We start from the raw sequence: 72089 nt of genomic DNA, 5'->3' as shown, positions 1-72089 counted from the left end.
CTTTGCTTGTTTGGTTGTTTTTCAGGAGTTATTAACAACTTTATTGAAGTACAGTTGATATATGCAAAACCCCTACACACGTTGAATGTAAGCAATTTATGAGTGAGGACATATGCTTACCTTTATAATGCTTTTCCACAATCAGGGTAATAAACACATTTATCAACTCCAAAAGTTTCTTTGTGTTCTTTCATGTGCATGGATGGTAAGAAGACTTAAACATGAGAGTTATCTTTTTTTTTTTTTTTTTTTGAGATGGAGTCTCGCTCTGTCGCCCAGGCTAGAGTGCAGTGGCGCGATCTCGGCTCACTGCAAACTCCGGGTTCACGCCATTCTCCTGCCTCAGCCTCCCGAGTAGCTGGGACTACAGGCGCCCGCCATCGTGCCCGGCTAATTTTTTAAAATATTTTTAGTAGAGACGGGGTTTCACCATGTTAGCCAGGCTGGTCTCGATTTCCTGACCTCGTGATCCGCCCGCCTCGGCCTCCCAAAGTGCTGGGATTACAGGCGTGAGCCACCGCGCCCGGTCGAGAGTTATCTTTTTAACAAATTTTTCAGTGTACATTATAGTATTGTTAACTGAAGGCACTATGTCGTGCAACAGATCTCTAGAACTTATTCATGTTTCATAACTAAAATTTTAACTCACGGAGCAACAGCTCCTCTGCCTCTGGTCCCTGACAATCACCATTCTGTTCTCTGCATTTGTGAGTTTGACTATTTTAGATACCTCGTATAAGTGGAATCATGAAATATTTGTCCTTCTGTGACTGGCTTATTTCACTTAGCATAATGTCCTCCAGGTTAATCATTCATGCTGGTGCAAATGGCAGAATTTCTTTTTTATAAAAGGCTGAATAATATTCCATTGTATGTATATACCACATTTTCTTTGTCCACTCATCTGTCAATGGACATTTGGATTGTTGCCTTCTCTTGGTTATTGTGAATAATGCTGCAGTGAACATGGGGGTGCATATGTTTCTTTGAGATTCTAATTTCGATTTTTGGGGGACTTATACCCAGAAGTGGGATTGCTGGATCATATGGTAGTTCTGTTTTTTTTTGTTTGTTTTTTGTTTTTTTTTGAGACGAGGTCTCGCCCTTTCGCCTAGCCCGGAGTGCAGTGGCGCAATCTTGGCTCACTGCAAGCTCCGCCTCCCGGGTTCACGCCATTCTCCTGCCTCAGCCTCTCCGAGTAGCTAGGACTACAGGCGCCCGCCACCGCGCCCGGCTAATTTTTTGTATTTTTAGTAGAGACGGGGTTTCATCGTGGTCTCGATCTCCTGACCTCGTGATCCGCCCGCCTCGGCCTCCCAAAGTGCTGGGATTACAAGCGTGAGCCACAGCGCCCGGCCAGTACTGTTTTTATCTTTTGAGGAAACTCCATACTATTTTCCATAGTGGTGGCACCGTTTTACATACCAACAGTGTAGAAGGGTTCCAATTTCTCCACATCTTTGCTAACACTTATCTTTTGAGTTTTTTCTTTTTAATAAGAGACATCCTGATAGGTGTGAGGTGGTATCTATTGTGATTTTGATTTGCATTTCCTTGATGATCAGCGATGTTAAGAGCACCTCTTCACATACCTAGTGGCTATTTGTATGTCTTCTTTGGAGACATGTCTATTCAAGTCCTATGCTCATTTTAAAAATCAGGTTATTTGGGATTTTAAGTTGTGTGTGTGTGTGTGTGTGTGTGTGTGTGTTTGGCTATTGACTTGTAGCAGTTTAAAAAATTTATTTTGTATATTAACCCCTTATCAGACAAATGATTTGCAAATATTTTCTCCCATTCCATATCTTGCCTTTTTCCTCTGTTGATTGTTTTCTTTGCTGTGAGGAAGCTTTTTAGTTTGCTATAGTCTCACTTATCCATTTGTGCTATTGTTGCCTGTGCTTTTGGTGTCGTACTCAAGAAATCATTGCCTAGACCAATGTCAAGAAGATTTCCCCCTGTTTTCTTCAAGGAATTTTACAGTTTAGGGACTTAAGTTTAAGTTTTAAATTCGTTTTTAGTCGACTTTTGTGCATTAACGTCTTATCTCCTCACCTGGATCTACGTTTCCTCTGCAGCACTCACAGAACTAGTCTTTATATTCTCTGGCACTACCGTGTGTGTGTGTGTGTGTGTGTGTGTGTGTTTGTGTGTTGGCAGCTTCTTAGGCAGAGAAGGTTTTTTTAAAAAGGAGAGAATCTGAAGACATACCAGGAGATTCAATCTTGGGACTTCGCTCCAGGTGGACGGAAGCTGACAAAAAAAGTTGGCTAAAAGCAGTCCTTGAAATAGATGACGGCTGTGGGAGGATCCAAGAGTCTTTTGGTCCAGAATGCCTTTCTCCTCTTGACATAGCGTCAAGACAAGATTCCATTCAGAAGTTTCAGAAACTGGAGTTAAACATAGCGGACTTTAACCTATCATGCCTTAAGCCCTCACCTTTAGATAACAGTATATAATAAATCAGTAAGAAAAGGCTACTGGAAGTAAAAAAGGGCTACCCTAAATGGGGGTGTAGCTCAGTGGTAGAGCGCATGCTTAGCATGCATGAGGCCCTGGGTTCGATCCCCAGCACCTCCACGACTGCATTTCCTTATGTTTGAACATTTCGTTTCGTTCTTTGAATACTTCTTCCCAGTCTTTTCTTTTTTCTTTGCGCATACCCTAGCTTGTGTTTTTCCTACTCACAGCAAAGGTAAGCCATTTGGTACTCATTCATTTGTACTACGGGTCCTAACACTCCTTCAGCCTCCCAATCTGACTTTGTACTATGAGTCCTAACACTCCTTCAGCCTCCCAATCTGACTGCTTCAGCACAGCTTTATAGTCATTTACTGAAATAGAGAAGCTGCTTTTTCAAGATCCCCTGATGGTGAAGCAACAGGCATGCCGGCCATAAAAGGCTCGTTCTCCTAGACCATCCTGGCTAACATGGTGAAACCCTAACTGTACTAAAAATACAAAAAAAAAAAAAAATTATCCTGGCTTGGTGGCGGGCACCTGTAGTCCCAGCTCCTCGGGAGGCTGAGGCAGGAGAATTGCATGAACCCGGGAGGCTGAGCTTGCAGTGAGCCGAGATCGCTCCACTGCACTCCAGCCTGGGCGACTGAGCAAGACTCCGTCTCAAAAAAAAAAAAAAAAAAGACTCGTTCTCCTTTGCTGCCGTTTCTCATTACCATTAAGAAATCAGGGGGAACAAAGAAAGAGAAGAAAAAAAAAATCGCTCTTGGAAAACATCCATTAGATTTCTGTCCTCCCTCCCACCCCTACTCCACCCATATCTGATAGACTACAGAACTTTCTTCATTCTCCCCTACATTTCCACCACTGACAGAATCTTGGTTGGGCGGCAAAAGGTGGGTTCAATCACTAGTCATGGGAGCGCTGTGATCCCAGCTTTCTCTAAAGAAGGAATGCTCAGAATTTTTTCCGAACGAAAGACACTTCTGGCGAAACTCCGAGGCTTTCAAAACCCACAGTTGAGAATATTATTTTCAGAGATGGAAAAAGCTGCTGGTCGCTCTCAAAGCGGTGTCAGTCTTGGACAAAAAGGGTTATGTTTTCCTGTGGAAGAGAAGCTTGTAGTTCACTTCCCTTGGGAGGGAAAGACCTGGTTTCCTACAGCCAAAGAGGAGCTGAGGGGCCGGGCTCGGTGGCTCACGCCAGTAATCCCAGCACATTGGGAGGCCGAGGTGGGCGGATCACCTGAGTTCAGGAGCTCGAGACCGTGGCGGAAACCCTGTCTCTACTACAAATAGGAAAATTAGCTGGGCGCAGTGGCGCTTGCCTGTAATCCCAGCTACTTGGGAGGCTGAGGCAGGAGAATCGCTTGAACCCGGGAAGCAGAGGTTGCAATGAGCCAAGATTGCGCCACTGCACTGCAGCCTGGGCGACAGAGCGAGACTCCCTCTCAAAACAAAACATTATAGAGGAGCCTAGGAGACATTGGCAATGCGGGCACTTTCAGGGCCATCCAAATCTTAGGCCTCCGTAAAGATCTGGCTTCAAGCTGTCTCCTTCGTCCCTTCTTCTTCTGCAACCACCTGCCTCCACCTATCTTCCCACTCGTTTTCTTCACCACCTCTTGTCGCCTTAACCTCCACTTTCTCCCATTCCCGTTGATTCGGTTCCACAGCTTCCTCCTACCTAAACGTCCTCCAGCAGCTCAGCTCACTACAGTTCCTGCAGCTCCACTTTCTAGGTTGGCGTTCTCAAACCTGAATGATAATCATCTGAGGGAGACCTTTCAATTGTAAAGATTCCCATCTTTCCCCCTATCCGGTGATTATCGGTCCACTATGGAGCTGCAAGTTACAAACACGTATACCAGTGAAGTTCTCAGGGCAGTTCCTCAGGCTCAGGAAACACTGCTTTCCAGTTCAAAACCTTTTGACTCTTTATTGGAGGTTGTTTCTGGTTGGCTATGTTATAAATGTCGCCTTGCCTCTAAAGGCCCATCTCAGTGACTTTCCAGCCACAACTGAGCCTCACTCCGTCAATTCTAGCGGGGATAGGGACAGGAGACAAAAGTTGGGAAGGAACCAAGAAGTTGATACATAATTTATTCACATATTCAGGAAGATACAGATTTTGCACAAATAAGAAAAATATTAGAGAGAAAGGTAAAAGTAAAAGAGAAGACACAATGGTTTACGATTACCTCCTAAAATTTATGTGGACATATTTGGACACCTCAAAATTTAACAACAGGAGGAAAGTGTCTATTATTTGTGCCATTGTGATGGTTGAGGTTTCACAATCTCTCCAGGAGCACGGGGTAAGAGTAAGGAGGTTGTAACAGAAGTTTAAGTCCCTTAAACTTAAATGCCTCCTATGTGTTTCTTTGTAGGTCTCAGGAACGGAACTGCAGCATCCCTGAGACAAAGCCACTGCTGAGTTTCCTGATCATGATGATCCACTGAAGAGTTTGCTAGAGCAGTAACTGTGACAGCATACACTTAAGTTTTTCTTTTTTCTTTCTTTTTCTTTCTTTCTTTCTTTCTTTCTTTCTTTCTTTCTTTCTTTCTTTCTTTCTTTCTTTCTTTCTTTCTTTCTTTCTTTCTTTCTTTCTTTCCTTTCTTTCTTTTTTTTGAAACTGATGTTTATTTCCCGTCAGTGTTATTTCCATGTTGTCTAAGAGCCTGTGCAAGAATAGCTTAAGACCATTCAGTGATTGCTTCTACCCATTCAGTGGCCTGAGCAGTTTGAGCTGCAGATCAGTCTTCTGTGTCAGGCTGAGCTCTCCAGTCTTCAGTAGGTAACTGCTGGATAGGCACAGAGGGCACCTGCAGGCCTTCAGACCTGTCTGCAACCTCAGGCTGAGTAGCAGTGAACTGAGGAGCTGGAGCAGTCCATTCACCCTGAAATTCCTCCTTGGTCACAGCTTTTTCAGCAGCAGCCTGCTTTTCTTTCTCAATCTCTTTGGGATCTCTGTAGAAGCAGGGATCAGGTATGACCTCCCACAGGTGTTCACGGGAAATGGTGCCATGTATTCGCCTAACTTCCGGGGCCAGCATCAACCACATCAAACCCACTGATTGAGCTCCTTTGTTGTTGCATGGAATGGCAATTTCCACATAGCACAGAGGAGAATCTATGTTACACAGAGCAATGGTAGGTAGGTTAACATAAGATGCCTCCACTAAAGGCTGGTGGTCAACCCTGGGGTCAGTAACCACAGGAAGCCCTGGCTCCCGGAAGGCTGCTTGGATCTGGTTAGTGAAGGTTCCAGGAGTGAAGCAGCCAGCAGTTGGAGTGGCTCCAGTGGGAGCAGCAAACTTCAGCACGGCCCTCTGGCCAATATTCCTGGGGGATATAACACTGACATCAGCAGGGTTTTCAATGGCAGCAATGGCAGGAGCTGCCAGCAGAAGCTTCTCTTAGGTCCTTTTCAGATTTATGATGTAGATGCCATCGCTTTTCCTTTTATAGATGTACTGTTCCATTTGGAAGTAAAGATTGGTGCCACCTAAGTGGGTTCTTGCTGCAAGGAACTTAAGGACATCCTCCTCCTTCATTTGCAGGACATCAAGGGCTCCGAACATTGTGAAAGTTTCCCTTCAAGTTACAGCGGGAATCCAGAACAACGCCCTATGGACCCCTCTGTGGGTAGCGCGGAAAAGCACACATGGGTTTTCATTTGGAACTTGTTTTCTTCTTCCATCTGGATCTAGATTTCCCCAGACAACCTTCTGAGTTCTGCTCTTTTGTACCCTCCTCCTAGTATTTCTAACTGGGTAGACGGCCAGAAGCAGTGAAAATTCAGGGGCTCTTGTGCAATGGTGTGGGAAATCTGTGACAGGGTGGAGACTACCTGGAGAAAGAGAAACACACTGGAGCTCCAACCTGAAGCCAAGTGAGTTAACGTTGGCCAGGCTTGTTTGTGTGTGAAGCTTTGAGGTAGTGGGTCTTAGCTATTCCGTTTTCCTGGAAAGGGGCCTCCAAAATATGGATTCCCTCATGGACTACAATGGCCAGAGTTCTACTGCTTCATGGAGATGTTTTGTCTTTCATCGTTCTTGATAGCTGCCCGAGAGATATGTTGAGGGCTCCACACCAAATACTGTAGGGTTATAAATAGCAAGAGGTAAAAGATGCCCTGAGAATCCATGCTTGACAAAATGGAAGGTGGTCCAAGCTGTTTTTCACTGATTTGGCAACTCTGTGGGCCAGTCAGGAGTCAAGGAAATGAGGGTCAAAGAGAAAGAAGGTCTATCATTTTGTCTTTGCCCAGAAATAATTCAGACAGCAGCATGACCATAACATACCTGATGGGGATAGCCCTGCCAGGGGACTCTGTGACTTAGCTGGTTAAAACCTCTGTCCTGGGTTTGGATCTCAGAGAAAACTGAGCCAGTGATTCATCCTTGCTCCCTCTCCTGCTCCTTAAGGAACTAGGAGGAGCACGCTCTTAGTTTCTTCAAACAAAGAAAATTTGACGTTATATTTGGAATTTCAACTTCACATTTAAAACATCCTTTTCTAATACAAAAGGTAGCATGCAAAGGCTTTGACAAAGAAAACTGGTATCTGTTTTGATACATTCACCAACACACGATTTGTATGGAAAAGAAAGTGCAGAACAATGATATACCATAGTTTTTACTTACTCTTTAACAAGTGTTTCTTTCTAGAAATTCAAGCAACTTTATCTAGTCCTATTCCTCATCCACACACCTTTGGCCACACCTGCCTTTGGAGCCTTTGGTACAGTGATATATGAAGTATTATTAATTCATTTAAAGATTCAAGAACAAAAAGCCCTGAAATTCATCGAGGAAATGTAGAAGGCAAATAATTTAAATACGCTATTTGGCAATGCTTCTGAGATTTTTACTTCAGCTAGATGCTTTGGTTTGAGGAATGGGGGGAGTTATTTGGTGACTTCTATTACATATTTTATGTACATTTCCTGTGAAAGTCGATTTAATATGCAATAAAAATAACTGCTGCCAAAATCCAAGACCTAACTCCTTCTCCTTCTCCTTCTCCTTCTCCTTCTCCTTCTTCTTCTTCTTCTTCTTTTTGAGACAGAGTCTCTCTCTGTCGCCCAGGCTGGAGGGGTGCGATCTCGGCTCACCGCAACCTCCGCCTCGCGGGTTCAAGCGATTCTCCCGCCTCAGCCTCCCGAGTAGCTGGGATTACAGGCACCGGCCACCACGCCTGGCTAATAGTAGAGAAAAGGTTTACACCATGTTGGCCAGGCTGGTCTCGAACTCCTGACCTGAGGTGATCCACCCACCTGGGCCTCCCAAAGTGCTGGGATTACAGGCGTGAGCCACCGCACCCAACCAAGACCTAACTTTTAAAACCTGTTGGTAGATCGCTTGCTGTAGGCTGTAAGCTATTGCAGCGAACGAGAGCTGGCTGTTTTCAGTCATCCAAATTATGTTTTAAGCGTTCGCGAGGCAAAGCGCTGAGTGCCACCTTACATTTAGACAACCTTTACCTACTAACTCACCCAGAAAAACTTGGGACCTAATGCCCAGCCCCTCTGTTGCTCACAATTCAATTCTCAGCGGCAGAGGAGGCTGTTGGAGGAGCCCCGAGGAGAGAGGCGTAAGGCAACCAGTGGGAAGATTTCCTGCTCCTCATTCTTGGACTACCTAATGCCCATAAAGCAGAGATGCAAGGAAAATTTTCTCTGAGCTGCCTATTTTTTCTTATTTCCATCCTTTTTCAGTCTCGCTCTTTAGCGATACAGCCAAACGGAACTCAAAGTGCATGGGTCTGTAATGTGACTGCAGGGTTCGTGCTTCCTGCCAAGGAGATCTTGATGGAAAATTTATCTATTTATGACTTTTTTTTTACGCTGGGCTACAAGTCGATATCTACATACAGTTAGAAATGATACCATGACCCACACACAGCTTTGATGTAAGCCTAGAAAATCTTAACATTAATCAACATAACTTAAAAGGTATTTGCGTCTGGAAAAAACATAAAGAACTCCTTGTGGAGTAGTTTGTGTCCCCGTTTCAATGTCTGCTTGTTTCACTCACGTTAGCAAGATATTCTTCTCAAGCTAAGTTTTATAAAAAGCCACAGATGACTGCCCGAATAAATAGCATAGTATTAAAAGCAACACATTTAACACTCTCCTCTTTTTATAGGCGTAGGGGAAACGTGACAAACACATGCAAAGAATGAGAAAGGAGAATGAAGAAAATGGACAACTGGAGGAGCCGGGGGTCGAACCCGGGGCCTCGTACATGCGAAGCACGCGCTCTACCACTGAGCTACACCCCCTGGCCGCAAAATGTTCTGTTGGCTTTTATATAAAATATCACTTTGTTTTCAGTTTGTTGGTTTCATTTTCTGTTGGTTGGAGAAAGATCGCTGGATTAAATTCCACTACTTTCGTGAAATCACTGAACTCGATACTGTTTGGCAGCTAACGGTATCCTAATGTACTTATAACAGTGTACTAAAACACTAAGATTATAGTCCAAATGATGCAGTTTCTTATCCTCGGACTTTCCAGTTCCTCTTAGCCTGCTCCAAGCTCCATTCACAAGCAAACTGCATGAAAGCTACATTCCTCCACCAGCAAACAGCACAAACTTCCAACATTGAGGACTGTTCAGTCATGGAGAAGGATCCCTGATTTTAGTCTAGACCTTTAGTCCAGAGCTCTTCCAATTGAGCTATGTTTGTCACACTTCTACTTTCTCCCGCAATACTGACTCAAATGAAGTGCTCCTCCGTCCAGAGGCAGCCGTCGGCGAGTTGAATTCACACTGTATTTGTCGGACACTGTGACAACATCCATTTTCCAGCTGACTCTCAATCCCCGTTAATGCATCCTAATTAATAGCTGTAGTCCCAGCTGCTCGGGAGGCTGAGGCAGGAGAATGGCATGAACCCAGGAGGCGGAGCTTGCAGTGAACCGAGATCAAACCGCTGCACTCCAGCCTGGGGGCGACAGAGCGAGACCCCGCATCAAAAAAAAAAAAAAAAAAAAAAAAAAAAAAAAGAACCTAATAAATTTTTTCCCTTCTCACCATTCCTATTCAACTAATAATTTTTACAGGAAAAAAAAATTTTTTTACATTACACATCTAGTATCCTGATGTAATACAATTGCATTTTGGCAGTTCTTTTTGATATTATCTTTCCTAAATTTAAGTCCTACATTTTGAATAATAAAAAATTTATGATGGTTCTTACATTAAAACTAGCTCCAAATTTCCCAATCAGCTTCTGATCCACAATAAAGACGTGTTCTAGCTCTTAATAAAAAGAGGAATACTGAAAATAATTAGCAGTAATATGCTCCACACTTTAATTAGGTCAAAACAATTGTGACAATGGTCTGTGACAAATCCCACAATGTGAAAAACAAAAGAAAACAAAGCTCTATCAGTTCAAAAGAAAGAAACTTATTCACCCTAGGTTAATCATGTACAAGTAAAACAATATTCATATAAACATGTTTCAGCAATTGTCTACCCTTTCCAGGTTGGACTGGGAATGTCCTAGAAGCAGATGCATTGTCATTTAGTCTGCAATTCAGTAACCTTTCTCGTGGTATAGCGATTAAACGAGATCCAGTTTAGTGATTTCAGAAATAGTGGGATTTATCTCAGTGGATTTTCTCCCGCCAACCATTATGTTTTGAAAATTAGAAATACTGACATTGATATATCAAGATATATCTCCAAGAGAGCTTGGCTATCACCAGAATGTTGCTCGGTGGTAGAATGCATACTTAAAACGTGTGCTGTCTTGGTTTCATTTCCTGAAACTGTTGCTGTTCTTTAGCTACTCACCAACAGCCACCCCTTCTTTTCTCATACACTTTACTCTCATACATGATCCAAAGTACTCCCTTTAGTGCTACTCCATTTGTACGCCATAAACTTCTGCACAGCCCAGGGCAAAAGACTATGACAAAGACTAGATGGAAGAGGATAAAACAAAGGATTAATAGCTCATTCAAAATCATCGCTAGGAGACAGAAACCTGACCCCATATTAACAGAAATTAACCTTGGGTTCCAATTGTCCGCATCTTTAAAGATTATCAAAGACAAAAAGAAAAGAAAAACAAAGAACGCCACCACATTTTATTTTTTATTTTTATTTTTAAATTTTCTTTGCTGTGTCTGTCTCAATTAACAGGACGTGGAAGAGCAGAAAGTTTTTTGTTTGTTTGGTTTTTAATTCCCGTTACTTATCTTCTGTCTCCCTCCTCCACCTATCCATTCCACACTGCCAGGGAATTGGATTCAGCCATCATATGTAGGAGTCAATAAGTTCCAAGTCTTTCTTAGTGGGTAAATACATTGTATAATAAAAGCACTTAAGAAACCTGAAAGCTAAAAAGTTGGAAACAATCGAAGTATTCAAAGAGAAATTGAATACAATTTTCAGTCTACTGTAAGCTGAGATAGCTCCGTTGGGAGGGCATCAGCCTGAAGATCTAAAGGAGACTGGTTCAATTCTGGGTTTTGGCAACTTTTCCTTTTCAGAGACTCTACCAGCGATCTACCTTTGCAGTCTTAAAATTTCATATGAACTGCATCTCTTAATTTATATAGTAATTGATATTCGGGGGAGCAAAAGAGGATGGCACATAAGCAAAGGAATTTCGTGTTTGACTTCCTTTGCTTCTCCGTATATAATAAAGCAATCACGATGCCTCATGAATTTTGATGTGTGAAATAAAGAAGGACTGTAAAATTCATTTTGATGAATTTACAATTTTATTTTATTTTTTTTATTTTTTATTTTTTATTTTTTATTTTTTTTTTTGAGACAGAGTCTCGCTCTGTTGCCCAGGCTGGAGTGCAGTGGCGCAATCTCGGCTCACTGCAAGCTCCGCCTCCCAGGTTCATGCCATTCTCCTGCCTCAGCCTCTCCGAGTAGCTGGGACTACAGGCGCCCGCCACCACGCCCGGCTAATTTTTTGTATTTTTTAGTAGAGACGGGGTTTCACCGTGGTCTCGATCTCTTGACCTCGTGATCCGCCCGCCTCGGCCTCCCAAAGTGCTGGGATTACAAGCGTGAGCCACCGCGCCCGGCTTTATTTTATTTTTTCTTAAGTAGAGTGACATTAGACAGAAAATGAAAAATACCATGACAGGCCGAAAAAAGAGCGACTGAAAGGGAAAAGCTTTGTATTTTAGCACTTTTGATGGCAGTTGACCCTGCTGTTTGAATACAGGACCCTGTATTTTCATTTTACACTGGGCCTGTAAATTATGTAGCTGGCTTTCATCAATATTAAATCGACATTCATAGTACATATAATTGTAGTATCTATAATCGGCATTCATAATTACAGATTATTAATTCATAGTTGACATTTTACAAATTTGGAGAATTGAAGACATTCTAACTCTTCACACGCCTATAGTTGAATTATAATCCCAAGAGCGCTGGCCAGTACTGTATTAAAATCCACGCCTACAGTATACGTTTCCTCTCTAAACTTCAATTCGTTGTTCTTAACTCTATATAAAATTGGAATACTTGAAACGACATTGCACAGAAAATCCCAATGGAAGATATGGCTTGTATTTTTTTAAAGCAAACAAAAATTGGGCAGTATATTATAATTATTGTCCTGCTCTTTGCTATTTTCATGTAGTCTCAGGTTGGGAGGATGTACAGTTTCAGTTCTTTTCCAAAGCCTTTGGATGTCACCTGTTATGTCCAAAATCAGGGGCAGAGGATCTCCGAAGGTAGGCAGGAACGACAGAAAAACCTCAAGTTTTAAGAGAGTTGGCAGGAAGACACACTCATTTTGCCAACAAAGGCCCCGCTGGGAGTCGAACCCAGGATCTCCTGTTTACTAGACAGGCGCTTTAACCAACTAAGCCACAGAGCCCACAGAAGCTACTTTTGGTTTCCTCCTATCAGAGTATACCTTGGTATCTGTGGTAGAATTTAGATTTTCCTTTTAATTAAAAAAAAGTTGTTCAGTTCTTGGATTTTTATTTGGCCTTTGATTCCACTCACAGCCACTCAAGACAGTGAATAACAGCTTTGATGGAAGCACTGATTTGCCAGTCTTTTTCTCTTGCTCTTCATAACCTCACTGTAGTTGGCTTGGAGCCTTGTTGCCTCATGGGAACTCAAGCCGAGGGAAAAATTCAAGCAAGATCAAAGGAGAAGGGACTATGAGTAAATATTTTTATTTCAGGCTCATTTTAGGCTTTCTAAGGCATTTGACTTAATGTTTAGATTGTGCATCTGTGACAGAAGGGAAATGCCACAAGTTCTTTCACTTTAAAAGTCAACCCCTGGAAATGAGCTCAAGTAGTTCCTATGATTTACCAATCAAATTTTCCCTTTTTCTAGGGAACATTACAGCTCTTGATCTACACTCATAAAGAGATGGAAGACAAGGAAGACAGGAGGGAGGAAAACAGAGCCTTCTGGAGCTTTAGCGACTATATAAGGACAATTGTCCTATATTAGGACAACAGCTACCAAATGAGTTAGTGGAATATATGTGTGTGTCCCAGCTAGACTGATAGATTCATGCAGCTCAGTTGATAAGCATTCAAACTATTAACGTAAGGAATGAAGACTCGAGTCTCTGTCACCAGTATTTTTTTTTTTTTTTTTGAGACGGAGTCTCACTCTATTGCCCAGGCTGGAGAACAGTTGCACAATCCTGGTTCATTGCAACCTCCGCCTCCCGGGTTCAAGAAATTCTCCTGCCTCAGCCTACCGAGTAGCTGGGATTACAGGCATGCACCATGACACCCGGCTAATTTTCGTGTTTTCGGTAGAGACGAGGGATTCACTATGTTGGCCAGGCTGGTCTCAAACTCCTGACTCAGGTGATCCACCTGCTTCGGCCTCCCAAAGTACTGGGATTACAGGCATGAGCCACTGTGCACGGCCTAGAGTACAGTATTTTCTAAGAGGTTGAAAAACAATAATTCATTGCAACCTGAAGCTAAATCTGCTAAGATATGTTACAGCTAGTGATGGCAAAATTATGAGAAGGAAAGAAAGAGGTTTAGCTGAACAAGTTTAAAAAACTTGTGAAAAATGTAAGCCTATTGTTATTTATTATATTATTCATTAAGAGATAATTTGTGGAAAATATTTGATGGTATCAGGTGTTACTGAGCAGTGGACTTAATTTGCTCTGGTGGACAGCCATCATCACTTTCACAAATTTTTGACGGAAATTAGAAGCTGAAGGTCCTGACAAGATGGATCACACAGCAGTTTAATAACTTAACGCTGACAAGTTGTGTGTGTGTGTGTGTGTGTGTGTGTGTGTGTGTGTGTTTAACTCAGGGCTGAGATGGAAATTTTTTTTGAAGGGGAAGAACTGCCCTCAATTACTATGATCAAACACTGACTGGCTTTGGAAGTTAGCTTTTGTTTCAGATTGGATAATGCTTTTTAATAAATTCAGCCCCAAATTACAAGGCAAAACAATGTTTATGTATAAAACCTGTACTGCAGTAAAGTCATTTTGATTACAGCTAACACTGCTAGAATCATAGTAATATCAAGCTGCCCTGTGCACTGCTTGTGCTGTCAAAAGTTAAAAGAAGCAATTCTCCAATCCCACAGAAATTTTCAGTGGATATATTCTCCTAACTCGAACTACAGTACCAACAGTGTGTTAAAAACTTAATGCAAGTACAAAAGCAATTTTCATATTTCAAAATCTACTTAATTATGCAATTAAGGAGCTTCACACTAAGCCTCACTTTAAGTGACTAATTTGCAATGTAATGACATGCTAAAAGCAAACATAAAGAGATGAACCTACTAGAATCCATAAATGTCTTCCATGCAATGAATATGCCCCAAATCATATACTCACAGATTAATATTAGCCATTTGGCATCTCCTATCTTTTTGAAAAGATATTTTCAAAGATGAAATAAATAAAATTGCACTACAGGTCATTAACAGATGAGCATTAGCAAATGACTTTGATAATAGGAAATGCTTACTTTGAGCCCCCATCTGTAATAATAATAATAATAATTATTATTATTATTTAATTTTTCTCATAATAATTATACTCAATTAGTATTGTGTTTTGAATTTCATCAATAAGTATGAGTGGACTTTTTTTCTCCCTTGTTATATAAGTACCTACATAATATGCTTGATTTGGCCATTTGACTTGTAAATCCTAAAATATTTACTACTTGGCCATTTACAGAAAAAGGTCTCTCTCAGGCATATTTTATAAGAGCACTAATCCCATTCATGAAGATTCCACCTTTATCACCTAATCACCTTCCAAAGGCCCTAAAGCCTAACCTAATAATATTGGTGATTAGGTTTCAATATATGAATTTTCAGTGATAGGGTCAGTCACAAACATTCAGATTACAGTAGGAGTATATTTAAAAGCCTGGAAAACACAATTAATTTTGCACAAGCTTACTTTGACAAACATTCCCTAGGTTGATCTCCAATAATTTCTATCTCCTAGTATTCAAGTATTTGCGTAATACTCTTCCCTTGAGTGTGAATGGGACTTGTGACTTACTTCTAACCAATAGAATATGGCAAAGGTAAAGGGATACCACTTCCATAATTACATAAATATGTATATAAAACATACAATATATTGTTTATATTATTTATATACATACATTATTATAATCTATAATAATAGGTGTATATAAGCCATTTTATATATAGATATGTAAGCAATTTTAAATATATGTACACACACAAATATATATTCAAAATAGAGCACAAAAACCCTGCCTAAGTCATTGACGATAAGGACAGCACTTGGGGTGGAGAAGATTCAGAGATTGAATCTGCAGTGAAAAAGAAGAAAATGACAACGGGAGATGATAGGAACAGAAGAGAGAGAGTCTGGTTTATCTGACAGGCTTGAGTCTCAGGGGAATGACAACAGCATTCACTCCAAAAGGACCTGTAAGCAGCAACTGACGTCTCTATCAGAGAGGGGAGAAGTCTTTAATACAATTCATTTATACTGCAGATTTCAGGAACATGCTCCTATAATATGTGCTTGGCTGAATTACCAGACATTAGGGTGGATGGTCTTTCTGGAAAAGTGGAGGGAGTGTTTCCTGTGGACAATGTAACTTTGATGCTACATAAAGCTGGTGGCATGGAATGGCTTGGTGTGGCACTTTTTGCATGGAAAAGACAATTCCCACTTACTTTGGATGGAGCATGTGTTCTAGAGCTCGTGTAATTTAGTTCACAGAACAACTGGTGATTTTTTTGTGACTCAAAGTTGTCCAAATTTGTGGGATAGGAGAGATGCAGATTTCTTTCCTTTTTTTAGACGGAGTTTCACTCTTGTTGCCCAGGCTGGAGTACAATGGAACGATCTCAGCTCACCGCAACCTCCGCCTCCCAGGCAATTCTTCAGCCTCAGCCTCCCGAGTAGCTAGGATTACAGGCATGCACTACCACACCTGGGTATTTTTAGTAGAGACGGGGTTTCTCCATGTTGGTCAGGCTGGTCTCAAACTCCCGACCTCAGGTGATCTGCCTGTTTCAGCCTCCCAAAGTGCTGGGATTACAGGCGGGAGCCACCGCGCCTGACCTGAGATGCAGGTTTCCTAAACTCCTTTATTGAAACATTACAGTGGCCTCTGACTTTATGTGACCACTTGGCTTCTTCTAAAAACTGGCGAATTATTTGCAACAAGCACTAAATTAACACAAACCAGACTAGTCATCTTTTCTGTGACCAATGTCCTTTTCTCATGTTTCATGGAAATATCCTTAGACAAGTTTAAATTTTAACTGGGCTTATTTGAGCAAAGAACAACAAAATGAAACATAGCAAAACAAAACAAAAACGATTGAAGAATCGGGCAACCCTACAAACCAGAGCAGGTTCAGAGAATGCCAACCAATAACATGGCCTAACAGCATTTACGGGAAACAGAAGTACAGTGGAGACAACCTCATTGGTTACAGCTTACTTTGTTAACTGGTTACAGAGCCTCCAGCAGGTAATTAAAGCTCAGCTACTGTATTTCAACTCCATATTAGTTTGATCTGTGAGGCTTAGTGGAGGAGCCCAGTCCAAATCAATGGCCTCCTAGACATTTTATTCAACAGATACAATAGCCTTTATCTTTCCTTCAAACCTCTTGCCTTATGCACTCAGGTCTCCCTCTATAATATTTTCTCCTGGTTTAAGTGAAACACAAAAACTATTTTCTGTCATAAACTGGATTGTGTGATCAAATTTATGTTGATTGATCAAAGTTATTATTAGGACTGCAAATTTAGACTACTGGGAGGGAAAACGTAGAAATATCCCACAAACATAAGGCGATTGTCCTAACTCAGTGCAGAGGGTGTGTCTGTGCCCCCTGTTCATGTGATGGTGTGTCTGTGCCACCTGTTCATGTGGTGATGTGTCTGTGCCCTCCTCTGTTGTCTCCATAAATGCTTAGGACTTCCACTCCATTTCTTTTTTTGCAGCCTTTTCAAAAGGTGGTGCTCTCTCAACAATACCCAGAGTCTGACCTCAGCACAGGTAGAAGACAAAGGAGTTTTTCTGCACTCTCGCTTCTTTCACTTCAGGATTCAAACCGGGCAGGACAGGGTAGCAAGTCTTTGCGGTGAATAAGCATCTCCTGCCTCCTCAGTTCAAAACTGGCATTGTTGAACACCTACTTTCCTATCTCTTAGGACAGGGTAAAGAAACAAGAAAACGGCTTGTTTCTTTGTTGGGATGATCTCTTCTATACTTGTCATCAGGGCCAGCTTCACGGGTCTGTGACCAGTGCGGTTCACAGGATTTTGGGCTCCACATATTGTGTAACAAAGTCTTGCTTTTCATTACTGGGTTCTTCATCCCACAGGATGCTGCTTTTTCCAAAGTACTCGAGCAGGCTGACTTTTTAAAAATGCTCCAGCCTTGCCGGGCGGGGCGGCTCACGCCTGTAATCCCAGCACTTTGGGAGGCCGAGGTGGGCCGACCACGAGGTCAGGAGATCGAGACCACCCTGGCTAACACAGTGAAACCCTGTCTCTACTAAAAATACAAAAATTTGGCGGGGTGTGGTGGCACGCGCCTGTGGTCCCAGCTACTCGGGAGGCTGAGGCAGGAGAATCGCTTGAACCCGGGAGGCGGAGGTTCCCGGGAGGCGGAGGTTGCCGGGAGCCGAGATCGCGCCATTGCACTCCAGCCTGGGTAACAAGAGCGAAACTCCGTAAAAAAACAAAAAAAAAACAAAAACAAAACAAAACAAAACAAAAAAAACTGCAGCATCCTAATATTAATATTAAACTTTCCGCCAAATCCAAGAACGAACCCTGTTGAACTAATTCCTGATGCTAGTCTGAGGTGCACGAAAGATGAGGTGGAAGTGTGGTTAAGTGTCTAAGGAGATCCTTTTCAAGTTAAGGTGATTTTCCTGCCCTCAGAACTTTTAATTTTTCCCACTACATTTTTATGAAGTATAAGACTGTAGCCAACATAGCAGTGATTGCTCAGAGTGGGTAGAGAGAGTATGTGATTAACAAAAATGTCAACAAGTAACTTTGGTAGGGTCAGGGAAGCATTGGGAAGATGTTGGTAAAAGAATACAAAATTACACTTAGAAGAAGTTCAAGAAATCTATTGTACAACATGATGACTATAGGTAAAAACAATACAATGTATTGAAACATGATGAGATTTTAAAGAGTTGTCGCTACAAAAATGATAACTATGTGAAGTAATGCATATGGTAATTAGCTCGATTTAGCTACTCCACAATGCATGCGTGTGTGTGTGTGTGTGTGTGTGTGTGTGTGTGTGTGTAACATTTTATTTTTTATTTGTATTTTAAATTGACAAGTAAAATTACGTTTTTATCATTTGAGATATGTATCTCAAAATAGTATGTTGTACATAATAAAAACGCAATTTTACTTGTCAATTTAAAATTTAAAATACAAATAGAATATGCTATATAGCACTTTTTTTAGGACAGGATATTAGCATAGATTATCTTCTTATAAATCAAGATGGTTTTGAAAACCTAAACTCATGGCGAGGAAACCCGCCATCTTCATTGGTGGTGGTGCACAACGTAGTATCAACTAGCTGGAGATACCGGGGATTGAACCTGGGGCCTCGGGCATGCTAAGCACGTGCTCTATCACTGAGCTACACCCCCATTGCAGTGACTTTTTTTTGTTCTAAACATTGTAATTTAATCTTTCTCGTTGCTTGTGAGTTTTGAGATCTGAGTGGCTTTCCTTCTGTTTTCTTTGAAGCCACCAATATCAGTGGCTACTTTGTCAAAAACAAAAATTAAACTGTATGCATGCTTTCCAATGTGCAGTTTGTCTATCTCATTTATTGATCTAAAAGAAGTTTTAGCAACTTAATCCTCGACCAAAAAATTAACTGAATTACTAAAGAGGTGAGTGAGTGAAGAGGTGGCCAAGGTGAGAGTATCCCTAACTTTTTCTCTGAGGGTGGAAAGAATGTTGTGGTATCTGTTGTGGAACTTGGGGCTTCCAAACTTAAGTTTAAACTGAGAGCCTAGTGGCCAAAACAGGTCAATCAGACACTTGGATTAAATATCTAAAACTCCATGTATTTTGGCTAGAGTGGGACCCCAATAAGTTTATCGTGAGTTCATTTACACAAGTCTAGGGCCATTTTGTGTGACTTTCAATGTTGCCTAAAAGATTGGTGGGCAATAAGATGTAAGAAACCAGCTGGGCACAGTGGCTCACGCTTGTAATCCCAGCACTTTGGGAGGCAGAGGCGAGCAGATCACCTGAGGTTGGGAGTTCAAGACCAGCCTGACCAACATGGGGAAACCCCATCTCTACTAAAAACACAAAATTAGCCGGGGTGGTGGCACATGCCTGTAATCCCAGCTACTTGGGAGGCTGAGGCAGGAGAATCACTTGAACCCCAGGAGACGGAGGTTGCGGTGAGTGAAGGTCATGCCATTGCACTCCAGCCTGGGCAACAAAAGCGAAACTCCATCTCAAAAAAAAAAAAAGATGTAAGAAACCACAAACTCTTGAAATAGGGCAAATGTAGTATGCTCTCTCTCTCTCTTCCCTTTCTTTCTTGCTTTCTTCTCTGGCTTCGTTATTTGAATTAGCAGGGAGACTTGGGGACAGCTCCTTCTTCTGTAGCATACATCAAGCACTGATCATCCACTTCTAAGGCTTCCAGAGTATGGCAGACAAAAGCTGAGGAAACAAAAATGCGTCTCATGTTTTTAGCATAGATGAGCTTTCATTTAATTGACATTACCTGAACATCTTGTTTTCTTCATTATAGGGGCTATATATTGCTTTCCTCCCTAAACTAGAGAAATTGGAAATCGGCATTTCCATTTTTTTGTTTTGTTTTGTTTTATAGGCTTTTATTGGTTTTAAAGTTTTTCACAAATCCAAGATTTAGTGCTCTTAAACTGAATCATAATGTGTTTTCCAGGTGAGTGATAGTTGAGGTACATTTACTACCAGGTGTAGGGAAGTTTGAGTTTTGAAGGCACTGAAATTAACTAGGCTTCTCAAGGGCAAGTTGGAATCCTACTTATAGAATCCAAGGTCGAGTTCTGACTGTGGTCAATATGACCCTGAATGCTTGAGGTAGCTGGAGATAACATGTGGATAATGTAATAACAACGGGTTGCATTAAATGAGCACATCACTCCTTTGATAAACCAGCTTTTTCAGAGGTGAAATAATTGGCCACATAGCTCACAGCCATCATGTAGCAGGACGAGTTTCAAAGCCAGACAGATTTCCTCCAAAGCACTTGCTCCAGATATTTTCTTTAGAGACAAAAATCCTGAATTCAAAAGACAGTTTGAATTCATTTTCAGTCCAGAAACTATCTCTTCATGTTATTTATTGTTAAACACACTGTTTCTGGCTAATTCTATGTTTCCTACCATGAGTAAAAGGTAGCAACATGGTTATTACTCACAATACCACGGCTCTTTGGAACTCCTTTGTGTTGAAACAATATGGATCTTCCTGCCTCTACAGTTTCCAAATGCCTTTTGTTGGATGCTGACTGCATCCTTATTCATGAAGCTGCATCAGCTTTCTTTCCACCTGTAAATGCTGGCTTCCAACTTCTCTTCAGAAGGTTATTACTATGACTGTGTTAATAATAACCACAAATGTAAGTCATATCCAGAGTATGTAGGAAAATGTGTACAGGTTAACTTTTTTTTTTTTTCTTTTTTGGAGAGAGTCTCTGTCACCCAGGCTGGAGTGCAGTGGTGTAGTCTCAGTTCACTGCAGCCTCTGCCTCCCGGGTTCACGTGATTCTCCTGACTCAGCCTCTCGAGTAGCTGGGACTACAGGTGTGCACCCCATGCCTGCCTAATTTTTTTGTATTTTTAGTAGAGACAGGGTTTCTCCATGTTGGCCAGGCTGGTCTTGAACTCCTGACCTCAGGTGATCCACCTGCCTTGGCCTCCCAAAGTGCAAGGATTACAGGCATGAGTCACCGCGCCTGGCCAGGTTAACTTTTTCAGTCAAGTTAAATTTACAATTTGGAATTTAATAGCATAAATGTAGAATAACACATTTAGCAATATGTTCTTCTGAACTCTTTAGAGTGTAATCATTGGATTCGTAAAATGTGATTTCTTCATTGGCAGATGTAGCCTCTCCAATAATTTTTATATTTTTCATTCCAAACCTGTTCCTGAATCTGTGTAACCATCCCCTACTTGCAATATATGGGTTGGTGTCAATCATTTCAGAGGATCCCTTGATGAAGTCTTCATATGGGCTCAGTGTTTTCTGGTATAACGTGTTGCCATCAAGTAGATTAAGTGTTCTGTTTACGTGTTTCACCCGCACATTTACTGTCTTTTTAATGTTAACTATGCACTTATCACACACTGTAGCAGTAACTTCTGCAAAACTAGCACAAATTTCTTTTCTCTTCTTTACAATTTCATGGATAGAAGATTTATTCTTACCATAGCTCTTAGCAACCTGTGATATGAATTTGTTTCTGTTTCCTTATTAAATAGAGAACTTTCTCTTTTTCACTTAGAGGTAGCACTTTAGGGCTTCTCTTTGGCATACCGAAACTGCCAGCATCACTACTCTTGCACTTTGGGGCCTTTATTGAGTAAAATAAAGGTTATTTGAACACAAGCAATGTGAGGACAGTAGCTCAGATAACTCAGATGGCTACTGACTGACTAACCAGTGGGTGGCTTACTACACAGCGTGGATATGCTGGACAAATAGAGGATTTACTTCCCAGGCGGGATGAAGCAGATGAGGCGAGATTTCATCACGCTGCTCACAACAGGGAAATTGAAAACTTATGAATGGCTTATTTCTGGAATTTTTCATGTAATAATCTCAGATCGTAGTTGACTGTGGGCAAGAAACAAAGGATGAAAAGGGATTACTGCTATTCATTTTACTTCCAAGGGCCTTGGTTCTTCCTAATCCCACGCTTCAATGCAGCATTATTTAGACATACCACCCAAAACGTGGACCTTAGGCTACTTTTGAGTTGGTTGCCACTTACAAAGCAAGCTACTTTTGAGTTGGTTGCCACTTACAAAGCAAATCGTGCTGTCTTATGCCCAAGGGCCCCTGCTCTGGGCGGCTAGGCAAATGAGCATAATACATGGAGGTGCCGGGGATTGAACCCAGGGCCTCGTGCATGCTAAGCACGCGCTCTACCACTGAGCTACACCCCCTGAAAGCTGTTTCTTCCACTATATTTTATAACTGGCTGTCACTATTATCTGCTAGAGTTCTACGATTTAAACCGAGGACAAAGTCTACTCTATTCAACTCTACTGTTTCTGAAACCCTCAAGTTCCATTCTGGACGGAAAGATCCCTTTAGTGCTACTAGGGTCTTTCATAATGGCGGACCCTCCAAGGACTGTTCCTAGGGAACTTCCCAAATGGCAGCTTTTGCCCACCACCAAGGAGAATCCCAGGTAGAAATATTATCTTAAACAATCAACTTCCTACTTTTCTGTCTACAGTGCTCCCAGAAAAGCATAAACGGTGCTGCCAGGGAATACTAAGAACAGTAATAGGAGAGCTACTCAGGGAACGTAGGTCCAAGAGAGGAGATAAGACTGGAGGGGAATTAATTCACAGTATCAGCGTGAAATGAAGAGCAAAGCATGTGTCAGTCACAACTCTCCCAAGCCGCTGTGCCCAGCGTCTACGGAAGCGTGGAAGCGGCATTCTGTCCAAGACGCTGCTCACTGGCTGAGATCCCTAGAGAGCGAAGACCAGAAAGAAAACAGCTCCAGGCGACTTTCACCTCTTTCAGGCAAAATCCTTTCACAGCGAGGCGAACACAAAGAAAGCAAGAGGAACGAATTTGCTCTTTTTAAGACCTCCCTGAGCCTGGACAGGTCCTCAGACCCTGTGTTCCTGGAGCACAAAAGGTAAGGGTTTCCTGCCTTTATTCAACATGCGTGCCACAGTCAACCCAGACAAGTGTTTTGGAGACAATGGGGGTTGGGGGCAAGAATGTACGTAATTTAAGAATTCCCCCAGGTGACTGAAAATCAGCACGGTTCAGTTACAAGTGGAATGTCTGAGAACGGAAGAGAACTGAAGAGGAGGACGAGAAGAAGGAAGGAGATAGAGAGTGGAGGGTATTATGGGCGAGAGTGGGGAAAGGGGAAGAGATGAAGCAGCGAAAGACGAAGAAGAACAAGAGGACGAGAAGACAAGAAGCGGGTTCAGGCAGGGGACTTGAAACACTATCAGCATTTAAATAGGGAGGGAGACTGGACGTATCCAAGTTCCCCTATCTGCCGCGTTTTCACCAGGCCCACGGCAAGACAGAAGGTTCCACTCTTCTAAACAAAGTAGGCTGAAAACGTAGGTCCTGCACGAAGATTTGGTTTGGTTTGTTCTAGATTGTCGAGGGTTGAGAGCAATTCGTTGCTCTTTTCCTCTCTGGATAAACAGGTTGAGAGCTTCACAGGCGTTCGTGTGGCTGAATTTTTGTGCAATAGGTAATGGGAATGGCAGTTTTTTAATTTTTTTTATTTTGAGACGGAGTCTCGCTCTATCGCCCAGGCTGGAGTGCAGTGGCGCGATCTCAGCTCACTGTAAGCTCCGCCTCCGGTGTTCACGCCATTCTCCTGCCTCAGCCTCCCGAGTAGCTGGGATTACAGGCCCGACTAATTTTTCTTTTTCTTTTTCTTTTTTTTTTTTTTTCAGTAGAGACGGGTTTCGCTATGTTGGTCAGGCTGGTCTCGAACTCCTGACCTCGTGATCCGCCCGCCTCGGCCTCCCAACATGCTGGGATTATAGGCTTGGGGAATGGCAGTTTTATAAAGAACATCTTGAAAGCCACGCCCGGACTGTTTTGGTGTTCTTTACTTGCATCCTGCACTTGTCTTAGCTGGAGTCAGAAGAGAAACAATTTCAACAGAGAAAATATGTTTGCCATAGCGTTGTAGAACCACACTATTGTCTGCCTCATCTCATAGGGATTAATTAATGGGCTGAAGATGAGGGACCATTCTGACAGGTGTGTAATGACATCTCATTATGGTTTTATTTTGCATTTTCCTAATAGTTAATGATGCTGAACATCTTTCCATGTGCTTCTTTGCTATCTGTATATTTTCTTTGGTAAAATATTTCTTTATATCATGTTCTAATTAATTTTTTTGTTTTTTACTGTTGAGATCAGAAGTTATATTCTAGTTCTTTATATATTGATACTAGGCCCTTATCAAATGTGTGGATTTATGTTTGCCACTTTCTTATTTGATTTCCATTTGTTCTCTCTGGTGTTTTTGTTGTAGCATTAGTTGTTCCATTATCCTTTTCCTACCTTTTTTTGGATGTCTTTGATGATTTTTGTATTCCATTTTAACTTAATCATTGGCTTTTTCTCTAAGTCTTGTTACTTTGGTGATTGCTCTGTGATTTAGTGATTACAATATGCACATTATCCACTTAGACTTCATAAAAGTCCAGCACCAATATAGGATCTTCACCCCTTCACCAACTTTGTTATAGTTGTCAAATGTATTACACCGACACATGGACAATTCCACTAGATAACACCCATATATATTTAAAATAACCTAGGAGAAAAAAATTATTTTATATTATCACAGATATTTATCATTTCAGTGGCTCTTCCTTCACTCCTGAAGATCCAAGTTTCCCTATGGTATCATTTTCTTTTAGCCCGAAGAATTTTCTCAATATTTCTTGCACAGAAGATTTTACGGTAATGCATACTTGTAGCTTCCCTTCTTTGAGAATACCTTTATTTTCTCCTCATTTCTGGATTGTCTCCCTAGATACTGAATTCTGGATTAATATTTCCTTTATCATTTTAAAGATGTTGTTCCACTGTCTTTTGACTATCATAGTTCCTGAAAGAAAAATCCATATATTTGGATCGTGGTCTCCATTTTAAAATTGTGTTATTTTCTGTAGTTGTTTCCAAGATTATTTTTTGTTTGTTTTTAAGATAGGGTCTCACTTTGTCACTCAGGCTGGAGTGCAATGGTGCGGTCACAGCTCGTTCCAGCCTCGATCTTCTGGGCTCAAATTATCCTCCCATCTCAGCATGCCTCTCTGCCTTCTGTGGCTGGGACTACAGACATGCACTACCGTGCCTGGCTAAGATAGCTTCCTTCCTTCCTTCCTTCCTTCCTTCCTTCCTTCCTTCCTTCCTTCCTTCCTTCTTTCCTTCCTTTCCCTTCCTTCCTTCCTCTTTTTTTTTGAGATGGAGTTTCACTATGTTGCCCAGGCAGGTCTCAATCTCCTGAGTACATTGATCCTCTTGCCTCAGCCTCCCAAAGTGCTGGGATTACAGGCATGAGCCACCATGCCCAGCTCCAAGATTTTTAAAAAAGCTTTTATTTTCAGCAGCTGGATGATAATGTGTCTAATTCGTTTTTTAAATTTTGATTGGAAGTTTCTTGAATCTGTAAATTTACATCTTATTGTTGTCATTATTTATGTAAATATTTCTCTACACCAATCTTTTTTCTCCTGAGACTCCAATGACATCTATTTTAGACTATTTGATATTATTCTACAGGACCTTGAATTCATTGTTTTCAGTCTTTTTTTTTCTATCTCTTCCCATTAAATTGAATGGTTTCTATTGATCTATCTTTAAGTTAACTGATTTTTTTCTCTACATCTCCACTGAGTCTATCCATTGAACTTTTAATTTCAGATATTATATTTCAGGTCTAGAATTTCCAGTTGGTTTCTTTTTCAATACTTTCTATTTCTTTTTGTTTTTTTTGAGACAGGGTCTTACTCCAAGGCCCAGGCTGAAGTACAGTGGTATGTTCATAGCTCACTGCAGCCTTGAACTCCTGAGCTCAAGCGGTCCTCCCATCTCAGTCACCTGAGTAGCTGGGACTATAGGTGCATAGCACCACACCTAGCTTTTTTTTTTTTTAACCTTTGACAACAGATATCTCTAGCTGTGTTGCCCAGGCTGCTCTCAAATTCTTGATCACAAGCAACCCCCCCCCGAGCCCCCATAAAGTGCTGGGATTACAGTTGTCAGCCACCATGCCTGACCAGTTTCTATTTCTTTTAATAAAAGTTTTTACATTTTGGTTCATTAAAGTATGCTTGGCATAGAGCACAGTTAAAATAGACACTGGAAAGTCCTCATCTGATAATTTCGAGATCTGAGTCACCTTGGATTTGCCATCTATTGATTGTATTTTGTCTTGAAGATTGAATATATCCCCCTGGATCTTTGTATGTTGAGAAATTTTTTATTGTGATGATTTTGTGGAGAATGCTTGATTTATTTATTTGTTTTTAGCAGGTAACTTACCTGATTAGTTCAGACTGAAAGTTTTATGTCTCAGCCAGGCATGGTGGCTCACGCCTGTAATCCCAGCACTTTGGGAGGCAGAGGCAGGCAGATCACAAGGTCAGGAGATTGAGACCATCCTGGCTAAAACAGTGAAACCCCGTCTCTACTAGAAATACTAAAAATACAAAAATACAAAAATTAATTAGCTGGGCATGGTGGCGGGCACCTGTAGGCCCAACTACTTGGGAGGCTGAGGCAGGAGAATGGCGTTAACCCGGGAGGCAGAGCTTGCAGTGAGCGGAGATCGCGCCACTGCACTCCAGCCTGGGCGATAGAGCGAGAATCCGTCTAAAAAAAAAAAAAAGTTTTATTTTGAAAGCTTTTGTTATGCTGCTTCAGGTCTTCCCTTGAGCATGTCCCACTTGGTATTAGTCTGAGATGGAGGTCTTCGTATAAATATACTTTTAGTTTGGGAAGAATTTGTTATGCTGTTCTGGTTCTGTCTATAGCATGCACAGCTCAGAGCTAAGCCCAAGACGTATGTGGCTTTATATACAGATTTTAGGGAATCCTTTCTTCAGTCTTTCAGGATTCTCCTTAACTCTTCAGACTTTTCTCAACTTTTCCTTGATAATTTGGCTAGAAATATGTAGTTTCTGTCACAGTTTCTGTTGCCTACACAACTGCTTCATGATTGGGGCTCACTCTCAGTAAAGAGCTGTGAGAAAAATACTAAAAATAAAAAAACTCATCTTTAATTCCTTGCGGGTCACCCTTCCAAGTTTTTATTGCCTCCATAATCTAATTGCTTTTGTTTGCTTGGTAAGTTTGGCAGGGGTGGGAGTGTGTGTGTGTGTGTCCCCTCTCCCCATAATTTTTGCTATAATCAGCAAGATATATTGTGATGGGATTATGCAAACATAGAAAACCTGGAATCTTCTGCTTGTAAAGTTTTACTTTTAGTTCTTGAAATGTTGGGCTTGATTCTTAGAGCTCCCAAGGGAAAAATGCTTTCACCAGAGGCCACCGAAGGAACGGTTCCATTCAACCAGAAGTTGAGAATGACACTTTACCACTTTGGCCTTTTTGTGCCAATAAACCAGCAGGCAAGGAAGGGGCTTACTCTATTGCTCATGGTGATTGATCCTGATATCAACTTAAATTGGGATGTTACTACACAAATGGGGTTATGAAGGAATATGTCTGGAATTTAAGGGGTTTTTTAGCAGTGCCTTTCAGTAATATCATCCACTGTGATTAAAGTCAATCAAAAACTAGAGCAATCTTTTGTACAGAGCACTGCTAAATGTCATAAACTCTCTAGGAGTGAAGGTTTGGTTTACCCCACCAGGCAAAGAGCCTTAACCTGCTGAGGTACTTGCTGAAAGCAAAGAGAATATGGAGTGAAAGAGATAATTACAAATACTAATCAGCTGCAGATATAAGTACTGTAATAGTTATGAGCATTCTTCTTTGTGTGTTTATCATAACCAGTCTTTTTTCTTTCCTTTTCTGGCTCACCCACTGTGTTAGTTTCCTAGGGCTGCTATAACAAATTATCACAAACTCAGTAGCTTAAAACAATGGAAATTTATTCTTTCATAGTTCTGGAGGCAAGCAGTGTGAAATCAAGGTATGAACAGGGTCATATTTTCTCTGAGACTCTGAGTAGAATCCTTCCTTGCCTTGTCTTAGCTTCTGGTTGGTGACCATCAATATTTTGTATTCTCTGGCTTGTAGCAGCATCACTCCAATCTCTGCCTCTCTGGTCACATGGCATTCTCACAGTGTCTTTGTATACAAATTTCTCTCTTCTTGCAAGTACATCAGTCATATTGGATTAGAGTCCACCTTAATAATCTTATCTTAACTTGATTACATCTGCAAAGACTCTATTTCCAAATAAGGTCACATTCTGAGGTTCCAAGAAGTTTACGATTTGGGGGGAAGGACACTATTAACCCAGTACAACTACCATCTAACATAAGATATATTAATACTAGTTACATTTATATCCCTGAATTTAAGTAACTGTATATCAAAAGAGGAGTGGAATAAACATCACCAAAAGAGGGTTCTATGGATTTTGTTTTTGTTTGGAAGGTAAGTACGGTTTAAAGATGTGTGTGGGGGGCTGAACAAGCTGCAATACATAAGTCTTTGTCAGCATAGGCAATGGTTGAAAACAGGAACAGAAAATACAGGAAATTAGAACCCAGGCTTGTCCAGTCAAAAAAAAAAAAAAAAAGAAAGGAAAAAAGAAAATACAGGAAAGTTTGGAGACACAGGAGGAAGAGGAGAAAAAGAAGCGAAAAAAGAATAATAAATAAAAAAGAAAGAACAGGGAGAACTCCACAATATAAATGGGAAGATTATTTACCACTGAAGGAAAATAGATTTAGAAGAAGCCAGGTAACACTGAAGAAGCTCTGGAGGCAGAAGAAAGAAGCTCCGATGGTAAGCAAATCATCCCAGCATTTTTGAGATTTGAAGCCCTAATTCCTCAGTCCCTAAAGAAGAATTATAAATCCAGACTAAAGAAATTAGTTGCAATTATGTTTTTGCTGCATTACTTGAAGGGAATCTTATGCAACTATTGTTTCCCTTCAAGAAGAATAAAAAACAGTAGCTGTGCACATTATCTTCCATTCATTCAATCAAAGATAAATATCAGCAATGTATAGGGGGGCAATTATCGGGTTAATCTCTTGATTCAAAGATGTGGATGAAATAATCCCTGACCTCAAGGAGTTAGAACTGGAGAAGATCAGAAAGTAAATACATCAAAACCCACAAGACTATTTGATAACTTACTATTCTCTGGTCCTACCAGCTGCAGTGTGCAGCCATTTCATAAGATACAAAATTGAGAGAAACAAGACAATTGGAAATGGGAGTCAAAAAGGGGTCACTAATGTTAACAAAACCCTGACAAATAAAGCAGGGGAAAACCATGAAGAGAGGATTCTCATGCTTGTATGCCTAATAACAAAAACTATCACAAAAGACTGTGAAAACCACAACCTTGCAATCTTACACACACAAAATATGTCTACAAGGACATCTACCTAACAACTGCCTGTCCAACCTTGGACTAGTGTCACCCTTGTTATTAATATTTGCAGCCAAAGATAATTATTTCAAAAACAATTTTGTAGCCCTCCTCAATTTTTCTTTAAAAACTTTTGTCTTTCTTTACCTCCCTGAAGACATACATCGTTTACTATGGCATGCCTATTCCCACTGCAATGCTCTGTTCACAAATAAACATATGTTCTTTTAGAGAACCTCTCTCTGCTATTTAGGTTGACACATGGAAAGTCTCAGGGTGGAATATTCTGTTGGGTCTTCAGTCTCTTCCTCACTACAATTTCTTTTTTGTTTCTTTTTTCTCTTTTCTCTTTCCTTCTCTATTTTTTTTTTTTTTTTTTACAGTATAGACCAATCTATCCAGTCTTTCTTGGCCATTTTGTCCATATCCATGTGTTAAAAAATATTATCTATCTAGAAATAATTTCCACCTTTGCTTTCTATATCATGCCCTTTCTTCTTCAGCAGCAATCAACAAAGTCCAAAAAAACTTCTTGAAAAATTAAGAAGCATCTCAACATCAACATGTGCAAAATAAAAATTATTGTCTCCCATTTCCACTTTCACATGTGTAGGTGGCTCAAAATTAAAAATAACAAGAAGCTTTAGACCAGTGACAGGATCTGGGAGAGGACTTACTTGGCAGGTAAGATTGAGCAGGGGCCAGGCACTGTGTCTTACACCTGGGAGGCCAAGATGAGTGGATCACTTGAGGTCAGGAGTTCGAGACCAGCCTGCTCAACATGGTGAAACTTTGTCTCTACTAAAAATACAAAAATTAGGCCGGGTGCGGTGGCTCACGCCTGTAATCCCAGCACTTTGGGAGGCCGAGGCGGGCAGATCACGAGGTCAGGAGGTCGAGACCATCCTGGCTAACATGGTGAAACCCCGTCTCTACTAAAAATACAAAAAAAAAATTAGCTGGGCACGGTGGCGGGTGCCTGTAGTCCCAGCTACTCAGGAGGCTGAGGCAGGAGAATGGCGTGAACCCAGGAGGCAGAGCTTGCAGTGAGCCAAGATTGTGCCACTGCACTCCAGGCTGGGTGACAGAGCGAAACTCCGTCTCAAAAAAAAAAAAACTGGACCTGCATGTCTGTAGTCCCAGCTATTTGGGAGGCTGAGGCAGGAGAATTGCTTGAGCTGGTAAAGTGGAGGTTGCAGTGCACTGAGATTGTGCCACTGCACTCTCAGACTGGGCAGCAGAGCAAGACTCTGACAAAAAAAAACAAAAAAAAAAGAGCAAAAATGGTGTCATATGCTTTAGAATTTATTATCCTTTCTTTAACATAGGTGTGAGAAAGGATCTAGGAAAAGATTATTGAAATGGACTTTAACAGAATAGACATTTACTTTTAAATGTTACACTTTCACAAAACCATGTAAAATACAAAACTAGAGAATATGAAACAAGAAATTGCAACAGTGATGGGGCTGTGGCTTGATGGTAGAGCTTTTCTCTTGCAAGTGTGAGGTCTCAAATTTGATCCCTGGGAGCGCCAGTGCTGCTTTCTTTTTCCACAACTCTGACAATGTGGAATTGGCACCTTCCTTTATTCCCCCTTTTCCCCTCATTATTTTCTGCTCCCTGGCAAAGCAAAACAAAATGCAATGGGTTGCCACTACACAGAGTTATTGGGACAACACAAGAAAAGCATGAGTGCAAACCACCAAGTAGCCAACAGATTAATCAGCTTTTAAAAAATTTACCTGGTCTAGGCTGGGTGCAGTGGCTCATGCCTGTAATCCCAGCACTTTAGGAGGCCGAGATGGATGTATCACTTGAGGTCAGGAGTTCAAGACCAGCCTGGCCAACATGGTGAAACCCTGTCTCTACTAAAAATACAAAAATTAGTCAGGCGTGGTGGTGGACGCTTATAATCCCGGCTACTCGGGAGGCTGAGGTGGGAGAACTGCTTGAATCCAGGAGATGGAGGTTGCAGTGAACCGAGATCCCACCACTGCACTTCAGCCTGGGTGACCAAGAGATACTCCATCTCAAAAAAAAAAAATAAAATAAAATAAATAAATAAATAAATAAATAAATAAATAAATAAATAAAAGAAAAGAAAAGAAAAGAAAAGAAAAATTTACCTGGTCTACCATTTAGCAATAGTACTGAAGAGAAAGAAAGACTATGAAATGAGGAAAAAGAAGCTCATAGGCAGAAAATATGCCACTCTCTCCTGATCCTCTGTCCTTTCTGTCTTTGCTGTCATTCTCCATTTTTATCTACACAAACTTCATTGCAGCCTTTATCTCGTGGGTCAGACATTTTCACCATCATTATCAGTGAATTACGTGCATATCACATGGCAAAACCATGCCACTTCTTTTCATTTTAAAGTGGATTATGTCTAAGTAACAATATACAGAGTTTTTAGAAGGCACCCTAATCTCTGAGTCAGAAACTCTGCAGACATGACATCTCTTATCCTGAGTTTTGCATTTTCATGAGGCTATGAAGGAGAGGTCCTCTAGAGAGTGGCTAGCATGAGCGCTCAAAATTATTCATTCTTATCAGAACATATAAGATTTTTGAGTATTGTTCCAATTTTCATTGTGAGCTGTCAATTTTCTGATTGGGAATTAAGTGTTTTTCCATTTAACCTCATGGGTTCCTCATGCTCAATTTTCCTTAATGCCAATACAAAGCCTAATGCCACATAACAATGGGAGGGATTTTGTTTCTTACTTTTAATTCAAAAGGTAATCAACCTAACAACAACAAAAAACCTGGCAGAGATTCTGCTTATCTTTCTGTACTTACTAGCTAGATAGAAGACTAATCAAGCTACTTGGAAGTCTCCTTAAGTAAATCCCTCACTCACTAAATCCAGTATAACTCCAAATCCCCTATCAATCTACATTCTTCCTTGTTCTCTTAAATCTGTTTTTCCACTTTCATGCCTATAGTCACTCTTCTGATAACCCATCGAATTCTCGTAAGTCTTCAAAGTTGGCTTCTGCCTACAGTGGTAGAATAGAGTAGAAAATTTCTGGGTTGTATCTGTTTAAACCATGGAGTTCTTATTTTACTGCAACCTTGGTTTTGCTCCCTCAAACTCGCGACTTTTAGAATCCAGTTGAGCAAACAGGAGGATATATGGAAGGATGTGCTCACTATAAACACTTAGTTTCCTAAGAGAAAGCCAGGTTTCAATTTACCTCTATCTAAAAGTTAGAAATACATAAGTGACATAAAAGATTAGCTTTACCAAGGGTTTAAATCCTGAAATCTCACATTAAAAGACTAAACCTCCACCAAATGGGCTATGCCCTTTCACAGTTAAAGAGCTTCTTGAAATCTTTGTCAAGTGAATATTTTAAAAATTATACTCTAACCTGTTTGCCTTATATTTTCTCTTTCATTTCAAGTTTCCACACTATTTTTTCTTTTTTTTTTTGAGTCGGACTTGCCCTTTTGTCGCCCAGGCTGGAATGCAATGGTGCGATCTCGGCTCACCGCCACCTCCACCTCCTGGGTTCAAGTGATTCTCCTGCCTCAGCCTCCTGAGTAGCTGGGATTACAGGCGTGTGCCACCACACCCGGCTCATTTTGTATTTTTAGTAGAGATGGGGGTTTCTCCATGTTGGTCAGCCTGGTCTTGAACTCCCAACCTCAGGTGATCTGCCCGCCTTGGCTCCCAAAGTGCTGGGATTACAGGAGCGAGCCACCGCGCCCGGCCCTCCACACTGTATTTTGGTTACACGCATACCTGAGATGCTCAAGCCAAAATCAGCCATAAATTCCACTTCTATAATTAACATTGATTGCAGTGTAACCACTCACACTTTGCACACTGTGGTTCTTATGGAAGCCACCAATAACAGTGTCTCCTGCACCATGCACCTTCAAATCAGCTACACGCATGCCCTCCAAAGTGCTTATAGTGTTTGTCCAGTGACAGGAAAAGGCAGCGAGGCATTGTCAAAGCCATAACAATTTTAGACAAAACAAGTCAGATCTTCCTGTGGGACAAATGTCTTTAGTGTTTTTTCTTCCAGAAGAAAGGGGACCTTGTACAGATAAGAACTTGTGCTCTAGTGATAACAAGAAAGATATAGACCTTTGGATATATCCTGTCTACTATATGTTCACTTCACCTCCTCTTCTATGAAATTTTCCTAAAAAATTAACTCAATACAGGCTCTGGGTGCTTGACATCCTAGGCTATTGGTTCTCAAAGCTGACTGATTACTGGAATCATCTGGGAAGCTTTAAAATCATGTACATTACTGGCTGCTTCTGCTAGAAGGTGCCCTAGGGTTTTCTTCAAAGCTCCTGTGAAGGTTGACAGTCACACAAAAATATTGGCAAAACTCACAGGGACTACTCTTCGTGTCTTATGTGACAAAGTTGGAGGACTTCTCTAGGCCTAAAGAGGTTTCACAAGGATCTGGATTTTTTTTTTTTTGAGATGGAGTTTCACTCTTGTCCCCCAGGCTGGAGTGCAATGGCAAGATCTTGGCTCACTGCAACCTCTGCCTCCCGGGTTCAAGCAATTCTCCTGCCTCAAATTCTTCTGCCTCAGCCTCCTTAGTAGCTGGGATTACAGGCACGTGCCACAACACCTGGCTAATTTTTGTATTTTTAGTAGAGGTGGTGTTTCACAATGTTGGCTAGGCTGGTCTCCAACTCCTGACCTCATAATCCACCTGCCTCAGCCTCCCAAAGTGCTGGGATTACAGGCATGAGCCACTGTGCCCAGCCTGCACTCTTTTGTCTTTTTTGATACTTTGTAGACAACATGGAAGTTGAAAGAAAATAATATTGAAAAGAAGTAACTATCTCAACTTGGGATTCTCCTTGATGAGTTGAAGCTGATGCTCTGTAGTATGTTGGTGAGCAGACCTTGGAGTGGCCTGACTGGAGTGAGAAAATTGGAGGAGGAAGCTCTTAGTAAACAAAACTGTTTTTTGGTCTAGCATTCCATTACTTTTCATGGCATAGCTGCAAAAAGGGACTGGTCTAGGATTTTCTGAAATAGTGAAGATGAATACAGTAAACTGTCCTACCAACCACTAGATATCCAGAAATTGGGACAATCATCAGTTTTAGAGGATTTACTGAAATGTAGGGTCAATTGGGATATATAGCTTGGTGGTAGAGCACCGGTTAACTAAGCATGCAGGTAAGTCCAGGTTTATTCCTTCAATACTGCTTTTCTCCTACTTCTTCAAAGCTGTACTTAAATAACACACCCCTGTTGCATCAGCATAAGACAAGAAGAATTGAGAGAGAAATATCCCCCTCACTCAGGATCTCCCGAAAGGAGAAGAACAATCATGTCACCACCACATTAGTAAGCTCTCATTCTTTTCATTCCATTACACAGTTTCCTGAGGAACAACCATGAAAAAGAACGATCAAGGAAAAGAAAAAGAGGCCCTTAAGCAATCTTTGTTAACAAATCTTTTTGTGGTTGTTCCTGTGTGAAGCCTGAGGAGCCGAAACTCACCCACTGATTTTTCTCTCCCCTCACTTCTCTTCCATGCACACAGATGGCAGTAGTTTCAATCAGTTACCAAATGTGGCAGGTTATTGATCCCAACTTCTGAGTGAGGGATCAAGGGAAAGACATCTCTCAAATAATGCAGCGCTTTTGAAACTCAATAGCTGAGATAATTACTAGTGTCAGTGAAGGTAGAGGTGTAGCTGACATAACTCAGTTGGGAGAGCCTCCGATTAAAGGTCTAAAACTCCCACATCCCTCCTCAGAGTTTGAAATCAATGATTTGTTTCAGCAGCATGTTGCTTGATCACAAACATCCTCCTGCACTCACTTTTCAAGGAAATCTTCTAGAGGTCTAAGGCAAGGAGAATCAAAATTGGGTGCCTTAAATGTTCCTTGCCTTTGCCAGTGAACACTTATTTTTCAGTGTTTTGAGTCTTTAAAAGGAAAACTTGCTTGATATAACTTTCGTCAATGTTACACAACAGCTCTTGGATAAAGAAGCAGCCCAAAGCTTTGATGTGAATATGTACATCCTTGGCCTTATATGCTAAGCTGAAAGCTTCCCGTGAACAGAGGGCTCTGCTCGTTCCCAGACAATTCCATTCTATTTGCTTTGCCATATCCAGGACCTGCTCGCATTTTCCAATCCCCCAGTGGCACTGCTTGAAGGTTTCCGGGCCTCTTTGACCTTAATTTCAAATATGTACATATATAGCAGAATTCCTCCTTGTGTCCGTGGGTTCTCAAAAGGAAGGCAGTTGGAAATTCTCTCCGCTGCCCTGCGTCTGACCTTGCCCTGTTTATTCCCTAAGTCTGGGTGGGAGGGAATATGTCACTCCATTTAAAGTTGATGGAGTTTTGAAGTCGCTGTTTTAAAACCCCTTTGTGGATATAATAATCGTCAAGCGAGAAATAGAGATGGGGTGTGGAATCAGAGCAGGACAATCTCAGAACCTGGGACTCACGAAAAGAGCTGGAAAATGGATGTTGGCAGAGCCTCCGACCCAGCATGGTGTGAAGTTCAAGGAAAGCCCGCGGCTGCCTCTGGACTGAAAAAGCACTTTTTTCTGAGTCATTATCGCTGCTCTATATGTTGGAGACTTGAGACTGTCTCAGGACTTCCCTGGTGGAGGCAAGAAACTCTCACCAAGTCGCTGGCGAGTGGACCTTGGAGCAAATTATCAGGAATGGGAAGGTCCTAGAATCAAAAACGGTGCTATTCAGACTAAAATCTGTTACTCGTCTAATGAAGCCGCTACACAGTGTCCAGTCTTGTAACTTCAGAGATAATGAAATGTAATCCAGTGGACTTTCTCTAGCTAACTCTTACGTTAAAAAACTATAACAAAACAAAACCAACAAGAAAAATAGCAACAACATTTTATAAAAGAACCCAGGCAGGTTGAGGGCCAGGGGGGTGTAGCTCAGTGGCAGAGCACGTGCTTCCCATGTATGAGGTCCCTGGTTCAACCCCTGGCACCTCCATTTTTTCCTTCAGCCAATCCGTCCTTTTTCATTATGGACCTCCATTGACTTCGAAGAAGCAGATCTCAGGTCTGTTTGGGTGAGTGACTGGAAGAACTTGGATAACCCAAATCGCGTCTCTTGAGGAATGCGGAGCTTGCCAATGTGAACTTTGAAAACTCATTTGCGGCCTGGCGCGGTGGCTCACTCCTGTAATCCCAGCACTTTGGGAAGCCGAGGCGGGTGGATCACGAGGTCAGGAGATCGAGATCATCCTGGCTAACACGGTGAAACCCCGTCTCTACTAAAAATAAAAAAAAAATTAGCCAGGAGCGGTGGCGGGCGCCTGTAGTCCCAGCTACTCGGGAGACCGAGGCAGGAGAATGGCATGAACCCTGGATGCAGAGCTTGCAGTGAGCCGAGATCACGCCACTGCACTCTAGCCTGGGTGACAGAGGGAGACTCCGTCTCAAAAAAAAAAAAAAAGAAAAAGAAAACTCATTTGCAAGTTTGAGGGCCAGATGCTATCAGCATGCAGGGAGAATTAGATTTGGTAGGGGCTTAGGCTTAAAGTCTTAAAAGTTTTCTTCTCGACGCCGGATTTTGGCAGAGTGATTAGTCTGGTAGATAGTAAGTAGATTCTCATTGAATATTTTGACAGGCTGTGTTATCACATACTTAGTTGAAATAAAATTGCAAGAGTATTAGTGGGTGATGGGTTAAAATTTCTTCTCTACTATGTTTCTTACACTTGCCTTCTGAAAAATCAAGTTTCTTGTGTTTACAGTTGTACAATCAGAAAGTAGATTCGTGAGTTAACAACACACCAAAGATCCCTGCGGTAGATGCAGCCAAAGGGGCAGTGTGTGTGTGTGTGTGTGTGTGTGTGTGTGTGTGTGTGTGTGGTGGCGGGTGGGGAACAGTTTAAGCATAGACAGATGCCTAAGTTTCTTGAGTTTCCTAAAATAAACACTGGCCGTATAAACAAGGGGCCAGTAAAAATGATAAGACGAAGAACTACTTTGTTTCTAAACATAGTCCTACACTGGAGGAATGTACTCAAATCAGTTCCATTTTTGTTTCCTTTTGAATGCTAGTTCATGTATCAAAGCGGGGGACAAAAAGTGAAAATTTCAAGCTGGAATTCTGCTGAGAGCTTGCATCTGGAGCTCTGGATTTTCCCGTGTCTAGGGAGAAGGCCTTTGAAGTGAGGGTAGCAGGAAGACTGGAAATGCATTGATATAGATTTCTGGAAAACAAAATAAAACTTGGCCTTAGACCGATTTTGGACCCTGGGATTCATTGCTTCTGCTTCACACATCTTCCTACCTGTCAGCTTGCTCCAAGGTCCGCTCCACAACCGACTCCCTGGCGGGCACTTCCATTCACAAAGCCCCAGGAATGAAGCATTTTCTTGCCTCTTCAAGTTGCCCCTTTCCCTCAACTTCTTCTGTCTAAGGACACCAAAGGTAACACAGAAAGGAAATCAAAGAAGTCAAGTTAAATGCTGCTTGGGGAACTCTAGGTCCTTACGGAGGATGTAAAACAGAAGCGTAAAGAATTCACAACACCTGGCCTGAAATGCAGAGCGACAGCATGTGTCTGGCAAATTTGCGGTGGTTACACGGCCAGGACAGACAGCTGCTTTTCCATCGCCGAAGCTCTGATCTGAAAGAGAGCAGGCGGGGTAGGGAGGAGGAGGGAGAATGCTGCAGTCGGATACATAGCCTCTTTCAGATAGGATTCTCTCTGGAATCAGGAGAGGGCGAGGGAGAAGGTGTGTGGACTGGGGCAAGATCTATGCGAGGAACTAACACTTTGTACGCCTGGTGAGCGTCTCAAACGTGATCTGACACAGCTCGAAGGGTCGACGCCGTCATCCTCTCGCCACTGTTTTTTGTGACAGTCAACCCAGACCTGAGTTTTGGATGACGACCGAAAGCACAGTCCAGACGGGGCCGGGCAGTTAAGTTACATCATTTAGAAAGCTCCCTAGATTCGAAATCCGGCAGATTTGGGAAATCCTGGCCTGGAAAATCAAGAATTCAAGCTGGATGGAGTGGGCTGAGTTATTGGGAAGTCGTCGCCTAGGAGGAGGCAGTGAGGAGACCAGAAGGGAAAGGGTGAAGGGATGGGTGTTTGGAGAGAGGAGTGAGGCGAGGTTGGGGTTAGCAAAACAGCACGTACAGGGTTTGGATGGATGAGGAAGTAGGACGTGTCCAAGCTCTGCACGTTTTCTCTGAGTCCTCTAGGTACGAAAAAATATTACAGTCTTGTGTGTTTGAAAGGAAGTGGGCCAAAACCTTGCGTCCCCTAGTAAGATACCATTCCTTTTTACACAAACTGTCGGCTTTTGAGAGCGTCTGTGGGCTGTTTCCAGAGCTGAACTCTTCGGGAGCATACCCGCGTGACTAGGTTTTGTTTGATATGTAGTAGCGGCTGGTATTGGTGGCTTTCGAAAAAAGCCAGATGGTTGTGGTGGGAGTAGGTTGGTGAGTGTAGAAATGGGATTTGCCGGCTGTTTTTGGTTTGAGCACGTGAGGTGGTTCTGCAAGCGATTGTTTTCGTTTGGAATGGAAGACAAAGTTGACGATAACTGAATGTGTTTCTCTGTACTTAAGCTATGAGGGGAAAATTACTGTTGTGAGTCTGGGTAGCTCAGTCGGTAGAGCTATCAGACTTTTAGCCTGAGGATTCAGGGTTCAAGCCCTTGCTGGGGCACGAGGTCTTGGCCTTCTGCTGATCAGTGTTTTATATACCAAAAAAGGATTTTAATTCACCTTGCTCCATTCTGGACATTTGAATTTGAGCTGTTAGGCCAGAAAAATCATGGCTGAAGCCATCAATGACAGGTTTCTGGTGCTTGGGATTTTGTTTAAAGGCAAAAATTAAGGAAAGCCCGGGTGCGGTGGCTCACGCCTCTAATCCCAGTACTTTGGGAGGCCGAGGTGGGCAGATCGCTTGAACCCAGGTGAAGGGGTGGCCTGCCCCTCCACACCTGTGGGCGTTTCTTGTCAGGTGGGACCAGAGACTGAGAAAAGAAATAAGAGACAGAAACAAAGTATAGAGAAAGAAAAGTGGGCCCAGGGCACCGGCCCTCACAGGCTGGCACTGGTCTCTGAGTTCCCTCAGTATTTATTGATCATTATCTCTACTGTCTCAGAGAGGGGGATGTGGCAGGACGATAGGGTAATAGTGGGGAGAGCGTCAGCAGGAAAACATGTGAACAAAGGTCTCTGTGTCATAAATAAGTTTAAGAAAACGTGCTGTGCTTTGATGTGCACGTACAAAAACATCTCGTACACAAACATCTCTCGGTGCATTAAAGAACAGTATTGCTGCTAGCATGTCTCACCTCCAGCCTTAAGGCTGTTTTCTCCAACTCAGTAAATAGGACATACAATCAGGTTTTACACCGAGACATTCTATTGCCCAGGGACGAGCAGGAGACAGATGCCTTCCTCTGATCATAACTGCAAAAAGGCCTTCCACTTTTACTACACAGACCCTTTACGGGTGTCGGGCTGGGGGACGGTCAGGTCTTTCCCTTCCCACGAGGCCATATCTCAGGCTATCACATGGGGAGAAACCTTGGACAATACCTGGCTTTCCTAGGCAGAGGTCCCTGCAGTGTATTGTGTCCCTGGGTACTTCAGATTAGAGAATGATGATGACTTTTAACAAGCATACTGCCTTCAAGCACTTTTTTAACAAAGCACATCCTTCATAGCCCTAAATCCATTAAACCTTGAGTCAACATAGCACATGTCTCTGGAAGCACAGGGTTGGGGCTAGGGTTACAGATTAACAGCATCTCAAGGCAGAATAATTTCTCTTAGTACAGAACAAAATGGAGTCTCTTATGTCTACTTCTTTCTACATGGATGCAGTAACAGTCTGATCTCTCTTTTCCCCACATTTCCCCCTTTTCTTTTCAACAAAACCGCCACCGTCATCATGGCCCGTTCATCATGGACTGTTCTCCATGGTCACTGTTTCTTGGAGCTGTTGGGTACACCTGCAGACTAACAACAGACAGAACAGACACACAAAGACTAATATGAAATTTATAATATTAGTCCTTCCGATGGTCTTAACCCAAGTGACAGGGTTAAGACTTGCGAGACCATCAGCGACTCCTGCGATTGTCTCAGTTCCTGCTACCAAATTTAAATGGGCTTTTGAGGCTTCAAAAATTTGTTCTTTTAATTTGGAAATGTCTAAAGTGAGATTATCTTCTCTTCCCTGTAGATGGCATCTAACTATGTCCCAGTGATGTTCAGACTCATTATAAACTCAGGGTGTAATACAAAAATCTGACCTATTCCAGTCACACTGTAACTGAAAATGATGTTCCAAGCTCATGAGCCTATCTCCCATCCAAATGACAGTTTGTCTAAGATCATTAATTTGATTTGCCAATCTTTGATCAATACCAGATTGTGAATTCCACAATCTTGTAGAATTCTTTTGCCAATCGTTAACAAAGTTTACTGTCTGAACAGAAGAGTGCAATGCAACTCCTGCCACAGCGGCCGTAGCTGTGACTGCACTTAATCCGCACTGCATTTAAATAACACTGCAATTAAAGTAAAAATGAATCTTTTGGATCTATTTAAAATGCCTTTTAATACTTCAGTCAAAATATGGACAGATGGCGAGGCCTCCCACGGTCGGTCCATGGACAGGGGGATCCACACGACTTCTCTTTCTCTCACTAGCAGAATACGGTACTGCCAATTAAAAGTCGAATCAATGCAAGTAAACAGTCTGCAATTTTCACAGGTGATAGTTTGGGAGTCTGGTTTAATAACTATATTTCCTACAACTAGCATATAAGGGGGCTTTACACAACTTTGCAAAGGAACCGTTAGACTGGAATTTAGGTTGATAGTATAAAATGGCTTAGGATCTCTTGTTTTTATAGCTTGATTTCTAGACCAAATTCTAAAGTGGTATGAGGCCACATTAAGCCTCCATAATTCTGGATGTTCAGGACCAGAAGGAGGACTTATTATTTTTGGTCTTGGAGTAGAGATTTCTTTTTCTCCCCATTCCCAAGGATAGAATGACTGTAACTTTTCATGCTTATGTTTGTCTAAACTTTCTGTTAAGTCACTGTTAACAGTTGGACTCACGTGTGCACTGGGACACGATTGAGTTTGTCCTGTGCAATTGTGGTAGAACTGACCTCTAGGTGCCCAATCTATAATAGTTCTGAATTCATCGTTTTGTATTATCACCGCTCTATTGGCCACACATTCTTCCCAAACTAAAACTTCTGTGTATTTTGATACTTTGGAAATTTCCTTGGGGCAAGGTTTCACTTTAGGCCTAAATTTTAATGATCTTTGATAAGAAAAGTCCTGTAAATAATTTACCTGTGGCCTGAGTGACATTCCACTTACCATGTGATAAGTAAATCTACTGGTGGTACTGACAGTAGGTACTTCTACCAACCAATTCTGGATTGCAGGCATTAAACATCCTTGTGCTCTCCCTAGGCAAATAGGAGGATAACAATACCCAGTGGAAATATTTATCATCATTCCTTCTTCCTCAGGTTTGGCAGGGCAATAATCATCTGTGGGGCCAGGTACCCATACACTATTATTAACATATAATTCAGTAGGATTATCCATCCATGTGACTGCCCGAATTAAGGGCGGGAAAGGCACATAGGCCCAGTAGGTATAATTAGCTGCAGCTGCTCCTGCAGGCATGGGGAGACTTACCACCGCTGATACAATCATCAAAGCTGCAAGCAGCATACTCTCTGGAGTTTGTGTCTCCTGTGTGCTCTTTAGACATTTTGAAGCTAACTGCGTCAGCTTCTTTAATTGTGCCCAAGTCAGCGGCTCCACCTTCTTGGTGGATGGCAACTTCATCTGTTCTTCTGACATCACTATTCTGTTCATCTTGTGAGTCGATGGTGCTCGATTGGGGTGTTTCCGTCTCCGTGGAGGAGCTTTTCTTTGCATCTCCGATGGGTTCATTGTATAACTTCAAATATTTAGTTGGTATCCAAACAGGAAGCTGATTTTCTCCTGGTGAAACACAAGCAAAACCTCTCCCCCACGTTACCACCTGCCCTATTTCCCGTGTCTTATTTTTGTTGTCTTTCCACCAAATCAGTTTTCCTTCATGCGGGCTGTTCTTTTTACCAGTAAGATGTTGTTCTGCAGAAGTAGTAGTCTGATTTCTATAAATGTTTAAAACATTTAAAGTATAGAGTGCTAGATTAAGTTGCATCTGAGGAATGGTACACTCCTTACTGTCTCCCACTTCTTTTTGTTTAACTGAGTTTTCAGTGTTCTATTAGCTCTTTCAACTATGGCCTGTCCTTGGGAATTATAGGGAATTCCTGTTGTATGTGTAATTTTCCACTGATTCAAGAATTTTTGGATTTTGGAAAGCTTTACTACAGTATCCTGGTCCATTGTCAGTTTTAATTTTTTCTAGAACTCCCATTACAGCAAAACAAGATAATAAATGTTTTTTAACATGGGAAGTACTTTCTCCTGTCTGGTAGGTTGCCCATATGAAATGTGAATAAGTATCAACTATTCCATGAATATATGATAATCTTCCAAATGAAGGTACATGCGTGACATCCATTTGCCATAACGCATTAGGACACAGACCTCTGGGATTAACTCCTGCCTCTTGAGTGGGCAGGTGTAGGAGTTGACACTGGGTGCAATGTTGTACAATATTTTTTGCCTGTTTCCATGTGACATCAAATTTGTTTTTTAATCCTGCTGCATTTACATAAGTCAAAGCATGAAGTTCTTGTGCTTTTATGAATGCAGATGATACCAGTAAGTCAGCTTGTTCATTTGCTTTAGTTAAAGGTCCTGGTAAATTAGTGTGTGCTCGAATATGAGTAATATAAAATGGGAAATTTCTTTTTCTTACAGTTTGTTGTAATAAATTGAACAGCTGGTTTAACTGATCATCCGTGCTATATTTAATTAGAGCTGTCTGGACATCCCTTGTAGCCTGTACTACATATGCAGAATCTGATACAATATTAATAGGTTAATCAAAATCTTGCAGCACTGTAATGACTGCAACCAACTCTGCTCTTTGAACCGATTGATATTGAGTTTTGATTACTCGCTCTTTTGGCCCTGTGTAAGCCGCTTTTCCATTGCTGGAACCATCAGTAAACACTGTCAGAGCATTTTCTAAAGATTCATGTCTGGTAATTTTAGGTAAAATCCGAGTAGTCAACTTTAAAAACTGGAAGATTTTTGTTTTTGGGTAATGATTATCAATAATTCCCATAAAATCAGCAAGACCAATCTGCCATGCACCAGAATTAATGAAGCCTTGTCTAACTTGTTCCTTGGTTAAGGGAACAACTATTTTGTCTGGGTCATTTCCACACAATTTTATTATTTGTAATCTTGCCTGACCAATTAATGTAGCTATTTGATCCAAGTACAATGTAAAAGTCTTAATTGTACTGTGAAGAAGGAATGACAAATCCACAAGATCAGTATTTTGAACAATGATGCCTGCTGGAGAATGTGCTGTAGCAAAAATCAAAAGTTGGAGTGGGGCTAAGGGATCTGAAGGGGTGGCCTGCCCCTCCACACTTGTGGGCGTTTCTTGTCAGGTGGGACGAGAAGCTAAGAAAAGAAATAAGACACAGATATAAAGTATAGAGAGAGAAAAGTGGGCCCAGGGGACCGGCGCTCAGCATACGGAGGACCCGCGCCACCAGTACTGGTCTCTGAGTTCCCTCAGTATTTATTGATCACTATCTCTATCATCTCGGAGAAGGGGATGTGGCGGGACTATATGGTAATTGTGGGGAGAGGGTCAGCAGGAAAACATGTGAGCAAAGATCTCTGTGTCATAAATAAGTTTAAGGGAAAGTGCTGTGCCTTGATGTGCATGTAGGCCAGATTTATGTTTGACTTTACACAAACATCTCCGTGCATTAAGGAGCAGTATTGCCGCCAGCATGTCTCACCTCCAGCCATAAGTCGGTTTTCTCTATCTCAGTAACTAGAACATATGATCGGGTTTTACACGGAGACATTCCATTCCCAGGGAGGAGCAGGAGACAGATACCTTCTTCTTATCTCAACTGCAAAGAGGCCTTCCTCTTTTACTTATCCTCCTCAGCACAGACCCTTTACGGGTGTCGGGCTGGGGGACAGTCAGGTCTTTCCCTTCCCACAAGGCCATATCTCAGGCTATCACATGGGGTAAACCTTGGACAATACCTGGCTTTCCTAGGCAGAGGTCCCTGCGGCCTTCTGCAGTGTATTGTGTCCCTGGGCACTTGAGATTAGAGAACGGTGATGACTTTTAACAAGCATATTGCCTTCAAGCACTTTTTTAACAAAGCAAATCCTGCACAGCCCTAAATCCATCAAACCTTGAGGCAACACAGCACATGTCTCTGCAAGCACAGGGTTGGAGCTAGGGTTACAGATTAACAGCATCTCAAGGCAGAAGAATTTCTCTTAGTACGGAACAAAATGGAGTCTCTTATGTCTACTTCTTTCTACATAGCCACAGTCACAGTCTGATCTCTCTTTCTTTTCCCCACAGGGATCTATTCTATTTATTCGTGCTGACTGAATTTGTTCTTCCACTAATTTAGTTTCTTTTGTTGCCTCTGGGGTTAGTATTCTTTTACTGTTTAAGTCTGGGTCTCCTCTTAAGATAGAGAACAAATTTGACATGGCATAAGTAGGAATGCCTAGAGTTGGCGGAATCCAATTAATATCTCCTAGCAATTTTTGAAAGTCATTTAATGTTTTTAATGTGTCTTTTCTTATTTCTGTTTTTTGTGGCTTAATTTTTCTATTTTCTATCTGCATCCCTAAATAATGAAAAGGAGTAGAGGTCTGAATCTTATCAGATGCTGTTGGCCAGTCCTGCGTTGGCAACCTCTGCTTGCAGAAATGTATAACAGTCAATTAATTTGTCTCTCATTTCTGCAGCACATAAGATATCATCAACATAATGAATGATACAACAGTCTGAAAACTTATCTCTAACTGGTTGAAGAGCTTGACCTACGAAAGTCTGACAAATAGTTAGACTATTAAGCATTCCCTGAGGTAACACTTTCCACTGAAACCTGGTGGCTGGTTCTTTATTATTTATGGCTGTTATAGTAAAGGCGAATTTTTCAAAATCCTGCTCCTCCAGAGGAATGGCAAAAAAGCAATCCTTCAGATCAATTATAATTAAAGGCCAGTCTTTTGGGATCATGGCCGGAGAGGGCAACCCGGGTTGGAGATGCCCCATGGGTTGAATTAGGGCATTTATGGCCCTGAAGTCAGTTAACATACGCCATCTGCCGGATATTTTCTGAATTACAAACACAGGAGAATTCCAAGGCGAGAATGAGAGGATGAAGGCTCAATACGTGCTTTTTCTAATTGCTCCTTTGCTAATAAATGTAAAGCCTCCAGTTTTTGTTTTGGTAGTGGCCACTGATTTACCCATACTGCTTTTTCTGTTTTGCAAGTTAATGGAATGGGTTTAGGAGGCTCTACAGTGGTTGCCCCTAAAAAGGATACCCTATTCCTTTTCTTTCTTGATTTTTCTCAGTCTCAATTGGGACTTTAATGCCATTTTCATTTTTTCCTAGTCCCTTTCCTGGTATATATCCATTTTAGTTATGATTTTTTGACTTGTGAGGCTGTATAATGGAGTGGGCATAGTGATTTCTGCACCCCATTGTTGTAATAAATCTTGACCCCACAGATTAACAGGAATTGAAGTAATCATTGGCTGAACAGTACTTTCTTGATTATTCGGACCTAACCAATGCAAAATCATAGTACTTTGATACCCTTCTTAGGCAGTGCCTACGCCGACAAGTCCTGTAACAGCCTTTTGTTTAGGCCAATTTTTTGGCCACTGACTTAAAGCAATGATAGAGACATCTGCTCCAGTGTCTACTAACCCTTCAAACTGTTTTCCTTGAATAATGGCCTTACACACAGGTCTGCTCTCTGAGACTTGACTTGCCCAATATGCAGCGTTTCCTGCCAGATCAGTGCTTCCAAACCCTCCTGTTCTTTTTATCTCACTGTTTCCAACCTTAATATAAGGCAGGAGTAATAATTGAACAATCCTGTCTCCTGGATTGGCACTCCAAGGAATTGAGGAGCTAATAACCAATTGAATTTCACCTTTATAGTCTGAATCAACCACACCAGTATGAATTTGAACTCCCTTTAGATTTAGACTGGATCTCCTAAGATTAGTCCTGCAGTCCCCTCAGGCAGTGGGCCATATACCCCTGTAGGGATTTTTTGTGGGGGCTCCCCTGGAAGCAGAGAGACTGCTTGTATAGTACATAAATCTACTGCTGCATTGCCGCTTGTGATGGGGGACAATTGCTGTATTGTGGTAACTGGCTCCTTCGCTGAGGCACTTGTGACAGTGGGGGTTGTTGTCCGTGAAAACCCTGAGGAACAAAGGGCTGAATTGGGAATGCCCCAGTTTGTTGTGGGGCCTGATGCTGGCCCCTCTTCTCATCTCCCCACAATGGTTGCCCACTTTTATCAAATTTAGAATGACATTGATTAGCCCAATGTTTTCCTTTTTTACATCTTGGACATAAGTCAGGTGGCTCTATCTGTTGTTGTTATAGCTTGAATATTTTGTTTATTTGAGGCTGGGCAATTTTTTTAGATGACCAATTTGTCCGTGATTATAAAATTTTCCCCCAAATGTTCTAACTTGTCCTCCTAAAGCAACTCTCGTTATTGCTTGAGCCATAAGCATAGCTTTATGCATAGCTCCTCCAATTCCATCACAGGCTTTTACATACTATGAGATTACATCTGATCCTGCTGGGACCTTTCCTTTTAATGGCTTAATGGCTGATTGACACTCAGGATTGGCGTTTTCGTATGCCATCAACTCCACTATGACCTTACAGGCATTCTCATCGGTGACTGACTTTTGAGCAGCATCTTGGAGCCTTGCCACAAAATCAGGGTAGGGCTCTTTAGAGCCTTGTCTTATTGTATTGAATGAGGTGAAGGCGGTTCCTGGGTCTTGGATTTTTTTCCCAGGCTCTAAGGCAGATAGCTCTAACTTGCTCAATGGCCTCATTTTGCATTATTGCTCGTTGATTGGTAGTGCTCCTTTTTTTTTTTTTTTTTTTTGAGACGGAGTCTCGCTCTGTCACCCAGGCTGGAGTGCAGTGGCGCAATCTCGGCTCACTGCAAGCTCCGCCTCCCGGGTTCACGCCATTCTCCTGCCTCAGCCTCTCCGAGTAGCTGGGACTACAGGCGCCCGCCACCACGCCCGGCTAATTTTTTTGTATTTTTAGTAGAGACGGGGTTTCACCGTGGTCTCGATCTCCTGACCTCGTGATCCGCCCGCCTCGGCCTCCCAAAGAGCTGGGATTACAAGCGTGAGCCACCGCGCCCGGCCAGTGCTCCATTTTTGATCTGTTCCTAATAGTGGATCTGCATCTATGTTAACTGGAGGATTGGCAGCCCAATTTTTTCGGACCTGTTCTTGTGCCCAATCAATCCACCAAGTCTTAAATTGTAAAAATTGAGAGGGTGAGAGTGGTGATTTGGCCAAAATCTCCCAATCATTAGGAATGAGTCTCTGTCCGTGAGCAGTGGAATCTAATAATGTTCTCATATAAGGGGAATTGGGTCCATACTGTTTTACTCCCTCTTTCATATCCTTTAGCATTTTTATCGAAAAGGACTCATATCTGGCCTCAGCTAGGGCAGGCGCTCCCTCTTGGGCCCCTTCTCCAGGTGGTATCAGTTTTAATATTACTAGGAATTGCCACGCCTCAGTATCTCCTTGTTTTCTTGCCTTAGCAATAATTTTATGTAATGCACCATGTTGTCCACTAGGTGGTGCTGTAGGATTAAGTCTCATAGTGGGCGGCTGAGGATATAGAGCCCTGCCCTGTGGTGCTGGAAGCATTCCTGGCTGTCCATACTGATTTTCTGGGGGCGGCCGATACTGAAGTTCGGCTGGCGGCCAGTATTGATAGGCTACTGGCGGTTGGGTCTTATTTTCTACCGGCTGATATTGTGGATACTGTATCTGGATTGGCATTGCCGTGGCAGAGACTTTATCTTTTTCTATTTGATATTCTTTTGGGGTTTGTACTTGTCTAACCTGCATTTGAAGTTGTAATGTTACAGGCATCTGAACTGCTGGAAGAGGACTTGGCCATCGTGGTTTAGACTCTGATGGCCCCGCTAATTCTGGACCTTTTTCTTCTAATTTTAATGTTTCAGGATGTATTACCTCCTGTAATTGATTATAGTCAACATTTTGCGTTGACCGAGTCATTACCGGCTCTGCTACATATTTACAATGTGAACTTTCCATTCCTTTCCGAGATTCTATCCCAGCCTCTTCTTCACAATCTATTACACAGCTTTCAGGGGCATCAGAAACCGAAATGCTATCTTCTCTTATTTGAAACGGTTCTAAAGCTACTTTAATAATGACCCAATCATTCCATACTGTAAGTGGGATGATTTTACCCTCCCTATTGTTTGTTTTAATTCTTTGCCAATTTTTTCCCAATCTTTTAGATCGAAGTTTCCCTGTTCTAGAAGCCATGGGCAGAATTGTTCTATTGTTTGAAATAGCGTGATTAGATTTTTTGTAGAGACTCTAACTCCCCCTCTTTTTAAAAGAATTTTAATAGAGCTGAGATAAAAGGCATATTTACTTTTAGTTTGTCCCGTTGTTACCCTAGGTTCTTCCGAGCTTACCGCAAGGCTAACGGTAGATGTACTCGGGAATCTCTCGTCGACTTGTCCTCAATGACTACGCTCTAGCGTACCTTCACCCTAGAGAAAAGCACCCACGTTGGGCACCAGATGAAGGGGTGGCCTGCCCCTCCACAGCTGTGGGCGTTTCTCATCGGGGGGACAAGAGACTGAGAAAAGAAATAAGAGACAAAGTATAGAGAAAGAAAAGTGGGCCCAGGGGACCGGCGCTCAGCATACTGAGGACCCGCGCAGGCACTGGTCTCTGAGTTCCCTCAGTATTTATTGATCATTATCTCTACCATCTCGGAGAGGAGGATGTGGCACGAAGATAGGGTAATAGTGGGGAGAGGGTCAGCAGGAAAACATGTGAACAAAGGTCTCTGTGTCATAAATAAGTTTAAGAAAATGTGCTGTGCTTCGATATGCAGGTACACAAACATCTCGGTGCATTAAAGAGCAGTATTGCTGTTAGCACGTCTCACCTCCAGCCTTAAGGCTGTTTTCTCCTATCTCAGTAAATAGAACATGCAATCGGGTTTTACACTGAGACATTCTATTCCCCAGGGATGAGTAGGAGACAGATGCCTTCCTCTTATCACAACTGCAAAGAAGCCTCCCTCTTTTACTAATCCTCCTTAGCACAGACTCTTTGTGGGAGTCGGGGCTCGGGAAGGTCAGGTCTTTCCCTTCCCACGAGGCCATATCTCAGGCTATCACATTGGGGAGAAACCTTGGACAATACCTGGCTTTCAGTGTATTGTGTCCCTGGGTACTTGAGATTAGAGAATGGTGATGTCTTTTAACAAGCATACTGCCTTCAAGCACTTTTTTTAACAAAGCACATCCTGCATAGCCCTAATATATATGTACATATAAACCCAGTCTTTATGCTGTTGTAGGTAGTGGTACCTTTTACCACACTATAGGAAAGGAATGCTCTCCTGTTTGTTGTTAGGTTTTCTTTTTGCTTTGTAGGCATTGGATGGGGCCAGAACCGGGGCAGGAGCCTGGGTTTAAACCTGATTAATTTAAGATGCCTACAAATTTAAGATTCGGTCTTGTGAATGTATTTGGTAAGCACAGTCTAACAACTCTGAGACTGAAACTCTGCAGGAATCTCTGACTGGGATTCTTATTAATTACGTAGCCACAGAGGAGAGGAACAGTAGGGAGAGTGAGAATTGAAAGGGTTAATTGTGATGTGAAGATTGGGAGCTCATTCATGGTATTCATGGAAAACCTTATGGTAAGCTACAGTAATCTTGGCTCTGTATTCACTCTGGATAGCATAATGTTCTTGGAACCTACTTAGAAATCCCAGGAAATTATTAGAAATCCAGGTGAGGTTATTGCTATCTGCATTTGCCCTCCGCAGCCCTTATGAGACTCTTTTCATGTTCAGAGACATCGCACGAAGTGGTTTTGAAGCTGGAAGGATCCCACTTGTCTGGCAAAGGTCTCTTGGTTGGTCCAAAAGGCTCATCAGACTGCTAGAATGTGAGAATAGAAAATAGAGAAAGGACAGGTCTCACCAAGGGAGACAACTAAGGTGGTGTCACACCCACAGGTGTGCAGGCATCTATGTGTAGGGTGGGGAGATGGAGCAGGTTTTAACTTGGCTTGTAGAGCCCAACTAGCGTGATGTCTAGTGCCCCTGGGAAATGATTACTTTCCATTGTGACTAGAGCAAACTGTATTCAAAGTAGACTCATATATTCCTCATATGGAAGATTTTTCCCTGTCTGCCCCTAGCTGTATCTCCAAAATTATTTAATAATTTTTTTGTGGCAAGGTCCAGTCTTTGAATAGCATTATTGAAACATCTATTCAATGGGAAGTTGTGGGATTAACTCATAAATTACAGAATTTTCTGAGAAACCCAACATTTTACTCAGAAGACAGAACATAACCATGCTTAATATACAGTATTCAGGAAACCCTAAAACATATGTAGCATATGTCTAACCCATCTGTGTCATAAGAGAAAATAGAAGCCCATTGGGTGCTGTTTTGGAAGGAGTCACATAATCATTGTACACACCAAGCATGATGTTCTTTGATATCATAAAAATCCTTTTACATGGTGCTGGTTTTTGTTTTTGTTTGTTTGTTTGTTTTGTTTTGTTTTTCAGATAGAGCCTCACTCTGTCACCCAGGCTGGAGTGCAGTGGCATGATCTTGGCTCACTGAAACCTGCTTCTCCTGGGTTCAAGTGATTCTCCTGACTCAGCCTCCCAAGTAGCTGGGACGACAGGTGTGCACCACCACGCCCAGCTAATTTTTGTATTTTCACTAGAGACAGGGTTTCAGCATGTTGGGCAGGCTAGTCTCAAACTCCTGACCTCAAGTTATCTGCCTGCCTAGGCCTCCCAAACTGCTGGAATTACAGGCGTGAGTCACCGTGCCAGGCCAACATGGTCCTGTTTTACATATATAGAAAGAATAATGAAATATGCTCCAAAATTTACCCTATCTCACCAACTTTTAAATGGCATTAGATTACCTACCCAGATTATAAGACTGCAAATCATGGGTCTTTTTCTCATAACATTATACTATACTCACACATACTCATACACAATTTAGTGGTTCTCTTTAATTTCAAGTGTTGTGTTAGGTATTGAAGACAGCGTTCAATTAGACAGAAAATAAATATAATACTATAGGTCATTTTTTTTTTACAAGTTTTACAGAAGTCTTTTAGTCCAGGCCCATTGTAGGCATTGCAAAGGTTATTTGTTTAATGATGCTTCAAATTTTCATTTAGCATCTTTGACAAAAAATGCCACTATATTTCATAGATTAATTGCCAGAAGTTAAGTCAAGTAGCTTCTATCATTTCTGCAATTTGGCATGAAAAGGGACCAGAAGAAACACAGCAATCATGAAGGGACCAAATCTAAGGAACATGATGGCTTTTCAATTAAGACATATGGTTGTCCTGTGCCAGAGTTGCTCTCACTTCTTTTATACAGCGGAGAGTGTAAGGACAACTTTGTTACTTGCTTTAACAATCAATTTTTTTTCAAGAATCTCTTATAATAAAGTAATATTTACCAATATTGAAGGAAAAAATCAAATACTTTCTAAAATATTTGAAAACTATTATCTACAAGTAATGAACTGGGAAAGAAGAGAAGGCAATATAGTTCTTCAAGGTCACTCTTCCTGAAATCATTGGTCATGGTGATGAGAGCTGGGGTGGAAAAACCTGAGGCAGGAATTATGGTTTATCATAAGAAATTAAATTTGTTTATATTCTTCATGATATTTCACTCAATGTTTACTTTCTTATTAGGGCTTATTTAGGAAAATATTTCAGAACCCGTCTCCTACTTATTTACCAATCAGAGAAAATAAATGTGGTGATTTTACCAAATGCTCCTATATACATACACACATTCATATAGATAATATGTATTATAGTATATATATAAATTATGTGCACATGCAAATACACACACAATCACCCATCATGAGTTATCATTCATCCATACACTTTCCATGGATTAGCTAATTTAATTCCAACAAGTTATGAGTAAATACTGAGCTCAAGGTTGAAATCAGATATTGTCTTACTTTAGAGACTCTAATATTTTATAATTATATAATTGATAACAAAAGTCACTTCTTAAAGTTGATAGTTATTTCTGTTATATATGTTAGCTAAGAAAAATAGCAAGATAATATAATTTCTTTAGCATGGCAAATTATGTACATTTAAAACCATAGTCATTATCTTACTGAAAATAATAATTTGGGACTAATAGAATATAGAGTGAGCTCAAATAACTTAATGGGGAAAAAATCAAATAATCCGATTGAAAAATGGGCAAAAGATCTGAGTAGACAATTCTCAAAAGAAGACACACAAATGGCCACGAGGTATATTAAAAATGTTCTTCAGATGTTGGAGTGCTCTTAAAAAATGAAAAAATGCTCAACATCACTAATCATCAGAGAAATGCAAATCAAAACTATGAGATATCATCTCACTCCAGTTAAAATGGCTTTTATCCAAAAGACTGGCAATATCAAATGCTGGTGAAGATGTGGAGAAAGGGGAAATCCTTGTACACTGTTGATGGGAATGTAAATTAGTACAACCACTATAGAGAACACTATGAAGCTTCTTTGAAAAACTAAAAATAGAACTACCACATGATCTGGCAATCTCACTGCTAGGTATATATCCAAAAGAAAGGAAATCAGCATATCAAAAAGATATCTGCACTTCCATGTTTATTGCAGCACTATTACAATAGCACTTCCATGTTTATTGCAGCACTATTACAATAGCACTTCCATGTTTATTGCAGCACTATTTACAACCTAAGTGTCCATCAGTGGATAAATGGAAAAAGAAAATGTGGTACATATGCATAGTGAAATATTATTCAGCTGTAAAAAAGAATGAAATCCTGTCATTTGCAATAACATGGATGGAACTGGAGTACCTTATGTTAAGTGAAATAAGCCAGGCACAGAAAGACAAATTTCGAACATTCTCACTCATAGGAGGGAGCTAAAAATTAAAACAATTGAACTCATGGAGATAGAGAGAAGAATGATGATTAGCAGAAGCTGGGAAGGGTAGTAGGGAGGGGGTTCTAAAGTAGGGATGGTTAAATGGGTGCAAAAATATAGTTTGATAACACAATAAGGTGACTGTAGTCAACAATAATTTATTGTATATTTTTAAATAATTAAAAGAGTGGAATTGAAATGTTCCTAACACTAACGATAAATATTCGAGGTGATGAATACCCAAATTACCCTGAAATGATTATTATATATTGTATGCCTGTATCAAAACAACACATATACCACATATATCCACCTATTATATACCCACAAAAATTAAAAATTAAAAAAATAATTAAAAAAAAGAATAATTTGTCCACCCAAAGTCAGGACAAACAGCAATAATAAAGGAAAAAAAAAAACAGCATCGATATAGAAAAAATTACAATTTTTTTGTTAAAAAAATGCAAAATTACATTTATGTTCTGATAATATAATTTTCTATATCAAGAAAGAAATAGATGCAACAAAAAAGCCCATATTAAAAGTTCATACAAAGGCTAAGTAGGAAATAAATGTATACCAATGTATTAGTTATCTGTTGCTACATAATAAATTACCCTGTCTTTTGTGAGCCAGTCTCTGAAGTTGTACAACTCATTTGCCTCATTCTAATCAATCACTCATAAGAACAGTATTACACATTAAAACAACACTGATTATGAAGCAAGATTGGCCATCAGCTGATAATAAAGCTGAGTAATGAATAGATGGGAATTCATTATAATTTTTTTTGCTTTTTTTTTTTGGAGACAGAGTCTTGATCTCTCGCCCAGGCTGGAGTGCAGTGGCGCAATCTCGGGTCACTGCAACCTCCGCCTCCTGGGTTCAAGCGATTCTCCTTCCTCAAATCCCCTAGTAGCTGAGACCACAGGCACGCGCTACCATGCCTGGCTAATTTTTGTATTTTAGGTAGAGATGGGGTTTCTCCACGTTGGCCAGGCTTGTCTTGAACTCCTGACCTCAAGTGATCTGCTTGCTTCAGCCTCCCAATGTGCTAGGAATAGAGTTGTGAGCCACTGCACCCGGCCTTTTTGCTCCTTTATATGTTAAAATAGTCTCCGATAAAGAGGAAAAGAAAGGAAAAACTACACTGATTGCTTCACAAGAAGAAACGAACAATCCAAATAGGCCTATATCAATTAGAGAAATTGAATCAATAATCAATAACCGTCTAAAACAGAAAGGATTAGGATCAGGTAGGTTCATTGGTGAACTCTAACAAATATTTTAGGAAGAAACTCTACCAATTCTTTCATTTAGTGAAAATAGAAGCAGAGAGAATAATTCCCAACTCATTCTATGAAGCCAGCATTATATCCTAATACCGAAACCAAAGACATTACAAAAGAAAGCTACAATGCAATATCTCTCATGAACATAGAAGCAAAAATCCTCAACAAAATATTAGCAAACTGAAAGCATAAAGTATAAAAGGAGGTCGGTTGGGGAGTCAGGGGGCTTAGGGAAACTCTGTACTTCCTCTGTTTTGCTGTGAACCTTAAACTGCTCTTTTAAAAAAAAGATTAATATTAAAAAGTAAATTAACGAATATCAGGTTCATTTTCTGTGTTGTGTAATATTCCAATTTAATAAACTAAGGCAGCCCAGCTGTTTTTATCATCTACTGAAGAGCCAGATTTTCTTCTCAAATTGTTCAGTAATAAGAAGATCCTTCCCTTATGGGAGCACCCTGCAACATGAAGTTTCCATGTCAGTGGTCATGTAGTTTTCCATAGTCTCTGCATCCTCACCATTTTTTTGTTTTGTTTCGTTTTTGAGCCCGGGTCTCACTCTGTGGCCCAGGCGGGAATGCAGTGGCACGATCATGGCTCACTGCATATCCACCTCCCGGGCATCGTCCCACCTCAACCTCCTTGGTAGCTGGGACCACAGGCATGTATCACCATGCCCAGCTAATTACTATTATTATTATTATTATCATTATTATTATCATTATTATTATTATTATTATTTTGTAGAGATGAGGCAGAGTATCACTTTGTTACCCAGACTGGTCTTGAACTCCTGGGCTCAAGCAATTCTTCTTCTTTATCCTCCCAGTGCTAGAATTACAGGCATGAGCCAACACACCTGGCCTCACCGCCATTTTAAAAGGCAATATTGAAACAGGTTTCTACGTTTCAAGGAAGCCACTGTGAAAGCAGAGGGAGCAAAAGATGTTAAAATACCTTAATTATCTCCCAAGTAGCCAGGGCTGAGATTTGGACCTGGATTATGACCCTGTTTTATGGCAGCATTTTTGACAGTCTAGAAGCAGGGTCCGTAGCAGTAGCCAGGCAGTACTGGATCTCTCACATTTTTTATGAGGAGATGCAGCTTTATGGACTGGTCAATCCTAATCGTTTTTTTTTATTTTTTTATTTATTTTTTTTTTTTTGAGACGGAGTCTTGCTCCGTCTCCCAGGCTGGAGTGCAGTGGCACGATCTCAGCTCACTGCAAGCTCCGCCTCCCAAGTTCATGCCGTTCTCCTGCCTCAGCCTCCCGAGTAGCTGGGACTACAGGCGCCCGCCACCATGCCCGGCTAATGTTTTGTATTTTTAGTAGAGACGGGGTTTCACCGTGTTAGCCAGGATGGTCTCAATCTCCTGATCTCGTGATCCGCCTGCCTCGGCCTCCCAAAATGCTGGGATTACAGGCGTGAGCCACCGCGCCGGCCCCTAATCGTTCTTACTAGCATACAATGGGAAACAGTTTCCTTTTGCCTTTTCTACCTCCGTCAATAGGCAGCAGGCAGAGACTGCGGATGTAATGGCACACCTTGCATGCTTCCATGTCACTGTCCTGAGTCCATGAAGGTTTCATTCCTTTTTTCCTTTTTTTTTTTTTTTTTGAGTCTTTATTTTTTTAGAGCAGTTTTAGGTTCGCAGAAAAACTGAGTGGAAGGTACAGAAATTTCCTATATATCCCTGCCCTCACACAGGCCGAGCCTCTTCCACCAACAGTATCCTGCACCAAAGTGGTACATTTGTTATAACTGATAAGCCTATATAGACACAGCATTATCACCCAAAGTCCATAGTTCACTGTAGGGTTCCCTCTTGGTGTTGTGTAATTGATGGGTTTTGACAAGTCTATGATGACATATATCCACCACCATAGTATTATATAGAGCATTTTCACTGCCCTAAAAATCCTGTGCTCTACCTATTCACCCTTTACCCCTAATGCCTGGAAACCACTAATGTTTTTACTGTCTCCATAGCTTTACCTTTTCCAGAATATCATATAGTTGGAATCATAGTACATTGGCTTTTCAGATTGGCTTATTTAACTTAGTAATATGCATTTAAGTTTCCTCCATGTTATGTTTCCTCCATGTCTCTTAATGGTGTGACAATTCATTTCTTTTTAGCACTGAATAATGTCCCATTGCCTGAATATACCACAGTTAACTGTTTATGCATTCACCTACTGAAGACGTCTCCGTTGTTTCCAAGTTTTGGCAATTATGAATAAAGCTGCTATAAACATGCATGTGCAGGGTTTTTGCATAGATATGCTTTCAACTCCTCTGGATAGGTACCAAACAGCGTGATTGCTGGGTCGTATGATGAGAGTATGATTAGTTTTGTAAGAAACTGCCAAATTGTCTTCCAAAGCGGTGTATCATTTTGCATTCCCACCAGCAATGAATGAGGGTTCCTGTTGCTCCACTTCATCAGCGTTTGGTGTTGCCAGGGTTTTGAATTTTTGCTATTCTAAAAAGTGTGTACTGGTATGATTGTTGTTTTAATTTGCATTTTCCTGATGATATATGATGTGGAAACTTTTTATATGCTTATTTGCCATCTGTATATCTTCTTTGGTGAGTAATCTGTTCAAATGTTTTGCCTACTTTTAATCAGGTTGTTTGTACTTTTATTGTTATGCATTGAGTTCTTTGTATATTTTGGGTACCAGTCCTTTATCAGACATATGTTTTGCAAATATTTTCTCCGTCTGTGGCTTGTCTTCTCATTCTCTTTGAGAGTGCGTTTCACAGATCCGATTTTTAGATTTTTAATGAAGTATAAGTTCATTATAATTACTTCTTCCATGGATCATGTCTTTGGTGGTGTCATTTTCCGTTTGAAGAGTCGCTGTTCTGTACTCCACAACATCTGAAGCAAGAGACAAAAACCTTTGTGCCCGCGGCTGCTGCAGGGGGGTCTGAGGGCAGAGAAGCGCTTTCAGAGGTTGAGGGCGTTGCGGCTGCCGCCGCGGGAGCGCCTGTCCAAGGCCTATCCCGGGTCCGGGGAAAGGCTGCTGCGTGCAGCTTCATTCTTCCCCGCAGCAGCCTTGCGGAGACTCAGAACGAGGTGCAGGGAAAGAGCTGACGGGTGGATCAAGAAAAGAGGGAAACAAGCAAACGCACCTTCTTAAACTAGAATTCTTGGTGAAGCCAGAGTTCCCAGACAAAGCTTCGGTGTCAGGTGAGCTAGATGGTATGTGTGGCCCGAGCCATTGCATGTGGGGACAAAGGTCAGGCAGGATTTTCACGTTTTCATGTATTTGGATAGTTCCTTCTTCGAGCCGGGTCGAGCGCGTGGGGTGCGACAGCTCCCAAGGTACATTTCATCATTCAACGTACTCAGATGCAGGGAATTTGGGTTGCATTTTCCATGAGCCTTCGGCTAGCAGAAAATTCATTTTTCAAAAGATCTTGAACAATGCCTTAATTCTTCCCGCCTTGGATTCAATTGCGCCAAGAGGACTAATTGTACTAAAGCTATAAAAGTGTGCTCTGCTGTCAGTAACGACACAAGCTGGATGTTGCTAGTGTGTCCCGGAAGGAGGTTACTCAGGTGTAATCTGGGTTAGGCTTTAGGTGGAATTCATCCTCAGAGTTGGTCACTCCCTGGTCGAGCACGAGATAATATAAAATGCTTCGCGTTTTTAACAGGACAGGAATTCTCTCTTACTACTAACTTGCGCGAGGGGATGTAGCTCAGTGGTAGAGCGCATGCTTCGCATGTATGAGGCCCCGGGTTCGATCCCCGGCATCTCCAAGGCGACTATGTAGTTTTTGTTTAATTCAGCCTCTGGCACAGAATATAAGAAAAAAAAAAAGAAAAAACTATTTAAGTCCTTTCTTATTTTTGCCATTATCATTTCCTTTAAATCGATCAATTTCCTGTCTTTATGTTTGTTTCTCTTCTATTTGGTTGACTAGCCACACGCCATATTCCTGTTTCTTGGAAACTTCCAAGGTGTTTTATTATGCGGTGAGTAATACAAAGTCAGAGGGACAATTCAGAAATGTACTATTCCTATGAATGCATCCAGGAAGAGGGAATAGAGCTGAATATCCAAGGATGTTTTAAGATCCACTAAATGAGGCCCCAAGCCATTCCCAGTCTCCAGTGAAAAACAATCAGTAAAAATAAAATGTCTCTGTATCATAGTTTTGTTTTGCGGGGTGGGGAAAGTGGAATAGGATGGAGAAGAGGAAAGTAGCATGCTTTTTTTAGTTTTAGTGTTCAGGTGGGAGTTGCTTTCAACTTAATGTCCACTCTAGCACCTTAAGATAATGCAGATCTTGTCCTATAGTTACTAACCTGGTAACCATTTTCTCACTGCAGCTTTTCAAGGTTTTTGTGTGGGAGAGCTGGTCATAGAACATTTGGGACATTTCGGAAAGTAGTAAAGGTTAGAAATAGCCTGTAGAAATGGAAGGCAGAGTTGGTTAGAAACTCACAACAGGTGGAACGCGGTGGCTCACACCTGTAATCCCAGCTACTGGGGAGGCTGAGGAAGAAGAATCACTTGAATCCGGTAGGCAGAGGTTGAAGTGAGCCAAGATGGCGCCACTGCACTCCAGTCTGGGCAAAAAAGAAAATCATAACAGATTTCCTGACAGCACTGAGAACCCATCTGAGGTTGCATTCTGGGCAACTGTAAGTAAATGAATTTTTAGGTTTATGTTATTTCTGCATTGCACTTATGTTCATGCCTTGATTCATTTGAGTGCTTTGGAATATTGATAGTGAATTTGTTCTATTGCTTCAGTTCACATTTAAAGATACACCAAAGATGCCAATGAGTATTTCTCTGCCATTGTTAAGAGGAAATAATTAAACATGATAAACAAGAGAGGATCACAATAATAGTGAAATATTACAACGAAACATTATAAGAGGACATAATGAAACATTATAAATGCAAGGATCACAATAATAAGAAAACATTACAAAAAAATTAGCCGGGCATGGTGGCAGACACCTGTAGTCCCAGCTAGTTGGGAGGCTGAGGCAGGAGAATCGCTTGAACCTGGGAGGTGGAGGATTACAATCAGACTTGAATTTTACAAAGTTAATTCCATAAATAATGTGGAAAATGGATTGGGAATGGTGGTGAAATAAGATGAAAATAAGACTAGTTCAGATATTACTGGAACAGTCCAGAAGAATTTTGGTGGGGACTTTCACTGAGAAGTAAATTTCAGAATATGAAGACCTGTCCTATGACCTTTCCTTAGGAAACAGAGTAAGAGTAGCCAGACGCTGGAACTTTCCCAGGGGCCTGAACTGTAGTAACTGCTGACTTTTCCCAAGAGATTGACATCCAGCAAGATCTACCTCAAGGATGAAGCTATCTGTCTCAATATCTTAATTTCTCAATTAACCTCATTTCCCACTCAGTTTTCTACTTCCAATGGGATCTTTTGGACTGTGGGGAATGTTTAATTTACTTGGAAAACATTTGATTCACTAAACTTACTGTCTCATATTCCTGCTATCCCAGTTACCACTCTCGATACATGTCCCTCTAATTCTCCACCTATACCTTCATCTCCATATCCCTCTGTTCTTCTGTTTCAATGATGTAGACTTGCAATTTGTCTCTCTGCATATTTCAACTCCACTCTTTGTATCTCACATTTCCATGTTAACAACCACAATCCTTAACTACTTACCCAAATGTTCCTGCATTAACTTAAACCTAGATCTCCTAATGCATTGCTATTTAAATTAGAAACTACACATTCTCCAATCTCAGGATCAGGAAATAGGTTAGTACCTTCTGAGGCCACATTCCAATTTCCAAATCATTGCATTTCATTTTATTTTATTATTTTTTGAGACTGAGTCTCGCTTTGTTGCCAGGCTAGAGTGCAACCTCTGGCTCACTGCAACCTCCACCTCCCAGGTTCAAGCAATTCTCCTGCCTCAGCCTCCCAAGTAGCTGGGACTACAGGTGCCTGCCAACATGCCCAGCTAATTTTTTGTATTTTTAGTACAGAATGGGGTTTCACCATATTGGCAAGGCTGGTCTCAAACTCCTGACCTTGTGATCCGTCCTCCTCGGCCTCCCAAAGTGCTGGGATTACAGGTGTGAGCCACTGTGCCCAGGCTTCTATCTGCATTTTAAAAACCCTATTCTGGGTTGGGCACAGTGGCTTATGCCTAGCACTTTGAAAGGCCAAGGCGGGCAGATCGCTTGAGCCCAGGAGTTTCAGACTTGCCTGAGCAACAACATGGTGAAACCCTGTCTCTACAAAAAACATACAAAAATTAGCCAGATGTGGTGGCATGCGCCTATAATTCTAGCTACTTGGAAGGCCCAAATGGGAAGGTGGCCTGAGCCTGGGGAGGTCAAGGCTTCAATGAGCTGTGATTACACCACTGCACTCCAGCCTAGGCAACAGAGTGACACTCTGTCTCAAAACAAAAGCAAAAACAAAAACAAAAAAATCCTATTCTGGCCACGTGCAGTGGTTCATGCCTATAATCCCAACACTCTGGGAGGCCGAGGCAGGGGGATTGCTTGGAGCCAGGAGTTCAAGACTAGCTTGGGCAATATAAGTAGACCTCATTTCTAAAAAAAAATTAGAACAACCACTATCCCCTAAGAAAAACCCTGTTCCGTGGAGGCTTTGCTTTATGAAACACAATCTTGGCCAGGTGCGGTGGCTCACACTTGTAATCCCAGCACTTTGGGAGGACGAGGTGGGCGGATCACCTGAGGTCGGGAATTCAAGACCAGCCTGACCAATATGGAGAAATCCTATCTTTACTAAAAATACAAAATTAGCTGGGCATGGTGGTGCATGCCTGTAATCCCAGCTATTCCAGAGGCTGAGGCAGGAGAATCACTTGAATCTGGGAGGCGGAGGTTGGGGTGAGCCGAGATCACACCATTGCACTCCAGCCTGGGCAACAAAAGCGAACTCCATACAAAAAACCCCAAAAAAACAAAAAAACACAATCTGACATTTCTCAGCAAGAAAACTCTTCCTAATTTAATGAAGACCTTGTGCCTGGTTTCTTCCACTCACCCTTGGTGACTTCAGGGGCCACATGGACAGATTATCCAGCACCCCAGCTTCTCATTCCTTTGATCTCTCTTTTTCCCAGTAATCTTTATTTCCACTCTATTTAGTCACTTGCACACATGGCCATGCTCTGGACATTGTCATGTATCAATATTATGCCAAAAGAATAAATCCATCAGTATTATGCCAAAATAATGACTCCAAAATAATATAATCCAGTATAGAGTAGTTTATAAGAACACAGACTCTGGAATTAGAATACTCATGTTTAAATCTCAGCTTTTCTACTACTGTGAGACATAAGGCAGACCATTTAATTAATTTAAACTTTGGTTTTTTCATTTGTAAAATGGGGAGAAAATGATGCCAACTCACAGAACTTTCTGAATTTTAAATAAAATAATACATTTAATAGTTTCTAATTATTAATAACTGACTATGGTAAGAACTCAATGAAAATTAAATATATAAGAATCAATTGGCTGGGTGTGGTCGCTCATGCCTGTAATCCCAGCACTTTGGGAGGCTGAGGCTGGCGGATCACCTGAGGTCGGGAGTTCGAGATCAGCCTGACCAACATGGAGAAATCCTGTCTCTACTAAAAATACAAAATTAGCCAGGCATGGTGGTGCATGCCTGTAATCCCAGCTACTTGGGAGGCTGAGGCAGGAGAATCACTTGAACCTGGGAGGCAGAGGTTGCAGTGAGCTGAGATCGCACCATTGCACTCTAGCCTGGGCAACAAGAGCGAAACTCCACGTCAAAAAAAAAAAAAAGGGCCGGGCGCAGTGGCTAACACCTGTAATCCCAGCACTTTGGGAGGCTGAGGCTGGTGGATCACCTGAGGTCAGAAGTTCTAGACCAGCCTGGCCAACATGGTGAAACCCTGTCTCTACTAAAAATACAAAATTAGCCGGTCATGGCAGGCACCGTAATCCCAGCTACTCAGGGAGGCCCAGGCAGGAGAATCGCTTGAACCCAGGAGGCGGAGGTTGCAGTGAGCTGAGATCGCGCCATTGCACTCCAGCCTGGGGGACAAGAGTGAGACTTCGTCTCAGAACAAACAAACAAACAAAAACAAAAAAAAGAATAAATTAAGTTAAAACTTATAGGAGAATTTGTGACAATATCTGAGAACAATATACATGCTCAATAAATGTTAGCTGCTATTATTATTAATATTATTACTATCTGCATTGTTTCCCGGTAACTGCCACAAATATAATGACTTAAAACAACACAAATTTACTATCTTACATTTCTGGAGTGCAGAAGTCTGAAATGGGTTTCACTGGGCTAATATAAGGGTGTCAACAGGGCTATGTTTCTTGTGGAGTCTCTAGGGAAGAATCAGTTCCCTTGTCTTTTCTAGCTTTAGAGTTTGCCTGGATTGCTTGGATCATGGCTCCTTCCTCCATCTTCCAAGACAGCAGTGTAGCATCTTCAAATCTCTGACTCTGACTCTCATGCCTCCCTCTTTCACTCATAAGGACCATTGTGATTACATTGTGCCTATCCAAATAATCCAGAATAAATACTCCATCTCAAGGCCCTTAAATTAATCAACCTGCAACGTCCCCTTTGTCATGTAAGGTATCATGTTCACAAGTTTAGAAATTAGGATATGGACGTCTTTGTGGAGGGTGGCAGGGCATTAGTCTGCCTACCATAGCATCCCTAATCTGCTCTCTTTTCTGGCAACCTCATCCAGTCACTTCCTCAACTTCTGTTTATCTACTGAAATGCAACTTCCATTTCCTTAACATTTTTTTTCTCTCCATGGATCTTTCTGTTCCTACCTTTTCTTCCTTCCGTTTCCAGCTTAGATTCCTTGTTCTTTCCCTTCAACCACATTTCAGCAGTGTCCTCACACTCCTTTGTTTCATAGTGAACATCCTCCCTCAGAGTTCCAATTGTAGATTATTCCATATGGATCTTATTCACTCCACACAGACTGTTGGGTGCTCCTAGAGAATATCACACCACGGTGAAGATTAGTGCCACTCTAAATAAGGAGTAGGCCTTCCAGTCCAGGACGCCTGTGCCCACAACATCCCTTGTCTTCCCACCCACCACAAGGCCTGGAATGCTCATGCTGCTGTTACTCGTACCCCACGTACTTGAAATAAAAGCAAAGAGGCCAGGTGACTGCTGCACACTCTTCTAGGGGTGAGTCCAAGGGGCAGTTCTGTACTCACCATCTCCTCCTGCATAGGGATTCAAGTTGGTATCATCTTCAGGGAGGCAAGAGCAAGATTAGTGAAATAATTATGGCCTTTGTTACTTTGGGTCCAGATACTTTTGGGAAGTTCAGTCCAACCCTTCACTTTAGAGGCCAGGAAGCTTAAGAACAGAGAAGAGAGGTGACTTACTTGTTCCCTTCAATGCTATCCCACTCACTTGCATTTCCCTAATAAGATTCATAGTAGCTACTTCAAAAAGGCTTGACTTCCTCAAGATATCTAATCCTACTTTCTGTACCTTCAGCTGATGACTTTGCCTCCTACTTCAAACTTAAAAATGCCATCAAATGAAAACCATCTTAACTTCCTTCGTTAACTTATAAGTGCACCTATATTTGTATGCATCCTTTTTTTTCATTTCTGTCTGCTAAAATGGAATAAATATCCCTTGTATCAGTGCTACACAAGCTTTAATGTTTATATAGCATCACCTGGGGATTTTTTAAGACAAAAATTCCATATGTCTGGGGTAACTCCTGAGATTCTACATTTATTATTTTTATTTATTTGTTTATTTTGAGACGGAGTCTTGCTCTGTCACCCAGGCTGGAGTGCAGTGGCATGATCTCGGCTCACTGCAACCCCTGCTCCCCAGATTCAAGCGATTCTCCTGCCGTAGCCTTTTGAGTAGCTGGGATTACAGGCGTGTGCCACCATGCCCGACTAATTTTTGTATTTTTAGTAGAGACAGGGTTTCAGCATTTGGCCAGGCTGGTCTTGAACTCCTGACCTCATGATCCACCCATCTCGGCCTCCCAAAGTGCTGGGATTACAGGTGTGAGCCACCGCACTGGGCCGAGATATTACATTTATAACTAGCTCTCAACTGATGCTGATGCTGCAGGTCTCTATGCTATACTTTTAGTAGGGAGAGCTTAAAGTGTCCACAGCTAGTTCTTCAAAGGTCCTCAGGCCATCTTGTCCTGCATTCACAGGGAATTTGTGCTGTTGATTATTCCTGCTCTCTCTATCTTCACTCTGTCCTCTGCTGGTTTCTTTTTATTACTATTTAAAATGGTTCAAGTTTCTTCATATTAAAAACCTCCCCTAGCTCCATGTTCTTCTGCAGCCAGCGCAATTTCTCTTTCCTTCCAATTCCAGCCACATTTCTTGAAATGGATATTTTTACTCTGTGTCTCCATTCCTCATCTTACTCTCATTTCTCAATCTTCTGAATGTGAACTTGATACTTAGAATTGCAGTGAAATGACTCTTACCAGAGTCACAAATGATTCCCATGTCTCTAAATCTAATGAACTTATTAGCCTTCACTTTACTAAACTCATTTTATCATTTGACACAAATGATTCTTGCTTTGAAACAGCCTTGTCTTTCCAATACAATATATTGCACTGATTTCACGTAAGTTATTTGTAAAATTTCTGTTGTTGTTAAATGTGAGTGTTTTTTAGAGTTCAAATGTAGGCATACTTTCTTCATGCTCTACACATTCTTCCTAAGCATTCTTATATATTACACTTGCTCTACATATCCTCTGTATGCTGCTATTTCTTAAATATATATCTTTAGTCTCTACCACCCTCATTAAGTGTTAAGTCCATATAGCCTACAGCATGTCGCCACTGTATTATTCCACAGGCACCTTGCTGCCTTCCTCCCACACATATCTAATTCACCACCAAAGACGCTCAATGCTACCCTCTACTATCTCTCAAAACCATACACTACTTTCCCACTTATTTAATCTAGTTTGCATCTCCAGAAATTTTTCTAACTTACTGTACATATTCATAAGTCGATTTCCCTTCTGTCCTTGTGCTGGCCTTTTCCGGTAAGGACCTCAATCCTGGTTAAAACTAATGATGCAGGCCTGGCGCGGTAGCTCACACCTGTAATCCCAGCACTTTGGGAGGCGGAGGCGGGCGGATCACCGGGTCAGGAGATTGAGACCATCCTGGCTAACACGGTGAAACCCCGTCTCTACTAAAAATACAAAAAATCAGCCAGGCGTGGTGGCACAAACCTGTAATCCCGGCTACTCGGGAGGCTGAGGCAGGAGAATCGCTTGAATCCGGGAGGCGGAGGTTGCAGTGAGCCGAGATCGCTCCACTCCAGTCTGGGCGACAGATCAAGACTCCGTCTCAAAAATCAAAAACAACAACAAAAAACCAAAAAATGAATGATGCACCTAGTCCATATGAGTGCATGAGAAGCTCTCCTCTTAGGCCTCTGCAGATCTCATAGTCTTCAGTTAACCCAGGTTAAGAGTTTAGCAACTAAGTTGAGAGGAGTGCTTATTTATCAAGATAAGAAAGAGTGAAGGGAAGAAATTAGGAGGTAAAGGAAAAACAAGGTTTTAGTTTTGAACATGTTGAGTTAGAAATGCTGATTAGACATCCATGTGGAGATGTCAAGCAGGCATGAGATCTGTGGAGGCCAAAGGGACAGCTTTTATTTTCTGAGAAACAATGTATATGCTAGGAAAATTCAATCTTCCCAGTGTTTATTCTCAATCAGGTTCACTTAAGCAAATGAGGGATTCAAACTCACTTAGTTCCAATTGGTTGATACAGCTGAGCCCTGATTGGACAAGGCAACTGAGCCCTGATTGGGTAACTTTTAAGCCCAAAACTACAAGTCTTGTTGATTGGATGTTTCTAGGTGGTCAACTGGGGATTTCTTGCTAGACTTTATCTTGGCCCTGGTTACAAGAACTACTCTAGCCTAGGGTTGCAAAGCAGAGTGTTTGTCATGGGTCACGTTTTCTGAGAACCCAGAGTACATGACTGTTCCCTCACCTGGGCCATGGCCTCTGGACCCTGTTAAATTTCGAGTTGTCTCCATTAGCCACAGGGAGTGCATTTTGTCGGCAGGTGTTCTTTAGACTGAGGCTGTTTCACAGCTGGATGTTATCTTTTCTCTGCTGTCCAACAGAACACCATATCTATTTTGTGTCAAAAGTGTATCTGGAATCCACCCACACCTCTCTTCCACTTTACAGTACCTAAGCCAAAAACATTCACTCAATAAATGTTGACTAAGCACTACCTAGTTGCCAGTACTCGTCTAGAAACTGTAGATACAATCGTGAACAAAGATAGACAAATTCGCTCCATTCAATGAGCTTACATTCTGGAAGACGTCACACTCTCTTGCCAAGATTACCACAGTAGCCTCCTAACCAATCCCCTAGCATTTCCATTCTTCTTAAAATTCATGCTCCACATGGTTCCAGAATTATCTTTGAAAAATATATCTTACCGCCAGGCACGGTGGCTCATGCTGGGAATCTCAGCACTTTGGGAGGCCGAGGGAGCAGATCACTTGAGACCCAGGAGTTTGAGACCAGCTGGCCAATATAGTGAGACCCAGTCTCTATTAAAAATACAAAAATTAGACCGCGCCCGGCCACACTTTTCACATACAGCATATAATCCAGGAATGTAACTACTTTGTAAATTGTGGAAATGTTTCATAGTACTTTGTTTGGAACTTATTAAAAATTGTTTACCGGCTGGGTGTGGTGGCTCACACCTGTAATTCCAGCACTTTGGGAGGCTGAGGCAGGTACATCACGAGGTCAGGAGTTCGAGACCAGCCTGGAAAACATCATGAAACCCCGTCTCTACATGGGGCTCATGCCTGTAATCCCAGCACTTTGGGAGGCCGAGGCGGGTGGATCACCTGAGATCAGGAGTTTGAGCCTGGCCAACATGGTGAAATCCCATCTCTACTAAAGATACAAAAAATTTCCCGGGCGTGGTCATGGGCGCCTGTAATCCCAGCTACTCCTGAGGCTGATGCAGGAGAATTGCTTGAACCTGGGAGGCGGAGGCTGCAGTGAGCCGAGATTCCGCCATTGCACTCCATCCTGGGCAACAAGAATGAAACTCAGTTTCAAAAAAAAAAAAAAATTAGCCAGGCATGGTGGCGCGGACCTACTCGGGAGGCTGAGGCAGGAGAATCGCTTGAACCTGGGAGGCGGAGGTTGCAGTGAGCTGAGATCTGAACTCCAGCCTGGGTGACAGAGAGACTCTGTCTCAAAATTAATAATAATAATAAATGTAAATATATACATTACATTGTATCATTTCCTACCTCAAATTCTGCTTCAGTTAGCATATGTTTTGCTTCCATTAACGGAAAACCTGACCATCAGTCGTTTAAATGAGAATGGTTTATTGGTCCCACATAACAAGAGGTCAGAAGGAAGGGTTGATGAAGCACCTTAACAACATCATCAAGGACCCAGACTTCCCGAATCTTTCTGTTAGAGGAACCCCTGCTTACTAGGCCTCTGGTTTAATAAAACATGACCAGAATGAAATAGCGAGACACTTACAAGTTACCTATAAGGTTAATACTCATGGTCGGAAAATAGTCACATTCTAATCTGACCACCAATTGTAATTGCAGAATATTTATGGGTCATACAGAACACCTCCCACCAAGCCTGCAGAATGTCGAAATGTCCTAAAAGTACAGTCCACTTTACTGAAAGATAACGTTAATGAGCAGGCTTAATGAGTTATTGATAGAAACAATAGCCCCTACCTTTAGTAAGCACATCTACATATTACAAGTTTAATTATAGCTCCTCATAGTTTTTTGTCTCCCTTCTTTTTTTTTTGAGAAGGAGTCTCACTCTGTTGCCCAGGCTGGAGTGCAGTGGCATGATCTCTGCTCACTGCAATCTCCGCCTCCCAGGTTGAAGCAATTCTCCTGTCTCAGCCTCCTGAGTAGCTGGGATACAGGCGCACGCCACCACACCCGGCTAATTTTTGTATTTTTAGTAGAGACGGGGTTTTGCCATATTGGTCAGGCTGGTCTCGAACTCCTGACCTCAGGTGATCTGCCCACCTCGGCCTCCCAAAGCGTTAGGATTACAGGCGTGAGCCACCAAGCCCGGCCCCTCAGAGTTTCTTATAAGTAAATAAACTAATAAAGGATAGTATGTTCCTCCTCCTGCTTTCTGACACCCTACTCGGTAATGGAGTAGCTCCATGACTCATCTTGAAGTCATTCCTGGGTGAGATCCAAGAACTCTTTCTTGGGATCTGGATCAGGACCTTCTTTTTCCAGCGACATTTTCATTCTGTCATCCTTAAGTGTCAAGAGTGTCTCTTTCATGATCACAGTAGCTCCAAACACTGTGTTTTGACTTCAAAGTAGTGTTTCTGAAGCAAGAAAGTAAAGGCAAAAGCAAAGAACATTCTTCCTTAGCACATTTGTCTTCTAACAAGAGAAATACTTGTCCCAGAAACCTCTCAGGAAGGCTGTACTTACATTGTGTCAGCCACAACCGTGTCTCATACTCATTTCTAAATCAATTGCTATAAACAAGAAATAGATGACAATGATTGAATAAGCGTTTCTCAGGACAGTTTCATTGGGACATTTTTAGAGGGGTTGGTTTTCACAGAGACTAGTGGCTGCTACAGGCATCTAATGGAAAGGGGTAAGAGTATCTTACAAATAAACACAGCAATTCCTCATAACAAAAATTGCTGTACATTCTGCAAGACTTTTATATGGTTTCTGGAAAATTCATGCAGGTAAGAAAAAAAAACAAACAACTAACCTGTTTATAGTTTCCGAACCTTTGTTTTATGTATAAACACAAAGTTCTTTATTTCTGAACAATTTTTTTTTTTTTTAGACCGAGTTTCACTCTGTTGCCCACGCTGGAGTACAGTGGCAAGATCTCGGCTCACTGCAACCTCCACCTCCCGGGTTCAAGCGATTCTTCTGCCTCAGCCTCCCGAGTAGCCAGGACTACAGGTGTGCGCCACCATGCCTGGCTAATTTTTTGTATTTTTAGTAGAGACGGGGTTTCACCATATTGGCCAGGCTGGTCTCGAACTCCTGACGTCAGGTAATCCACCCACCTCGGCTTCCCAAAGTGCTGGGCTTACAGACGTGAGCCACCACGCCTGGACACACTTTTCACATACAGCATATAATCCAGGAATGTAACTACTTTGTAAATTGTGGAAATGTTTCATAGTACTTTGTTTGGAACTTATTAAAAATTGTTTACCGGCTGGGCGCAGTGGCTTACACCTGTAATTCCAGCACTTTGGGAGGCTGAGGCGGGTACATCACGAGGTCAGGAGTTCGAGACCAGCCTGGAAAACATCGTGAAACCCCGTCTCTACAAAAATTAGCTGGGTATGATGGCACCCAGCTACTCGGGAGGCTGAGGCAGGAGAATCACTTGAACCTGGGAGGCGGAGGTTGCAGTAAGCCAAGGCCATGCCATTGCACTCCAGCTGGGATGAGAGAGTGAAACTCTGTCTCAAAAAAAAAAAATTATTTGCCATATTAACAAATCAGTTTGGCAAGTCAAGCATGGCTCTTGGCTTTAAACATCCAACACTACATACCTATGCCTTCATTACTGTTTCTTTCAAACTAATTCTTTTGAAAGGTACAAGAACTTGACTGTATCATGTTTTCTAAAATAGTCATTTATTGGTTTTGCTGAGAGTATTAAAAAGATTGTCATTCCCAACCATTTCCATAAGGAAATATATGTTGTCTTATTACCAATTTTGAATTTCTATCCTTTTATTTCTCATATATATACCAGTTAAGGAGTCTTAGAAATTTGAAAGGAAAATTATATCTGTAGCTAGTTTAAATTAACTATCACTTTTATTTCAGGATATTAAAGGATGTGCTGCAAAAAACTTGTTGTAAAGAGAGAGTATTGGTTCTGTTAAGGTTAAGAACCATGCCTTAATTACGTTATGATTCATCCCCTGTGATGAGGCACATCACCCTCTGAAGACAATTAAAATTTTACAAGGAAGAAGGACTGAATGTTAGGTAAACAACCAAAGTAGCACCCTCCATTTCAGTACCTTTAGCATAAAATTCCAACACTTATTTGCCTTTACAAAGTTCTACAATGTCTAGCCTCTAGAGTCATTTATCAAACTTCAATCACACTTTCCTTTTTTATAATTTTTGAACCAACTAAGTTAATTTCTACCAGAGAGCTTGTTTCCTTATCTCTTCTTTCTCCATGGAATGTTCCATTTCCTTATCTTTATATGACTGACTCCTTATTGTTCAGATATTATTTCAATCTACTCCTAGTGGCGTCCCTCTCTCCCTTGCCCTTCCAGTTCAGGGGAACATTCTTTTCAGTAGCTAAGACTGTTTTCCAGACATGATGGCACAATGTGAACCTATTGATACATATGTGACATGATGTGATATATATTTTTCAAAGATAATTCTGGCATCAAAGTCTTGGTGGCAGCTTTTACGACAAGACAAGAATGCCTACACCATGGAATGAATACACCTCAAAATATATCCACCGGAAATTCTCTTCTTGATTCTTGAAACAACTCACATCATCAGTATTCTCAGTGCACTCTAAGGTCCTGCTTTTTGCTCTCTGAGATAGGGAATTATGGTTATCCCGTACAATTATTTCAAGTGATTGTAGTAAAGGGAGGCCATCCTTCCTCTCTTACCAAAGAATAGTCAACTATCTATTAAAAAGAAAGAATGATTTAAACTTATATTTCCCAAATCAGTGCAGTGCATGGATTCCTTTTTAAGAAATTGTTAAGGTCTTGCTTTTAGGATTTGTTAGGGAACATCATGCCAATAGTTAACAAATGTTGTGGTCTGGAGTCTGGAGGCAGCCTGGAGGTAGAATTCAGTCCTCTTGTTTTCCCTTTTCTTTCAAGTCAGCTGATTGGGTAAGGCCCATCCACACAATAGAGGGTAATCTGCTATACTCAGTCTACTTTCTTTTTTGTAACAAAGTCTCTCTCTGTTGCCCAGGCTGGGACATAATGATGCAATCTCAGCTCGCTGCAACCTCCTCCTCCTGGGTTCAAGCGATTTTTATGCCTCAGCCTCCTGAGTAGCTGGAATTACAGGCATGTGCCACCACGCCTAGCTAATTTTTGTATTTTTAATAGAGACAGGTTTCACCAGGTTGGCCAGGCAGGTCTTATTCTCAAGTGATACTCCTGCTTCTGCCTCCCAAAGTGGTGGGATTACAGGCCTG

The 72089-nt window shown here is 41.6% G+C and overlaps 1 protein-coding gene, 6 non-coding genes and 2 pseudogenes across 7 annotated transcripts; 3 read left to right on the top strand and 6 right to left on the bottom strand.

Moving 5' to 3' along the window:
- Window positions 1-2508: 2508 nt before the first annotated feature.
- On the top strand, window positions 2509-2580 carry TRNAA-AGC (transfer RNA alanine (anticodon AGC)). The gene has a single exon. It is a non-coding gene; the product is annotated as a tRNA-Ala (tRNA).
- Window positions 2581-5156: 2576 nt separating this feature from the next.
- LOC116460120 (small ribosomal subunit protein uS2-like) lies at window positions 5157-6044 on the bottom strand (annotated as a pseudogene).
- Window positions 6045-8676: 2632 nt separating this feature from the next.
- TRNAA-CGC (transfer RNA alanine (anticodon CGC)) lies at window positions 8677-8748 on the bottom strand. The gene has a single exon. It is a non-coding gene; the product is annotated as a tRNA-Ala (tRNA).
- Window positions 8749-12259: 3511 nt separating this feature from the next.
- On the bottom strand, window positions 12260-12333 carry TRNAT-AGU (transfer RNA threonine (anticodon AGU)). The gene has a single exon. It is a non-coding gene; the product is annotated as a tRNA-Thr (tRNA).
- Window positions 12334-22069: 9736 nt separating this feature from the next.
- On the bottom strand, window positions 22070-22141 carry TRNAA-AGC (transfer RNA alanine (anticodon AGC)). The gene has a single exon. It is a non-coding gene; the product is annotated as a tRNA-Ala (tRNA).
- Window positions 22142-36190: 14049 nt separating this feature from the next.
- Window positions 36191-36262, top strand: TRNAG-CCC (transfer RNA glycine (anticodon CCC)). The gene has a single exon. It is a non-coding gene; the product is annotated as a tRNA-Gly (tRNA).
- A 3948-nt stretch (window positions 36263-40210) lies between these two features.
- LOC131382152 (endogenous retrovirus group K member 16 Rec protein-like) lies at window positions 40211-42237 on the bottom strand. The gene is given in 3 exon segments (XM_058432583.1): window positions 40211-40242; window positions 40245-40266; window positions 41977-42237. Coding segments are annotated over 3 exon segments (315 nt in total).
- A 4346-nt stretch (window positions 42238-46583) lies between these two features.
- Window positions 46584-57857, bottom strand: LOC131382094 (endogenous retrovirus group K member 113 Gag polyprotein-like; annotated as a pseudogene).
- Window positions 57858-58512: 655 nt separating this feature from the next.
- On the top strand, window positions 58513-58584 carry TRNAA-CGC (transfer RNA alanine (anticodon CGC)). The gene has a single exon. It is a non-coding gene; the product is annotated as a tRNA-Ala (tRNA).
- The last annotated feature ends 13505 nt before the right edge of the window (window positions 58585-72089 follow it).

Source organism: Hylobates moloch, unplaced genomic scaffold (genome assembly GCF_009828535.3).
Source record: "Hylobates moloch isolate HMO894 unplaced genomic scaffold, HMol_V3 SCAFFOLD_20, whole genome shotgun sequence".
In the NCBI taxonomy this organism is placed as follows: Eukaryota; Metazoa; Chordata; class Mammalia; order Primates; family Hylobatidae; genus Hylobates; species Hylobates moloch.
The sequence above is the reverse complement of the archived record's forward strand: the minus strand, read 5'-3'. Positions and strand labels throughout refer to the sequence as shown.